Source organism: Cornus florida, unplaced genomic scaffold (genome assembly GCF_030987335.1).
Source record: "Cornus florida cultivar Cherokee Brave unplaced genomic scaffold, ASM3098733v1 CherokeeBrave_3.0.0_Hap2_Chr09, whole genome shotgun sequence".
In the NCBI taxonomy this organism is placed as follows: domain Eukaryota; kingdom Viridiplantae; phylum Streptophyta; class Magnoliopsida; order Cornales; family Cornaceae; genus Cornus; species Cornus florida.
Window position 1 is genome coordinate 86,431,770 of NW_026775579.1, and position 51,296 is coordinate 86,483,065.

At 35.5% G+C, this 51,296-nt stretch overlaps 3 protein-coding genes across 3 annotated transcripts; 2 read left to right on the forward strand and 1 right to left on the reverse strand.

Annotated features, from left to right (window-relative positions):
• The first annotated feature begins 1,623 nt into the window (after nt 1–1,623).
• On the forward strand, nt 1,624–7,971 carry LOC132274874 (putative vesicle-associated membrane protein 726). Its single transcript, XM_059776221.1, has 5 exons — nt 1,624–2,056; nt 5,813–5,954; nt 6,039–6,159; nt 6,644–6,706; nt 7,532–7,971. Exons 1-5 carry the CDS (start codon nt 1,867–1,869, stop codon nt 7,673–7,675), a joined length of 660 nt encoding a protein of 219 aa, XP_059632204.1. The 5' UTR covers nt 1,624–1,866; the 3' UTR covers nt 7,676–7,971.
• A 1,698-nt stretch (nt 7,972–9,669) lies between these two features.
• Nucleotides 9,670–13,329, reverse strand: LOC132274875 (protein SULFUR DEFICIENCY-INDUCED 2). The gene is made up of 4 exons (XM_059776222.1): nt 13,057–13,329; nt 11,426–11,638; nt 10,576–10,731; nt 9,670–10,274 (listed from the first exon to the last, which is right to left on the reverse strand). Exons 1-4 carry the CDS (start codon nt 13,171–13,173, stop codon nt 9,864–9,866), a joined length of 897 nt encoding a protein of 298 aa, XP_059632205.1. The 5' UTR covers nt 13,174–13,329; the 3' UTR covers nt 9,670–9,863.
• Nucleotides 13,330–20,761: 7,432 nt separating this feature from the next.
• LOC132274876 (uncharacterized) lies at nt 20,762–50,127 on the forward strand. The gene is made up of 14 exons (XM_059776223.1): nt 20,762–21,034; nt 21,115–21,406; nt 21,726–21,875; nt 23,368–23,538; nt 25,513–25,656; nt 26,709–26,814; nt 26,974–27,122; nt 27,219–27,344; nt 29,488–29,631; nt 35,020–35,107; nt 44,161–44,534; nt 45,339–45,662; nt 46,909–47,139; nt 49,703–50,127. Exons 2-14 carry the CDS (start codon nt 21,143–21,145, stop codon nt 49,835–49,837), a joined length of 2,406 nt encoding a protein of 801 aa, XP_059632206.1. The 5' UTR covers nt 20,762–21,034; nt 21,115–21,142; the 3' UTR covers nt 49,838–50,127.
• The last annotated feature ends 1,169 nt before the right edge of the window (nt 50,128–51,296 follow it).

Here is a 51,296-nt window from a genome sequence, read left to right on the forward strand (position 1 = left end):
CGTGGGTGGGTGAATTTTCATTATACGAAATCAAAAAGATAGATAAAGAACAAACCTGATACCAAGACGAAGTAGTAAACGCGGTGAAGGCAAGAGCAAGTTTTGAAGAAATCCTTTGGTCAGAATGGCAATGGTCACTTCTTGAACCGTCTCTTGCAAAAATTGCAACCGTGCAAAATCAATTCCCTTTTAGTTAGGAACCGTAGTTCAATTTAGGAGGGAATTGGGGGTAAAGTGTGGAGGGAAAATTCATTCTCCAATAAAAATCAACCACGCCATTAAAATTATATACAACCCCAAATCCTTCTCTAAAAACCCAATCTTGGTAAAGCCCAAATACAATTGCCATCGACCCAAGATTATTAGCGTTAACCTTTTGACTTGTTATAAATTCATCCGGCCCACTCACATCCTAGTCCAAGTCTAGTTCAAATTAAACAAAGTTCTGTTTACTTAAGGATTCTTCATATAAGGAAGTTCTACATAAACTTCGTTAGTAAATAATTATATATAGAATAAATTAGAGGACAAGCATGGCGAATTCTACCATAATTTCGACCTTAAATGAAAGCTTTCCTCTGAGTTATTCTTATTAATTGTTCTTTTATTTTGAGTGAAGTTGTATTTATTCTTTTAATTTTTTGGTTAAACGAGTTTTTACACTTACAAGTAGCAATTGAATTTTTATAATGATTAAACTGTATGTAACATAAGTTAATATATTGGTGTCCAGTAGAACAAATCATAGATGTCATTTTGGAAAATGCAGTAGTGGATGTAACATAAAGAAAATAAATCCATTCTTTTGGCACAAAAAATGGTAAAAAAATCTTAGTTTTACCACAATTTATTTTTGGCCACAAACAAGTCTTGGCGGCAATAAGCCTTTTTTCTTGTCACGGTGCACCATCATTTTCTCCCCAACCAATATAAATATAAAAAAGTAAAGACATGACTAATTGAACCAAGCTCATTTTACAAACAATTAATAGAAAAATATTCAGAAAACTAAGAACCAAAACATTTGCATTCCTCCAAATGAATTTCTCATGTCTCGTAATTTTAAATATTTGCAACTTTTTATAATTTATTTTTTCCCAAGTAAAAAACACACACATACAAACTCGAGACAACGACAAAATCATAAGACACGTATATTGCAGGAATGCATCAAAATAATTATAGTATGATATTTTATAAAACATTACTCTCAACATATATTTTGCTTGTTTTTTTTTTTTTTTAAAAAAAACTTTCATTATTTTTTCTAACTAGCCACAATATGTTTAAAATTATATAGGAATCTGGTTTTTAGAAGAATAACAATAAAAAAATATATCATGTCCCAACGTCCATGCCATTTTTAGCTCAATAAAAAATTTAAGCAATTATATAAAACAATGAAAGGCCCAAACAACAATGGAATAGAGCCCAACCCACGCGAAGGCCCAAACTTCGAGCTCAATTTTGGAAAAAAATGCATACAGTAATTGTTTACCAGTTCAAATTCGAGTACTAGTCAATTTTTGAGAAATTAAAAATAAGGTGGAATATTATTTTCTTGACGTCACTGTCTGTCCACACAGTTTGTATTTTTCAAAGGCGTGACCTCTCTGTGTATCAAAATTCAAAAGAACCGCGTGGGATTAATTTCTCTCTTTCAACGTTTTATTCTCTTCACTATAAATAAACCAACAATACAACTACATATATAGAACCTGTATCTACATACGACTCTCGCCGATCATACCTTCCCCAAAATATACCGAATCGAGCTCAATTTTCTCCGATCATATCGTCTGCTTTCTCTTTCTCTCTCTAAGATTCCTCTCTCCTGCAAGTTTTTAGGGTTAGGGTTTTGGAGAAATGGGACAACAATCGCTGATCTACAGCTTCGTCGCCAGAGGAACGGTGATCCTCGCGGAATACACCGAATTCTCCGGCAATTTCACGAGCATCGCCTCTCAATGCCTTCAGAAGCTCCCTTCGAGCAACAACAAGTTCACCTACAATTGCGATGGCCACACCTTCAATTACCTCGTTGAAAATGGATTCAGTAACACATCTTCCCATCGCATTCATTGATTTTGTTGTCTGTTATTGCGATCTATGTGTTTGATTTGTTTTTCAATGGAAATTTTGATCAATGCATTGTGATTGTTGAAAGTGTTTTTTATGTGTATATAATTATCAATCTGTGATACATATAAATTTAATATTTACTCATGTTTTTTAGATTAGATGGGATGTGCAGACGGATCTTATTATTTAAGATCATATCATGGATAAATAGAACCTGGAATGAGAAACGAAACCACATTTATAAATTCTGATAGAATTGAAACAATTATTTTATGCTTTTAATTCCTTATTTGGGAAGGAAGATAAAAATCTTGAAACTGCCTGAGGTATGTATATACCAATATGTTGTTGCTGTGTGTATAGGTCGAAATCACTCACGCTATAAAGAATTTTGTTGTTTAGTGTATTGGTTATTGTTTTGGTATTTAAACACTGATTTTAAAGTTTGATTTGTATAGCTATTGCATAATCTGTCATAATTTTGTTTGGATCTATTATACTGCGTGATTATATTTATTTGACTGGTCTTATTTTTTTTCTCTGGGAAACATGTATTGTTTATTGATTTATATAGGTTATTCAGTGAAAACAGGCCTTACGGGTGGACCTTACATATCTGGAGATGTTTGTATTTCAGCATTTTGCTGAGACAGTTATTGACCAACTAAACTAGCTTGAATGGCTGTTTTCTTTATTTTATTTATTTATTTTTATCATGGTTGAAAATTTAGACAGATTATATTGACAGCAATTTTCATGCTTGTGTTACTACTTTGATTATGTTTAAACTTTGTTCTATATATGTTAAAATGAAAGCTGAACAAGGAAATGGTTCTTAATCAGAATTAAATGACTATGAATGATAATAAGTGACAGAGCAATGCTAGTGTAGAGCATAGTGCAGCCTGCGAACTTTTTGAAAATTGACTTATCTGTTAACTAAGGGGGTAAGGCTCCATATTTGTATAAAGAGGCTTCTATTCTATGGGGAAGTACAAACCAAACAGGTTCATAGATCATAAATCTCTCTATTGAAATGTGAATATATCTCCAAGTGTATTGAGACAAGGTCTGCACAGTGGCTTCTATTGTTCATTATATGAGTACCTTCATCATTAATATTTAACAAATTAAAGATTTTTTTCCATTTTCCACCCTTTCTGTGGTTGAAACCACATTTGGCATGATTTAGTGGATCTGTTTTCTTTTTAATTAGAAAAGGAAAACTTATGGTAATTTGGACCATGGACCTTGAAGATTGCTGATAAGTCTCCGTTGATAGAATGTGGTGTACAGAGACCATGTTGTATTAGCTGAACAAAACAATTTTATTTTTCTACTTTTAAAAGATTTTCATAGCATTGATAAAGTTTCTTTAAGAATGTTGGTTTGGATAGTCTGATTGTTTTTTTTTTTTCAATCAGAAACTTAAAGTAATTGTGAAGAATGTCAATATAAATGTATGCTTTTTATGATTTAATTTTGTGTGCCAGTAGTGACTGCCTATCATGGGCAAAGTGTCATGGTAAAATTTGCGGCTTTGGCTTAGGGTAGGAACCTCTAGTTTGGTAAGCATGGTGGGAGATGTTTGAGGCTGGTATTTGTAAACATATTAGAGAGGTTGATTAAAATTTAAGTCTGATTAACAAAGTTTACCAACTCAAAAGAATTGGGGCCAGGACTTGTATAATTGTTGGGGCTTGAATGGAATGAGGGGGATAAAATAGAAGACATTTAATTTAGTTCTTTATCTCTCTCATTATTGCTTCTAGGGGCTGTGATGTGTTCCATGTAAAACGTTTTTGGTAATTCACTGTGCGAGTGGATTTTACTTCTTTAAATTATTGAAAATGAATTGCTCTCACTGTTTTCCTTGTATATTTTAAAATTTATTCTTGTTCTCCTTCTATTTTACTGGAAAGAAGTGGAAATGCTACACGTGTTGTGTCTCTCTGACGTTTTAGTGGTGACAGTGAAAACTTTTCTTCTTAAGGTATTGGTCAATGTTGGGATTGTTAATGGGTTTTTATCGAAATTATTATCCGATTTTAGTGTAACTGCAGTTTAAATTTTAGCTTACTTATATTTGTTAATTTCGTAACTTGTGACATCTCTTATGTCCATATGTGATTAAAGTGAAACTTTGAGCCTTCTTTGCTGTTTCTTGCTTTATACTGTTGATGTAATATCTGCTCTTTGTTGAAGTTGGAAATTATTTGTTCTTCCACCTTGATTTGGTCACACTGATGCATCTTATATGGGTGACAACATTATGTTCCTATATCCGGATGCAACAATTGAGGCTCCATTGAGTCCAAGTGGGTAGAGGCTGCATGTTGTTATACACTGATTCACCATTGGTAATTTTAGTTGATTTTATCAACTGTGGGGGTTTCTCTGTGAAACTTGGGTTCAGTACTCAGTCCGTTTCAAAGCCACCTTCATCTAGTTAGCTTGTGGTCTATGTTTGACTAAAATAATATGAACTAGTTCATATATATAAACAGTTCATTGAAATTGAATTGTATCCTGGTTTTTGTTTCTGTTTTGTTAGGTTTATGTAACTAATATTTTGCTCTAAAAAGATAATTCAAAATGCTTCAAATGGAAAATTTGAAAAGGAAAAAAGAAACTCATCATCATCTTCTTCTTTAAGAAAACAGCAAGTTAATAAAAGTGAAAATCATAATTAATACTATAAAACAAATATAAATGGGTACAAGTTCAGAGTGTTGTTTCCCCAGTAGTCCGTAGATAGCTGTTTTCTTAACATCCAATGAATGGCAACCTCACAAATCTGTTGAGAGTTTTTGAGTGTTTTCGTAGCTACCAGTTATGAAACAAAAGAATTCCCAAAAGTGAATGAAAGAAAAAGTAGACAGAAGAATATTAAACACAAGGAGGTATGGTAAAGCCTGCACCTTCACCAGGTAGCTTTACTTGTCCTTTCAATTGCCAGATCTGATGGAAATGATGGTAGAGGGGAAGTTTGGTTGATAGGTCCTTTGAGTTCTTATTGTATTGCGAAAAAAAGCCGTAATGGGATGTTTTATTTTCCTAAAAAATAGAGAGGTGAATGCATTTTTCATCAAACCATGTATCCCCTGCTTTGAACACTGCCAATTTTGTCCACATATGGCAGATACAAAATGGGATATTTGTGAGAGTTGGAGTTGCCGAATGATGTCCTGTTTTCTGCGGATAGGAGTGGTGCCCAGTAAAAATGCCTTTTGTCCTTCCAAATGATCCCTATGTTTTTGACATTCTGTGGACAGCATGGATAAAGGACAACCAATCTCAGATTAATTATGTAGTATTTTTCCAAGCCTTTTAAGGCAGTCAAACTCGTTTCTTTCACATCACTTGTTTTTTTTAAAACTTTTTGCTGACCTTTATCTGTAAGATTCCTTTTTTGTATCTTATGTGCATTACTCTACATGCTTTTCTTGGTTCTGTCTATGTTGGTTTTATCTGTAAAAAGAAATCGGTGATTATAAATATTAAAGAAACAATATATGGAGTAAGATATAGAGTTTGATTAAATGATTCTTTTTATTTGGATAATTCAACATTCCTAACCCATTCCCAAAATAATATGCTATTTACTTTTGGCAATCTGGTGATAATAATTATTGTTTTTTTTGTTAATCTTATGAATGACTTTGCTAACCTTTCTGAGTTCATGTCTTGATGTGGAATTAACTTTGCAACTTTATGTTGGACTCTGCAGCTTACTGTGTTGTTGCAGTTGAGTCTGCTGGCCGACAACTTCCTATTGCCTTCTTGGAGCGAGTTAAAGATGATTTCAACAAGAAATATAGTGGAGGGAAAGCTGCAACAGCTGGTGCCAATAGCCTGAAAAAGGAATTTGGGTATTTATCTCTTTTCACTCTTTTAAGAAATATAGCATTGCTATTTCTTCCTATATCGCTGAACTCATATGCTGATTCTGGTAGGCCCAAATTGAAGGAGCACATGCAGTACTGTGTGGATCATCCAGAAGAGATTAGCAAGCTTGCAAAGGTGAAAGCTCAGGTTACTGAAGTCAAGGGAGTGATGATGGAAAACATTGAGAAGGTAAGGATGTTTTGTTAGGTTGTTCTTTTATTGTAAGATTTATGTTGGAGCTTAATGCTACCTCACTTTCATAATAAGTGTCCCGGTTTCCTTTTTGGGATGTCTCACAACAAAGTGTCCATTTTCTTTTTTGAGATGTGTCAAATTTCAACTTTCCCAATTGTCCTTAGGTTTTGAAAATCTTTTCAAATCAATAAAGTAAAATTTTAAATTTTGTTGGGTTATTTTTGAAAATTTTGAGGAGGACAATGCATGCATTATATACGTGTCCCCTTAAAAAGTTGGAGTTCGAAAGAGCGACTTGTGATATATCTGCTTGTGCTTATGTTTTTCGTCCGTCACTGTACAGCTAGTGATTAGTGTTGTCATATGGTTTCATGTTGCATCATGAATTAGAAAACTGATTCTCTTTCTTTATCTTGCTGGATATACTATTTTGGTTAATGAAATTAATTACTAGTGTTTTTCTTGCTCTGTAATGCAGGTTCTTGACCGTGGAGAAAAGATCGAGCTCCTTGTTGATAAAACTGAAGACCTTCGTTCGCAGGTAAATTGAAGATAAAATGTATTTACCTTGGAGCAAAATGTGTACTAGGCTTTAGGTGGTTTTACATAGGTTGCATCTTGGTGATGGTTGAAACTGGGTCTGACACGGTGCTTAGGTGGGGATGGGCATTTTTGTTTTGCTCTGTGGGGTGACTGGTAAATGCAAACTCTACCTCAACTTGGGCTGAGGTGTTAGGCAATCTATACTAAATCAACAGTCTACATTAATTAATGTATCCAGAGTTTAACTTTTGCCTCGTAAAACACTTGAGTGAAACATTAATATTACTAGGTGGGCTTCAAATGCTTGTTTGCCCATATAGGTTGTTTGTCTCCTAGATTCATCGACTCTTTCTGCTGTTTAAGATTGTATTCTGTTTTTATTTTGTCAATTTCACTAGAAATAACTTTCTTGTAGGGTTTTTTATTTAGGCTGTGCCTATACTTTTTATTGCCTTTAACAGGCTTTGATTGATTGTGATGAAATAGTAAGACTGCTATGAGTTGGTGCATACAACCTGCTGACGCAACCCACCAACCTTAGAAATCTAAGCTTGAGCTTTCCAGGTTTTAATTCTTTGGGACTAGGTCTGAGATTACTCTTTAACTGGATCCATCATCCAGCTTGGCACTTATGCAGTCTGTACTTAATGATTAAAGCAAGCAGGGTGTACTTAAAACAACATACGTGAAAAGGGGATTCAGATAGCTCCTTTGGTTTTCAGTTTTTTTTACACGTCTTCCCACTGTCTACATAGTCCTCCTTTTGCTGTGATGATTTCTGATCGTTAGATGTTTGGTTGTTTCAATAAATGATGTATTACAGGCACAAGATTTCAAGCATCAAGGGACCAAGTTAAAGAGGAAGATGTGGTACCAGAATATGAAGATAAAACTGATTGTTCTCGCTATCATCATTGCCTTGATTCTGATCATTGTTCTGTCTATTTGCCCTGGCTTCAAATGTTGATTTGCTCAAACCTTCTCCGTACTTCCTTCTTGTCATGTTTGATTAGGGTCATAGATTGGTTCTCCTTTCATTTTGATGTTACATTTGCAGATTTCTTTCGATCTGTAGGTTACACCTATCTGTATCAGCTGGCCTTTTTTTTGGTTGGTAAAGGCCTGTATTTTGGATTCGTTGTATAGTTTATATCTAGGAATTTCATATATTGAAGTATAGTATATCTTTGTCATGGGGCTTTGAGTTCCATGTTACAGAACGTTTATTTAATCTATGGCGGATGAATGCTTTGATTCCTACAAGTTTGCTGCTTCTATTCTTATATCTCGTGTTTCAAAAATTCTTGTTGCCGGGATTTTATTTTTTATGGAAAAAATACCTGGAAACTAGAGAAATGGAATCTGTAGTGATATTGAATCAGGTTAAGGGGAGGGTTTTTTGGAAGCCAATTGAAGAAATGAAATATATATATATATATATGTGTGTGTGTGTGTAGTTACTGTTGACATTACTTGGGAAGATCATGGTTGTTTAGCAATGAAGTGAAATACTGGTAATATTTTTTAGTGTAGTTATTGTGCTCGGAAATAACTTGTTCAATTTTCTTGAGTGATGCATGGAGTTTCGAAGGACTGGTGTTAACTTGAAGAGGGGTTTCTGGAATTGACATGAAGATTGTTGTTTGGATGGTTAGAAAAATGGCAATCTGTGGAGAAAAACACTAACGACCTGAACCAGAAAAGAACCTGCAAATCTACTGATTTTGTCTTGAGTTCCTTAAATAATTTTTTATTAAAAATCAAAAATGGGTTAGTCAATTTAGTTGGTTTGAGAAATACTTTAGTTTTATATTTCATTTCTTGTAAATATTTGAACCAAAATTGATTAATTAATTTTATCTTGGTCTCGCTTGATTTTTGGGTTTCAAAAGTCGAGATTATTTCTATTTCTCATGCCAGAAGGCTGAAGCCAACTCAATTCCGGCAGAGACTAGTCTTCGTCTTTTTACGGTGCGGGACTTAAATAGCGTGTTTAATTATTTTAGTTGAAAATCAGCGAAAAACTTTCCCTGATATTAACTAATTGGTTAACCTTGTTGAATCAATGATATAATTTTCTGCAAATTATTTTACATGCTGCACCCGATAGACTCGACTTCAACCTGTGCCAAATATCGAAAAATAAAAATAAAAAAATATTTGACCTAAAAAAATAAAATATTTTTCGAAAAAAATATTTTATTTCGAAACAAGACGGAACCTTAACATCAATGAGATTTTCAGTTTAGTATCAATAAGTTGTTTTCATTATCTGGTTTGTTTAATATGTAAAACAATTGGGGAGCATATTTTTTCAAATATAAATAATATTTGAATACATGAGTTAGACCTAAAACATTAGCCCAACTTGTTTGCCTTTGGACATGTTTTAGTGGAACTCATATTTATCTTCAACTAGTGTTTTAGGTATAACTTATCAGCCAGCCAGAGTAACATTATTGTTTGAAAGTGAAATCCAAAATGAAAAAAAGAAAAAGAAAAAAGAAAGGCAATATTTATAAGTCTCGTTGTTTTCAACTAGTGTTTTAGGTATAACTTACCAGCCAGAGTAGCATTGTTGTTCGAAAGTGAAATCCAAAATGAAAAAAAGAAAAAAAAAAAAAGAAAAGCAATATTTTTAAGTCTTGTTGTTTTCAACTAGTGTTTTAGATATAACTTATCAGCCAGAGTAGCATTGTTGTTCGAAAGTGAAATCCAAAATGAAAAAAAGAAAAAGAAAAAAGAAAGGCAATATTTCTAAGTCTTGTTTAAACAAGGAACCTAGAGTCTGTTTAGCTTTAAGATCTCTTATGCAGGGCAATCAAACTCTTGTGCCTTGAGACTTGAGTCATTTAATTGATTGACAGTTGCTACAATCCCAATAATTTAACTGTGCTTGAGATGAATGCCTATAATTTAACTGCACAATATGTCCTCGTAACTCTACGACACCCTTTTAAATAAGCAGAAAGATATTAAATTCTTGCTTCTATAACCATATAATATATATTTTTTCGATCTGTAACCATATAATACTCATTTCAATTGTGGTACATTTCTCGGTTCTGAACATCATCCTGGTACAACCAGACACAGAATTAACCTCTTGACAAGGAATTCTTGCAAAGAACACGAGAGTGTGTGTGTAAAAGAGATCAACAGGCTAATTGATCCCTGTATGGTGAAATTTCTTCAAAAATAGGAAGTCGTCTTTGTCTAAATGGAGCCCACTGGTTCATCAACTGGTCAAGCCCCTCAAGAAAAGCATCTTCTAAATCTAATAATCCCAAAGGAGAGGAAGATGGTGATGCACATTGCCATGCCTCTAGTTCCTTCCTCAAATCCTCTGCTCGCTTCTGTAACTTCGGGTCATCAGATCCTGGAAACTTGCCTTCAAATACCTCTTCAAGAACAGGCCGTGCTTCACTGTATCGTGCTTGCTTGATCAGGCACAGGCACAAGTTACAGGCCTTGTTTGCATCGGGATCAATCACTTGAGCTTTAAGATATACAACCTCAGCAGCTGCATAGTTTTTTTGCTGCATGTACGCCCATCCTAAATTGCCCTGCATTGCATGCATATGGGGTTAATGAATTACATGAATAAGCAGTGACCATGTTAACTTTTTTCTTTCTTTTATCACTTTCAGCAGGCATTCGTGACAATTGTTCACCTGCCCTTTAGAATTTAGTTATTATACAAATAATCCGATTACTTACTTATAAAAAAAAACCAATTAGCCGATTACTTGCAAAGAGAATTGACTATGTTTGTTGGCAATTTTTTTTTTTCAAAATTACTTGAGCTAAACTAACAAGTTATATGGATGGAAATTTGCCCTGAAAGAAAAATACGCAATTAAGTACCAGTATCCTGGAAGTCTCTTGCTTGATGGTGACCTGGAACTTCCTTCCATGGGAGCGAGCTGTCTTGGTAGGCTTTCCGTTGAATGCTTCCCCTTGGTAAATCATCCGAAGCTTCTGCTTCAGCATCTCAATTTGCTCTTCCAATTTCCCACATTTCTGCGAAAACATCGATATTCATTCTCAAATGAGAGGGCATAAAGAAGGATATCACTTCCAACATATTTTATGGGTAACCAAATGACAACAAAACATCAAAGAAAACAAGGTGTGTCTCTTTTATTTTTTCCAAGACAAACACACGCACACACAATTGCCTCTTTTGGGTACTTCCACACTCAACCAACTTGGAAAGTAGATAAGATACCCACTGGAGTTAAGCTCTCGGTAACAATGTGTATGTCAGTGTCAAAAGGCCACCTAACTCAGTGAACTGCACTCATTTCTACATTTGGTTGAGAAATTATGCGATCTAACTTTTCTTAAAATGTACTAATTTTCTAGGTGTTTGGGGGTCCAACAAGAATTCCACTCCCTTCATCATGCCCACTATAGCTCTTGAAAACGTAAATTTGTAGCGTACAATGAAAAGATACCACAAAACCAAAGATACAAAGTGAGATCTTCCCTCTTAATATTTCCACAAAGCTCTTACATAGCCTAGTTACCTCATACAGATGTTCAAACATACTCATTTAAAACCATCAAAAACACAATGGACTCATGTCATATTTTATGCCAATAATGTATTGATCAATTCAAATGGAATGCCATATACCCCTTGTAGAAAAAAAAAAAAAACCAGGAAATTGTTAAATTTTGAAGGATCAACTACGGCTAGCTATGTGTGTACCTTGTATAAGTCAATAAGGACATTGTCTAGTGATTCCTGTGCTTGCTTGGAGCAGCGATCTCTGAAGGAATTAATAGCTTCAATTGCTTCTTCAGCCCTGTTTTGTTGCTTCATAACAACTGCCATGTCTTTGAGAGCACTATCTACTCTATCTCCAGCATTTATAGCCATCCAGAACAAAGCTATTGCCGCTTCTGGATCTTTCTCAACTAACTGAAGCAGCGAGGACAGTAAATAAGAAACAAGTAAAAAATTGAAAATGAGACGAACAATTCAAACAAAATGCTAGAAAAATGCCTGAGAAAGGGCTGAATGGTGAAATTTGAATTAGGTGGATTATTATTCCTCAAAAGAACAGTTGTGCGCCAGTTGGTGAGGAAGGCACCGGGCAGACACATGAAACCACATCATAATAGACTTAATAGTTGATGGAAAAAGATAAACTTGCCGATCAGTTATTGTTACCGACTGATGTGACAATCACAATCACCGATATAAACACACCTTAAGAAGACAGAGAGACTCTTATCTATTAGAATTGCTAAAAAAAAAACTGATCGGCATTGCAGCATTGCCCTTAAAGTTCACACCAACTACATTTGAGTAAAACTCAATGCGTAGGAGGTGAAACCAAAATTGGACAAACTAGGCAAGTGGATAGTATTAAGTAGGATAAAAAAAAGGCTACTACAAATTTGCCTTTAAAATATTAACTAGGCAAGTGGCTAATAATGCCTTGATCTTTTATGTTACATTATGTAATTCACAAATTTTTGGTCTCGACCCAATGGTAAGATTATTGCATTGTGACCTGGAGGTCATGTTTTCGAAGCACGAAAACGGGCCAAACTTTTGCGAGTTGATCAACTAGGGGAGGGACATAGCTCTGCATACCATGATTATGTACATTTAACCATAATAACAAATTTCGAGACGCGAGATTTAGATCATACATTTCAGTCAAACTTTTATGTTCTTTTTTGCTTCAATTAAGCGCTCATCTTTGACTAGCTCGTATTATTATTATTTATTTAAGTATTTTTTTCATGACGGGGTCGTTTTTTGGTGCTGAAAAAATATTAATTCAAAGGAAAATTCATAACAGTTGACATGAGGTGCACTTTATGGTAAACTTATTCCATACTAAAACATAGAACAGGTCAAGAAACACAGAAAAAGACAACTCAACAAGTAAGTTGGATGCCAAAAATTGGCCTCGTTCAACCACATTCTATGACTCGTCCGGGTCGCGGATGAGTCGTTATCGAGCCAGTACTTAACGCGCCAAAATTACTAGAAATTATTCTGGACATAAAAATCCGAAGTTTCACTTTCATTCTTATATCACATCGAACGGCCAAAAACAACCCATCAGGTCTCATGAAAAAAAAAAAAAAAAAAAGTCCACCAAATCAACGGCACACGTTCCATATCTTTTTCTATACATTTTTTTTTCCCCTTTGAATCAACTTTCTTCCCAAAAAAAATTTTTTTTAAAAATCAAATCATAGGAAAGAAACTGCATAACACAAACAAATCATGGAGAGAGATGAAAACAACTAATGGGTTTGCAATACATAGAGAGAGAGAATTGTAGAGAGAGAAAGAAGGGTGAGATATATTGTATGTACCTGAACGTGCTTGGCTCGAACATACGGACTATCCCCAGGAGGGAGCTTATGAATGACGTGATAAGGCTCTTGTTTCTCTGCTTTTTTGGGGCAGTAAACATTCAAACTTCGCTTCATTATTTGTCCTTTCTCTCTCTAGAAATCTCTGTTTCTTTCTCTAAAATGAATTGGGTACCTGTGTTTCTCTTTCTAGATTCAGTCTGATGATAGAATTGGAGATTACTGAAGCTGGAGATGGTAATTGTCAGGTCACGGAATGATAAAGAGACTCTCAATCTTTTTATATTAAGATGCAAATGAACCTGGACTGAAAACCGGATATGTTCACGCTCTTGCCATTTTAGAGACAGCTTATTCGCCACGTATCTCATTCGGACACGTGTCAGCATTAAAATAAAAAAAAAAGAACGCTCTTGTTTTCTGTTTTTTGTTTTTTTTTGTTATTTTTGTTGGAAATTGAAAAGTGTGTACCAAAAACAATTGGCAACTCAACAACTAAAAACTGAAGTCCATGGTCTGGGGTTGAGCTTCTAGGTGTTATGACCCGACCCATTTGTGCCCAACGGTTTAAACCAATTCCATGGTGGGTGGTTAATTTTGTTGTGGAATTTGAGTCTGGGTTGGTGTAATACTGTTTAATGCAAACTAAGAGAAAAACTACCATATAAATTTGGATTTAGGTAGGTGTAATACAGTTACTTGCCAATTACTCCCTTCAACCCAATTTAAGTGCCGTTTATAGGGGAGTATTATTACTTCCGTACTAAATTAAATATCCTATTTTGGAAACATGTGAGACATGTGTTGTCTATCTGAAAAATTATTAATTTGTCTGTTTAAGTTTTGAATATTCAAAATTAAAATTTTGAATTCAAAAGACATATATAGAAAGATGTAAAATATATTATTTAAAAATGAAAAGTGAACTATTATTTTGGGATAGACAAAAATAATAATAATAATAATAATTATTATTATTATTATTATTATTAGTATGACAGGAAGTAACACAAAAACTATAATACAATTGTTTAATTTACATTCGGATTTAAAGTTGAGGTATTGAACATTAATTGAAACGGTATTAGAAAATAGAGTCCATCTTATTATTTAATTTGTAATAATTTTTATTGTACAGTGCTTTATTAGGAAAAACCCAATTTCAACGTCATAACATCCCCACAAAAAGTTCGCATTACACCCACCTAGATTCAAATTCCACAAAAAAAAGAATTTAATTTGGTCAAAAGAACTCAAAATAAAGATAACGTGGGCATAAAATTTTGACCATTATCTACTAGAAATGAATATTGGCATAAAATTTTGAATGTAAATTTTTTTTTGCCTCGGCATTTTCAGTCTCACACTATTCTTTTTCAGCAGTCAAATACAATTTTTAATAACTATCGGGAAATTCAAGATATTAGTCCAATGTTTTGGAAGTTCTGAATTAATGTATTGCATTTAAACTAAATTTTTTCTAATCCCAATTACAAGACGTCAATTTAATATTTCAAAACAGAACACAAGAGGAAATAGATGGTTGTTGGACGAATGCAAGCTTCTTTGACCCTTTTAGGCTGCCTATGTAGGTGGGTTGCTGGTCTCTTGCTAGCTTCAGCTTGGTAGCGGTGAAGAATGCTGTTCTCTTTCTATTTTTCCTGGAAAGACAAATTAATTAATACAAATCGCCCTCTATTAGAAGTCAAACCGTTACCGTTCGATAATTTAATTGAAATGCCTAATCAAATTTTCAAAACTTTCGATAATTTAATTGAAATCCTTAATCAAATTTTCTAATTCCAATCAAGTGACAGTCAATAGCCACTGATGTACATTGAATCATGATGTAAACGGAATCCATTTTCTCTAACTACTACTATTTAAACAAAATTGTTAAAGAGTACTTGGTCATGTTACTAAGAAGCTTCTTTGGTCTATAATGGAGTCTTGTAAACTTAAACCATTAACATAAATTGATCTTGGGTCCATTGGTTTAGTTTGGTCTGATCATTTATTTATGATTTTCTTTTTCAATAATTAATGAAAAAGCTGGTTCATCAAGACTTAGAGTCAAGTATTCCATGCCAGACTTTTGGCTTTTATTTGAAAGAACAGGTCAGTGCTTAAACTAATTTATCCTTTCAAGAAAAAGAAAGGCGTAAATACTACAAATTGATTTTTTTGACAACTTAATATAATATTTTTTTAAAATTTTTTTTTTTTTTAATTGAACGTATAAAATAACTTATCGAAAATTGACGATAACTTATCGAAAATTGACGAGTAATTTATTTTTATTATGTTTTAATATTTTTTTTTTCGTAAATATTTTATCACAATCAAACACCAAAAAAATAAAAATAAAAATAAAAATAAAATATTTTACATCCAAACAAACTTGGTAAGAGTATTTGGTTCAATGATCGTCACATCAATCAATTATAAAAATATATCCATTAATTGATTATAAAAACATATCCATCAACCGCACACCCCACCAAATACACACTGAGAGGTTTAAAATAGTCTATTATATACACTGAAAAATGGAATACGGAGGATGCAAAAAAAATAACAGCAACAGTAGAACCAGAGGATGGCTCTTGACCAAAAGAAAAGCAACCAAGCAACCATATCGCAAGCCTTCTCTCATTACGAAGAAAAAAAAGAGGGAAATGCTTCGAGTGAATTACCCAACTACTATGATGCTCCAAACAGTCTTCTAACCTATTCCCCACTCGTAAGCTCAGGCAAACATTTAACTTGAAGAACAAACAAACACACCATCTCAACCTATGCCCAGTTTCCACCACCCCTTCCATGGCCGCCCAGTCCCCGCCCACGACCATAACCTCTTCCGCCACCTCTGCCTCTTTCATATCCAGCACCAGTTTAATAACGAACACGGAATACAAAATGAATTAAGAAATGAAAGTTTAAAGCTGAAAAGAGAACTAAAAAATAATCCTTAAATAATTAAATACTTAAATTTGATAAACCAAATATCCATAATTTGAACAACTCGGGAATCCATCTCTAGTGGACCCCTAATAAAAATCTCACACTGAATGAAAGTAAAATGAAAGATAAAATCAAAATCCAAGATCTGGAAAGAAACCCTACATCGTCGGTAGAATGGAAGATCGTCTCTGCTTAGCACGAACAAGCTCAAGCCTGGAACTGACGTACACCTGAAAAATAGGAGTGGGTCAGGCCCACGAACAAGTTCTAACCTACTACAATCCAAGCAGAGACTCGATACGCATGTACATACTAAATAGTTCAACAATAACTAATAATCCGTATATAAATATATCCACACTACTGGACTCTCGCTAGGCCATGAAGGGGGTCTCAACCTGGATAGAAGGCATCACACAATACGCACCTGAGTGGGCATGAGTACCTAAACCTAAACAGAGTATACCTCAACCTTTACAGTCAGCTACACATCCAACTGCATATACGCACCCTAACCGTCGACACTGAGACTCAAGCTCATGACACGGTAACAGAAAATTATATCTAAACTCCGTTCCTAACCATCCACAAGAAATCCAGTAAGTCACTCGGCGTATTCAACTGTACCGACTTATATATATAAGGAGGATTATATTTTATAACCCGTGCCCTTACTCCAAAATATGTAGGACTTAGCAATTTGAGCTAATCCAAACCTAGTATGTCACCGTCCCATACCGGTACATACAATCCAATCCGTCCGATAGTTGATAAAGCATATACAAGTATATAACAATATCAACGAGTCCATATCAAGCATATCAGAATGTAGTAACAACCGTTCTTGAATAGTCCCAACAAATTGATTAACATTGGAAACATAAATATCAATATTAATTACTCTATTCCACACATTTAAATAATTTATAAATGCCAAAACCAACAATTCCAACCTAACCATGTTAGAATAGATTAACTATCTTGCTTTAATAAATCCAACCACTGATTAAGTACTAATAGTATCAGTGTCAAAACCCACAGTTCCAAACTAAGTACATTAAAGTATACTGGGAAAAACATGCTTAATTAATCCAACAATAAGCCATTACCTGATCACCCACAGGACTGTGTCTGTAAATATAAGTTTATTCCCGGTATCCATAATTAACAGAGCTTAAACAAATGTTATAATATTTATTTCCATGGCATGCATAATAAATCCAGACAATTTATCATACTGTTAGGCTCCTATTCAACAAAATTGACGAATTAAATGTTAAGTTTAATCATCAATTAATCTTTAGCAAAAATACAGATTCCTTGTATGTAGGTATACTCTAAGAATTTGCAATTAGCAGTGCCCAAACTCTCACAAGAAATTTTACATTATAATCTAGAAGTTAGAAACTCCAAACCCACACAAGTCTGCAAGACATTCGTAATTAACTCCATGTAATCCTAACGATTAATGCTTTGTGTCCAATTCTATGTTAATCCGATCTTTGCATATTTATGTTTACTCTAGACCACTCCTAAACCATCCATTACAGTATTTATTCTCCACTAAAACACATTAAAACAATCACTAGGAAGCCTAATCACGGAAAATTGGAAAAACAACCAACAGAACCAAAAAACCACGAACAAACAACCTGGAGCCGGCTCCAGAATATTGGAGCCGCCTCCAATGGCCCTGGAGCCGGCTCCTAGACCATTGGAGCAACCTCCAGTCCAAGGAAAGCCGGCTCCAATCCAATAGGAGCCGGCTCTCTCCCTCCTCTTCTTCGTGTTCTCCTCTCGGGTCGCCGTTTACGCCTCCGACACTTTACAGTATAGGTTTTCAGAGAGTTTAACTTAATCCCAGAAGATTCCAACCCTTAATTCAGTCCTTATTATGCTACTAATATGGATTAAACCAAGAATTAAACAAGAAAGTTCAAAGTTTAAACAGTTTACAATTTTAAAACAAATTCAGTTTCAGTGAAACTCTGAACATGAAACAGCTAACGTTTTTATTTTTTTTTAAACATGTAATTCATCCTGGAACTATTGAGTATGCAAAGAACACGAGTATAAGGGAAAGAGTAAGGTTAGAACTTGCCTTTGAGATCTTTGTCCAAAAATCTCTACGCCGTCTCTAAAGGTCCGACGAAAACCAATGTGAACCCTCTCTGTTCTTCCTTCGTCTCCACAGTCGTATAGGTTTTGTTATGTTTCTCAAACCCTAACCAAACATCTAACATATATTTATAGGATTTTACTAAACCCTAAGCCCCAACTGAAAACCTAACCGGCCCATCCAACATACTGAGAAACCTACGACGGCTTACAAACTGATTAAAAGTAAAACCCTACTTATTAAATCAAGACACTTACCAATTTAAATTTACAATAAAGAATTAAATATAACACCATTACAATTAAACACATAATTAATGTAAATAAATCAAATAAATTAATTAAACCCAAAGAAAACAAATAAACCAACCAATTAATTCAAATAACACAAATAAGACAAGGAAATCAAATAAATAAAAAAAACCAATTAAAACATATTAAAACATAATTCAAAACAATTAATGAACCAAAAACAATCAATGAACAGAAAATAATTAAACAAAATACCGAGATTATCCTTTTGAAAATTAGGGGTATTATAAGCATGATCAATATGGAATTGTGCACGACCCTCCCTTCTCAACTAGGAATAGGCTATAATACTATTTATCATAGCTTACTTTGCACTGATTAAATATTGTTTGTTTTGTACACTATTTTTTCAATAGTCATAATTTTGCTCAAAACATATTTGCATGGATGCTCTTAATTATTATGTAACCGAGTTTTGAAAATTGTAAAGCATGCACGCGAATTGGAGCCGGAGCCATTGGCGGATACAGGGTGGGCCCAAAATTTTTAAAAAAAAAATTATTTATGGGATAATTCCACAAAAATTGAGTTATAGGGGTCAAAGGACAAAAAATTGGAGCCAAATTCAAGTTTTCTAAATTAATGAAATTTTATGTAAGTCTAACGTGGACATGAAAAATTACTATACATTATATTTTTATTTCCAAAATAACCTTATATTATTATTATGAAATTATGCTACTAACCCTTTCAAATCTAGAGAGAGAAGAGAAACACATCTATGCCAATCCTCTCAAACTCTCATTCTCTACAACTCCTATTTCCTCAAACTCCAGAATCACTGTAGAAAGAATGAAGTTAAAATCCACTTCTCAGTTCATTTTCTTTATAAATCATCAGTTCTCAATGCAATTTCCTTTCTAACTTTGATTTCTTCCTTTATTTTACGTATTTATTTTTAATTTCCTTTATAAGTTCTCATTGTAATTTTCTTTCTAACTTTGATTTTCCCCTCTATTTATTTCTATTTTACTTATTTATTTTTATATATCTATATATTGTGAAGATCTTTAATTTGGCAGTGGGAGTGAGAGAGAATCAAATACCGTAACATTTGTAAGTGTCGGTTTAAATGGTAATTTTATTTGTTTAGTAACCGACACTAATAAATGTTACGGTATTTGATTCTCTCTCAATCCCACTGCCAAATTAAAGATCTTCACAATATATAGATATATAAAAATAAATAAGTAAAATAAAGGGAAAACCAAAGTTAGAAAGAAAATTACATTGAGAATTGATGATTTATAAAGAAAACGAACTGAAAAGTGAATTTTGACTTCATTCTTTTTACAGTGATTTTGATAGTGTGTCTCGGGAGTTTGAGGAAAGAGAAGCTGCCGGATAAGAAGAGTTCGAGAGGATTGGCATAAGAGAAGTGATAGATCTTCCGACTTCAATTGCCGATTACTCCTCCGAATATAACGTGGTTGGGAATGAGTCGAAGAGAAAGAGATGTTTAAGGGAATTTTTTTAATAGTTTCAATGGAATCCAACCACGTTGTATTCGTATGATAAGTAGATAATTAACGTCGGAAGACCTATGATTTTTCTTGGCATAAATATTCTCTCTCTAAATATGAGAAGGGTAGTAGCATAATTTCATAACAATAATAAAATGTTATTTTGGGAATAAAAAATGATGTATAGTAATTTTTCAGATTTTTATAAACTGGATTTTGACTTCATTTTTTTGTCTTTTGACCCTTAAAATTTTATTTTTATGAAATTATCCCTTTATTTATTATACCTGATTTTAGTCCAGTAAAATAAGAAAAAATATATTATTGACAATTCCTGAATGTTGATTAACACCGTTAGCAAATAATATCAACACGGAGTGAACTCAAAAAGTCCTTGTTGCCCTCAATTTAACATATTTATTATATAACTTGTTCCACTAGAAATTTGGGCAATCACAAGTACTAATTAAATATTGATTAGGCAAAAAAGATGGATTTTCATGCAATATCAAGAATCAGAGAGAAAGCAACGGAACCGAAACCCAAAGGTTCAAGGATTAATAAATTTAGTATTGACATTTTCAATAAAAAAATAAAACCCAAAAAAAAAAAATGAGCAATCGAGGAAGGCAAGAGTAAGAAACAAGAAGAGAGGAAAGCTACGAAAAAAAAAAATTAATAATAATAAATCAAATGATGCGATTATAATAAGCAATTGAAATCATTTTAAGACGTCCCATTTTGGAAGGATACATGATTTTCACAAATAAAGACTTTAAAAAAACCGCCAACGGTGAAAATAGTATACCACTGGGCCGACAATACCCCAATAGTTTTAAGGCTTACCAGTTAACCGAAAAAACAACACCACAATTGTTTTCGCAGCGGTGGACGAAGCAGGCCAAAGGCACGGTTGAGAGGATACAGACAATTCAGACGGCCTTCCATCGCACCGAATCACTCCACGTGTCCTTCCGACAACCAAGCCTTCTCTCTCTACTGTCTACTCAGGAACTCACCCAACCTGTGCCCAAAACATCAACGCAGTGCTGACTCCGTTTCTCTCTCTCTCTAACACACTGAATTGAGCTACAATTCATTCTCAACCCTTCTTTCAGCAAGTTAAGTGTCTTCAAGTCTCTCTCCATATCTATCTATATATATATAATTCTTGCATTTTGACAGTAATTTCGTTCTGTAGATCTCTATATTTATCCATCGATTCCGCCATGGACGCAGCTTCTCAGCTCGTCTACTGCGGAGTCGAGCCTTTTTGTCGAACGCTTCATGCTTCTTCTTCCAAGAAGATGACCGTTTACCGTCAATGTCCGAGTGTAATTGGGGTTCGGAGACGGAACGGTGTCGTACGAGCTGTCGCAACGAAGCCTAAACCAGCGGAGGAGGCTGGACCTTCACGGCCATCGCCGCCAAAAGTCGTCAATGGATCTTCGAGATCGCCATCGTCGTCGAAAGCGGTCAACGGAGCTTCTACGGTATACTACTGAACTAATTTGTTTGTTTTTATACTCAAATGTTGTTGTTAAGTCACTGATTTTGTGGTCATTTAAGTGAACTTTTTTTTTTGTTTGGTTACTGTGAAAATCAAGCAAATGTAAAGTAGGGAAAAGAAAAACGGAAAGGAGTGTCGCAATTTGATTTTCCTTTTCTAAGTTTGGCTTTCTAAAGAAAATGAAAAGTTTGCCTCAACTGATACAGCAATTTTATTCGGATTAGTTAAGCCAAAAGGTTCTTTGCTTTTGATTGGTTGAGTTATTGGTGGAAATCTTGAATTTCTGAAGCTGGGAATGGCAGGGAATGGGAGCTGTTTCGCAGGAGATCAAAAGAGTGAGAGCACAGATGGAAGAAAACGAAGAGTTGGCAATACTTATGAGGGGGCTTCGTGGTCAGAATTTGAGCGATTCCCAGTTCGCTGCCGACAATGTTCAGCTTCGCTTACTTGAGGTTTGTCATTGATCTTGATTGCTTATTATATGAAATCCTGTTAAATTTGACTTCCTTTTATGTACTGTTTTACTTTTGTCATTTTGTTTCCGTATGAGGAGAATAACTTACAAAATGTGCTTTCACGATTGGCAAGGTTTTGAAAATTTGGGTGCCATTAAGAATGATCCAGCTCAGAGAAATTAAAACTTGGATTATGATGGACTGAGTGGTCCAATGATTTGTGTCCACACTTAATTCCATCTTGGGTAAAAAAGCATCCTTATTTTGAGGTCATAATTCATATAGGTTGTAGTTTGTTTAAATTATATGATCGTTGTTTCTTCTACCATTTTTAGAATGATCTTTTTAGTTTCTTAATGAATTTCTCTGCTAGTATTTTTTCTTCATTCATTCTTGGAATCCTGTGATACTCACCCCTTAGAATGCTATTTGATCTAGATGTGCATATTTATTCACGGACCTGTATCTACATATTGGTAGTGTTATGATTGGGCAATTTCGTTCGTTCATATACATCATATACATGTACAGTTTGGCATTTTGATTGGAGTTGCAAGTAAAAGTGAACTTAGGACCAAACAATGCTTTATCCTAATTGTTTGGGAATTGCAATTTTTTGCTTTTCAGAATTTTCCGAAGTTATATTAGAAAAAGTTATCAAAAAATAAAAGAAAAAAGTAACATTTATTGCAAGACACAGTCATCAAAACGTACATTGAAGATCTAAGAATTCAAAGGCATGATGATCAAGCAATATTTAAGGTTTGATTATTATGATTTATTTTTAACATTGATTGAAAACTTTGTTAGGATGATAACTACTTCATGCAATTTCGAAACTTCTCTATATTTCAAACTTGTGCAGGCTATGTTTGAAGTAGCGATAAGAACTATTGTAAAGAAATGACAGTTTGATACTGACTGAAGCATGTCAACTAATTCCAAATATGTGAGCACAAGTGTGAAAAATGCTTGAATGATAACCAAGAAAAATCTTCGTAAAACCCATTCTCACATTTCTGTTTCTACACGCAAACACACATGATACCAAAGTGTGTGGAGTGCGATGTATAAATATTTAATCTGATTTGACGTTGTTCCAAGTTTCTGGGATACTATTTTGCCTTTGATTCTTGGCAGTGGACAAGTCTGGTAGACAACAAATGTGAAACTATGGCAAGTAGTATCTGGACAAGTGACGAAATATTAACTGATTGGGTAGAGCAATGATGAGTTGAAGTCTTATGAGAATTAGTAAGCTTGTAGCACAAGATAGATTAGGGGAGTTCAAAAATGTTACAAGCCAGTTGCTACATTGTTTTGTAAGAATCCAAGGGAACGCGTGTGAATTTATTTAGTTAATGTTATGATGCCTAAAGCTTCACATGTATAAAAGCATAAACTCCTGAAACCTTTTTGTTGGAACGGCTGTTCTTTTTTTAAGGAATACTTATATGGCAATATTATATGCTTTTTTGTGCTTCTTCAGCTTGATGAAAGCAGCAAATTTTTGCCTTTGGTGTATGATCCTTCTAGCATCTCTGCATACTGGGGGGGACGACCACGTGCAGTTGCAACCCGTATTGTTCAGTTACTATCCGTTGCCGGAGGTTTTCTTTCACGTCTTGTTTGGGATGTAGTAAACAAGAAGGTCAAAGAGGTGAGCTTTTTATGCCATGCTTCCATTTTTGACTCAGTTATACTTTCTGATTTGTTAATACTTGCAAAAAGAAATCTACCACAGTGCTATCTGCACTTATTCTTTGATTTTAATTTAACCTTTTTCTCTGTCACCAGAATCATTTATTTACCTTTCCATGAATGATCTCTTCTTGCAGCATGTAACATTATTTGTTGCTGCCGTAAGAAGTTCATTTGTTTCAAAGAGCTAAAAATTTCTTGGATATCTGTATGAGAACTTGAGAAGAGTGCTCGTTCATGCTTTCAAGACAGAGTTCGACCATGGAAAGGTTTTAAGATATAAATTTGACTATATCAGTCTTGGTAGTGATGGAGGTTGTTAAAATTTAAATAAGAATATTAGGTCTTCAAGGAATCCTTTCAGATTACAAACAATGACTGTAAGAACTTCACAACTTTTACTAGCGATTTGCTTACATCAGTAACTTCTTTGAGACCATTTCATGAATATTTTAAATCTCGAGAAACTCATGCTTGACCCTTAACATGGAATTCATTGCCAGGAAGCATAAAGTGGTACTTAGTTATTCATGGTTAAGGGTGTTCAAAAGTTAATAGCATAAATCTTTTAACCTGAGTGTATAATGGCCAGACACCACTTCAGGATATGAACTTCCTGATTCCCCGTGGGGCCCATCTCTCAGGGTTTTATCCCCTTTTTTCGCTTGATGAATGTGGGGAAAGGGAATTTCATGCGTCCTGGAGGGTTAGTTGGGTGCTCAAATTGGCCCATATATAACTTGTAATTAACACACACAACACACACACACACACACTGATTATCAATATAGTAGTGAATGTTGTATTGTGGAGAATTAAAGGAGGAACATAAATTGTAATGAAATGATAAATAGTGTAGGAATTGCACCAAGAATCTGTAAGCAAGGGATGAACATGCTGCTGAAAGGAGTGATCTTTATGATTGAATAAGCTGCTCGTTGATTCCTTATTTTCATTAGACGAGGACTCCAAGGTCGAACTCTTTGCATTTAGGAATTTTATTTTGTAAAATTAATTAAAATCTAAGGAGACACATATTCCCATGAAGGCCAATTAATGCTACTAATCCAAGTAGTAACAAAAAAAAAAAAATCATTAGATCGCTAGTACAGCCCAGGCTTACAATATGTGAAGGCCTCTTTGGCATCACTTTTGAAAACTACTTTTATTTTTAAAAATGAAAAAGATTTACCCAAAAAAAAGAAAAAAAATGATTACTTATCAAGGAAAAAAAATAAAGAAAAAAGAAATCGAAGATGTTACCGAAAGCTTGTCTGCAACGTCATTTTAAAAATAAATCGTCCATTAGTGAGTTTTTGTCTTGTATATCGAGGTGCATGGAGGAAAAGATTGGAGACAAACTTGACCTTTGGCACTATTTTGTAGAAAAAAAAAAGAAGAGAAAAAGATGGCGAGTCTTTTTAAGGAACTTGTTTAAGATAGACTTTTGAGTTTCCAAAGCCTCTGGTTCACTGAGAACTGAAAATAAATAATATTTATTCAACTTTTCATTGTTTTCGTTTTTTGGCTTTTCTAAAATGAAAATTAAATTTTAAAAACTGTAACAAGCCCTAGTATTTCCAAAATTTGTTGACTCTAAAACTTCGGAAAACACAAGTGGTGCCAGATGAATGAGATACTAACCAAACATAAAAATAAATTATATTAAAATATGACAAGTTAAAACTGACCATGCAAGGTCACTAGTGGTCGCTGTATAAACTCCTAAACAAACCAATTTTACCATTTGTTATTGATATGGTCAACATGGATATAGTCAATGTTATACTACTTTACACTTTCTAGCTCTGGCTACCTGCTAAATGACTCCAAAACTGGAGAATATGAACTACTCACTTGGTGTTGTATGTGCAATTACAAATTTTGAGTCAACACATGTAGTCTGATTATTATTCATTTTTATTATATTCAGAATGAAGTTGCTCGAGCAATTGAGATAAGAGAGATTGTAACCTCTTTGGGTCCAGCATATATTAAACTTGGGCAAGCATTGAGCATTCGTCCCGATATACTTTCACCTGCAGCAATGACTGAACTGCAAAAGCTTTGTGATAAGGTAAAATATAACTTTCTTTTAATTTGCTTAACTTACATGATGACTATTATGTATGATTAAATTGAATTTCCTCTTTTACCCCAGGACCTCTCTCAAATTATGATTTTCAATATGGAATCCATAAAGTTTAGTATCATTAGTATGGAGTTGGAAAGGCTGGAAGGGGTAATTTCCTGGTGTAGTAATTAAAGCTCATGTTTCCTAGTGTGAGACATGGTTTTGAGTCTCAAGGCAGTCACTTTATGCAAATAATGCTAGAAGTTAGGTCTCCTCCCACTACCTTGATTAAGGGGGACTGATATTGGGGAATGGCCTTTTATGGTCTTTGGAATGGAGTTGGAAGGTGTATGGTCTTTTTCCCTTAATGCGGTGCTGATCTAGAAAACTTATCATATTTACACTACTTTGACCAGTCAGTCAGGCTAAATTATAACTGGAGCGGAAAATGTTTGGAGGAAAACTGAAGGAAGTTCTTAAACAAAGAAAAAATGAAGATGTATAAATTGGGAGCTTTATGATGTTTCTGCCCATTACTTGCCCCCCTAATTTTATTAAGTCGGATTAGAAGAAAGAGCTAATCCAATTCATTACAAGGCTTACTTGAAAACTCTATATTTTAATTTTCTTTGTATGCACTTTTTTTGACCAAATATTGATCGGTGTCTCCTTCATTTCTCTTTGTTAATTTTACATAGCATGTGGAAAATTAAAAAGGTTTTTATTGTTATTTTCTGCCCCACTTCATTTTTAAGTCCTTGTATATTACGATGACCATCATTTATATGTATTTCTCTTAATAAAATTTTCATCTCAACTGCAGTCCTTAGATATGCCATATAGACCTAATTTTGTAATTATAGTTTTTCCCAAACTTTTTTATTTTTATTTTTTATAGTAGTCTTAGGCTCTTGGCAGCTTGTTACATGTAAACATATAGACCTAATTTGGTTAAAAAAAAGAAGAAAATAACTCTCAAATGTTTGTGTGTGAGGAGTTATGATTGTGTGCTATTTCTACTCTCTTTGCTGACTGTTTGTTTCATGGTATTAAAGGTTCCATCATATCCAGATGATGTCGCGATGGCCCTTATAGAGGAGGAGCTTGGTCAGCCATGGCAAAACATCTATTCTGAACTCAGTTCCTCCCCAATTGCTGCTGGTATTTTATCATCAGCTGAACATTGTTTTAGATCTTAAATTTATTTGTGTTGTTGATTACTTTCTGAAACTTATCACGAAGGACATCTGACCCTTAGTTGCTTAGTGAAAGTTCATCAGTCTCTCATTATTTGTTCTTGTTTTGCAAAATCTATGGCAGCATCTCTTGGACAGGTGTATAAGGGCCGTCTAAAAGAAAATGGAGATCTGGTAGCTGTTAAAGTACAAAGGCCTTTTGTTCTTGAGACTGTAACAATTGACTTATTTATAATACGGAACTTGGGATTAGTTCTTCGGAAGTTTCCTCAGGTAGTGTTTATTGACTCACGATACTGCAGTCACTTGTTAGCTTCTATTTCTCTAAGCATATATTATTGTATTCATCGTCCCTTCTTATGTTTTCAGATCTCAGTTGATGTTGTTGGATTGGTTGATGAATGGGCTGCCCGTTTCTTTGAGGAGCTTGATTATGTTAATGAGGGTGAAAATGGAACTCTCTTTGCTGAGATGATGAAAAAGGACCTTCCTCAGGTCAGTCTCATCATATTTAAAACTTTTTTCTTATATTATTTGTGTGGCAATTATTCTGTTTCTGGAGTTTGATTTTGAATATTATTAATTAGAATGCTGGCTGGTATTAGATAGATTTTAATCACTGTAACCACTTAGAACTCATGTTAAAAAGAAAAGAAAAAATTTAAAAAACACATGGGCATGCAGTGCAAAGGTTCTCTCTCTCTCTCTTGCAACAAGAATTTACTTATGGATGATACTTTGTATATAGGAATGAAATATACAGTATTTATGGATAATATATGCTGTTGTTGCAATTGATAATTTTCCTTCATCTTTAGTGCCCTCATAAAGTACAACTTTAGGGTAGCTTCATAAAAAATTCAAGGTGACTCTTGCTCTTTTACCGGGTTCGCATTTTGTGCAAAATGAGCAGCAAGGCATGCAGCTTCTTTTCCGGTTCCATTGTATCTTTTGCTCTTAACAAAAATTGTGTTACCTGGGGACCAATTGGGTATTTGGGTTTCTCCTAGGGATGCTAGCTCCATGATTGTTTCCTATGAGGCTTTGACATGAGTGGGAGTGCCATGATTCTTTGGGGGTGCGCTATGATGGCATTTATGGTCACTCCGATCGAAAGGAATACAAGATGTGCAAAGGAGAACAATCCATGAAAGAAAATATTTGGGTAGAGTCCAGTTGTTTTTCCTCCTTGTGTCATTCACTGGACATTTTGATTGAAAGGAATACCGGATGTTCAAAGGAACAATCCATGAGAGGATTATTGGGATAGGGTTCAAATGTTTATCTTGTAGTTTTAGTTACAAAGTTATTTAGAGGGTGCCTTGTAAGTGTTCAGTATGGGACTTATGTGAGCCTGTGACTTCCTCATTATCTCTAAACATGGTTCTCTCTACTTGTGAGCCTCCACATAGTGAGAAGAATCAAATTTAGCTTTATTAGGTGATTTATTGAAATCCAAACTGGATCGGTGTTAGAACATTTTTAGAGATGGTGTTGGGAGCCTAATTTTCTATTATTCAGGCTGGCTATGGAGGTTCTGATACAAGGTTAAAAATTTAGCAGATAGGTATTACGCCTTCATGCAAGGAAAGAGAGGTTGGAGCTGGCATATTCACTAACAAAGGCCAAGTATTTAGGTGTAATTGATCAGAGAGGCTGGATAGCTGGGGAAAAGAAAACATAGAGCAGAGAAGATGTGAGCATCTCTACCAGCAGTTCTGGTCTTTGTTCCTATTCTAGAAGGACATGGGAGCATAATGAGCCCATTGGTTTACTATTGGCAGGTGTAACTTGACAGGTCTCTGGTGCAGAAGCAGATGAAGCTTCCCTGGATGGTATGCATCAACAGGTGAATATGGGGTGCTTGGAAGACAAAGGAGCTGGAGCAGACGGTTGATAGTGACCTTTTTGGAAGTGTTTGGGGGGTGGCAACCTAGATGTTTTTGTTGGGATAAAAAGGTTGCAAGTAAAACCACTTTGACCATTGTAAAGGCAGCAGCTGTGCACTAGAAGGGGATGTAGCTGGCAGTATTGTGGTTGCGAATGATGCTCATGGGCTGATGAATGTAGTGGCTTGGAAGCAGAAACAAAGGGAAGAACAGAAGATAGGTTGTTAACACCAGCTAATTGTACTCCAGCAGTGATTGTGATTACTACTGTGAGTCGGAACAAAGACTTGATCTCAGAAAAGCCTGCTGGGAGTGGAGAAATGGTACCACTACAGGCTGTTAGGGATATCTCATTAGATATTTTCTTAATTGTTATGATCTATTTAAACAGTTTATAGACATTTTCTTAATTGTTATGAGGAAATTCCAACACCCACCCTCTCCCCGGAAAGGTAAAACAAAAATGCTTCCAAGAGCCCTTGGAAATTATGTTGTGATTATCATGAGAGACTTATATCTTGTAGAATTACTTATATTGTGATGATTATGAGAAGCCTTGTTTTCTTTTACAAGTGAAGGAGATATATTCATCTCAAATAGCATCAATTAATTAAATGATTTTTAGGCTTGATTATAATGAAACTGGAATAAGTGAAAAAAACTGTCACATATTTGAATACTATCGTCTGAGTTTTCAGTGTTACTTGTGAAGAATTTATGGCACTTTCTAATAAGTTTCATTTTTTCAGGTGGTTGTGCCAAAAACCTATGTTAAGTATACTTCACGAAAGGTTCTAACTACATCATGGGTAGACGGGGAAAAGCTGTCACAAAGTACAGAAAGTGACGTCGGGGAACTGGTCAATGTTGGAGTCATATGCTACCTGAAGCAGGTGATTGACTCTATCAATTTACTTATGAAAGCTAATGCACTACAGATATACAGAGATATTTACCATTACCTTCAACTGTGTTTTTTTTTTTTGATAAATACCTTCAACTGTGTTTCTTATGTAAATAGCAATGTAATTTTTGTTTTTTTTTTTTTGATAAGTAAGAATTTATGAAAAACGCTCAAAAAGGGGAGCGGATACCAAAGATACAAAACAAAAGGCTAAAGGGCGCCTCAGGCCTTCAGAGAGGCCAAAAAAACAATAATTTCCTCCGTAGATCTATAATCTCTCCCTGAAACCCAGTAAAAAAGAGTACAAATAACAGAGAACTTAAGCATAGAAACAGGCTTCTCTTTTCCATCAAAATATCTCCTATTTCTCTCGAGCCAAATACACCACCAAATACAAAGTGGCGTAGCCCTCCAAGCATTTTGAATGGAAGCCCCAACGGATACGCCTCTCCAAGCTTCAATCAACCCTCTAGAAGAACAAAGCATAACCCATTGAACCCCAAATAAACCAAGCATCAATCCCAACAATCTCTGGCCATGCTACAATGTAAAAGGAGGTGATCAACTGACTCCCCATTGCACAAGCACATATAACACCGATTGACCACCACCTGATTCCTCCTCCTCAAATTGTCTTGGGTTAAAATCTTGCCTAGGACTGAGGTTCAAGCAAAAAAGGCGACCTTGCGGGGAGCCTTGGAACGCCAAATAGACTTCCATGGGAAGGGTTCTCCGTGATGAACCGAAAGGCATCTAAAAAAAGATCTGACCTCAAAACGGCCTTGCGAGTTAGGAACCCAGAACCAACAATCCGACTCCCCAAAAGAGATCACTTGGCTATACAAAAGCTCCAGAAAGCGAGAAACATCCTCGATCTCCCAATCCTGAAAATGCCTCATGAACTGAACATCCCAAGTCAGTCTCCCGTTATCAAGATGATAACAGTCAACAACCATGGCCTGTCGGTGAGAAGCAATCCTATAAAGCCGTGGCAAAGCGAGAGCAAGAGGGCGTTCCCCACACCAAATATCCTTCCAAAAATTGATCCTCCTTCCATCTTTAATTCGAAAGCGAACATGCTTGCAGAAATCATCCCAACCCCTCCGAATGAAATTCCAAACTCCCACCCCCCTTGGGCCACGCCTCGCCAGAGAGCACCACCCACCGCTAGTTGATCAGATATGTGCATTCTTCAGTTTTTTATTTATTATTTTTTATTTTTTATCGTTGAAGTAGAGAATTCTAGGCTCTCGATGGATTTAACTATGTGATTCTAGATCTAACTAATAATTTTTTTTGATCCCGGATAGATCATTTCTGTGTTTTTTTAACTTACCGAAAGCTATCTACTTGTGATTGATACCTTAAATTGATTTTTATTATAGATTCTGCTGATATATTGATTGGTTATGTATGGAATCTTATCATACATATTACTGCACAATTACTGTGCTATGAAGCATCCTTTCTATATATAGTGATAGGGATGGAGCAAGCTTCCATTGTTTGATAGAGGGGAGACAAAGAGGGAAGAAGCAGTCCTCCGAGCCCACCATTTTACTTCCATCTAGAAGTGGAAGGAAGAGGAGAAGAGAAATAATGAATATTTGTTGGATAAAATCGAAAAGACTTTATCACCCTCATTTAAGTGTATTGACTTTTATTAAAAAAAAGAAAAAGAAAAAGAAAGTGCATTAAATTTAAACAATTAAAGGTATAATAGTAAAATAATTATTATATCACCTCTTTCTTTTTCTTAGACTCAACTAAACAAAAGGAGGATGAAAACCCTCCCTTCCCTAGTGATTCCTCTTCCATCTGTCCTCCTATTCCTTCTGTCCATTTGTCCATCCCTCCTACCAAATGTAGCATTACCGTGATTCTATGAAAGTTATTTTTTGAGTACTGAGATTCTATGGATTTTTTTTTTAGTGATTCTAATTCACCGAGACAGAATCTTCAGTTGTTGCCACATTGTTAGATATTCAACACCTGACTTGGTATCTATGTTTTTTATTACTGAGAAGTGCCTATGAAGTGACCTCCATGGTCCCACAAAGCAGGAACCAGAACAGACCCTCAAGGATGCAAAAAGCATGTCTATTCACCACCTGGCTCTGTGGCCAATGCAACAGTTCCTTTCTGGGTCGACACATGTTGCCTTAGTAGACCAGAATCAGACAAGTTAAAACAACATGATACTTGACGCTACAAAACTCTCCTCCTGGGCATGAATAATGGCCACTGTAGAGTAACAAGTAGGCATCTATCTTACAATGATAAGCTTTATCCAAAACTTTTTTCTTCTATTGATGCATGACTTTTGAAGGGATATAAAACCCTAGGAGTAGGTTTTGATGGTTAAGTTGTCTCATCTAGATGGCAGATTGTTCTTGCAGATTGGGTAGCTAAAGGTCTTTGCGAGGCAAACGATGCCATACAGCTATGAACATGTTAGCTTTTTTATTATCAATATAGCAACCTTTGGTCAAGTCATGTGGGTATAATCCGAATAGAGGCAACATCATCATCATCAACAACAACAATGAACAAAGCCTTTTTTCCCAACTACTTGGGGTCAGATAGAAGCAGGGTAATCAGAATAGAGGTGACAGATGGAAAATGGTAGGGGGTATTCATTGCAGTCAGAGACAATATATTATCTGATTGAACAAATTAGGAGTTAAGAGGTTCAAAATCAATCAGTGACTACTGTTAAATTATTTGTTAGGTAAAAGGTACATGTTGAAACTAACTGAAAAAAGAAAATTTTGGATTGATGGGTAGTGGTGACCCTCACTTGGCAGACATCATTAAGCTGAGATACCGGAAAGATGAGCTCAGCTGACATGCCGGATGCCATAGGAAAAATGAGGCTGTTTTGATATTTCTTATATATATATATATATATAAATATATATATATATTTTAAATTTAGAATTTATGTATTTAGATAGTAAGCTTCACCCTGTCCAACATAAAATGAGAAGTTAAAAGTGATGTCAATTGAAAACAAATTGAGATAAATTGTTTAGGATGGGTTGGTCATGTGCAACGTAAAGGAGTTATGAATCAATATGAGTTGATTTGTGTCAAGGACTATAGGAAGGTTGAAACAACTTGGATGAGGGAGTGATTGAGAACATGTCTTTAGCAAAGAGCTGACCTAAGGTGAGGTATCCATGTTGTCAATCCCAAATAATGCACAAGGCTTGTTGCATTGACTTGATTTGAGGATAATAGTTAGAGCGGCCCTGCATTTATTTTAGTGAAGAAGCATTCCAACTCTCAAACAGTTAACGAAGTGGTAATCATACTTTATTTAAACTTTACTTCAATATTCGTAATATTCCCAATTGTAATTATCGAATCTTACCCAAGTTGCTCTTAGTCCTAAATCCTAATGTGGTAATCCTTTGTTTTTCCTCCTTTTCCTTTCTTAATGTCTCTCTTCTTTCTCTTGCAATAGAAAACCGATGATTTAAAATTTGAGTTGCTATTCTGATTGAGAATGTTGCATGGTTTGGCATGATCTTGTCTATTTGTTGTTCCTCTTTACTGGTGTGGGTCTAGTCAAATGTGAATTCCATTTGTCAAAAAAATAGATAAGCTAATCAGCTACTGCAGTATGATGAACTTCTTGGAGGCCATGATTTGAAGATTACTTAAAGGATGATGTTTGTTTGGAATCATTTTATAAACTGAAGACTTTCCATTGGCATTGTTATGGCATCCTGATAATTATCGAATAAGATTTAGGAAAATTTTGGAAACTTCTGGAAGTAGGAGATAGCACAAAAACTGATAAAATTTAGTATATATGAATGGCAGTATTTTCTTTTACATGGTAAGCCAAGAATATGGAACAATGAGGAGGAACTAAGATACATTGACTTGTGGAGACATGGATAAGAACTTCTTTCTGTCCTCATCTGTAATTGAATCAGGAACTTGGAAAGTACGAATGTCAGAATAAGCACTTTCAGATTAATGTTAAAAACGACATTCATTTCAAGTACCTTCAAACATAAATGATTAAATATATGAAACATTACCTAAAAAGGCACTGGTGTTGCTACATAGGGCTTTTGAGGGAAGGGGGAATCTCAATGTGCTTTTAGGATGATAAAGTCACTTGGAGGATCTTGTGTACCCTGCAGCATGTTGGCCTTTGGCAGTAGATCTGCCTAGTATTTGTTGATTTCATTGTGCAGACATAGGTGAGAACTGAGATAAAGGGACAAAAAGCATGAAGGAAGAAAAGCTTGGGTGTCTTTTTTTTATTTATTTATTATTATTATTATTTTTTTATCAAGCATATGAGCCCACATTTTGACAATTTGATCGAATTTTACTTGTATTGGATGCAAGATTACATAGTATATTATTTATTTCCTTGTACCTATTGTTTTATAATGAATGCTCATTTGATAATTTGATCAAATTGATTTATTACATGAACTTAAAGCAACAATTAAAGACAAATAGGTATTACTTGTGCAGTTGATTCGAACCTAGAGTTAGTGGAGATCAATAAGACTTGTGTCCTTTGAAGTGTTTGGTTGTAGAAGCATTTTGCAAGATATTGACTAATGGTGGAGAAACTTCAAAATTGTGTATTCCTTCCAGAGACTGGAAAAGCAACCTAAACCCAAAATGCTAAATAAAGATGGTTCTTAAATGGCCTTAACTATACAACTACGAGCCATGCAAGTACTTCCTGATATTTATAAGGTTAATATGTTTTAATGCGGAAAAGTTTATAGATTAGTCATGTTTCTGTGAATAAATGATAAGTTTGTTACAAGAGAATGGGGCATGAACCTAATAAAGGCGGGGTATATAAAGTTTAACCTGAACATTCCCTAGAAGTCTCCATATAAAGTTTAAGGGGAGAGATTGTATTTCTTTAGATGAGATCATGGACTTTTTGGGGTCTTTGGGTCCATAGTCTTCCTTTTTCTTTTCTTTTTTTTTCGGTTTTTGTATAGCTCTTGGGACGCGTTCCCCCTCTTGAACGCTTTCTAATACATCTTTACTTATCAGAAAAAAAAAAAAAAAAAAAAAAAAAGGAAGTCTCCATTTAGGAAAGCCTAGAGAAAAGAAAAAGGAGATTTCCAAAATAACAATGTTAGGAGTAGCTAGGGCAGTTCTTCGTCATAAAGAATTCTTGTACCCACTCCAACATGGACCAAAATATAAATGGCTATATTGTCTTTTATGTACTTTTCTTTGCTTACGATACTTGTGGCATGGATAGTTGCAAATTGCAGTGTGCAAATTCTCCACAACAAGCGTAATTGCAATTTTCTGTAAATATGTGGACAAAAAATTTACTCACCTACCTTTTCTAACTCATTTTCATTTGGATTCGTAGTTGCTTGATACTGGTTTCTTCCATGCTGATCCACATCCTGGGAATATGATCCGCACTCCAGATGGGAAACTAGCTATACTTGACTTTGGTAACAATCTATTATATGAGTATAGGGTGAAAGATCATCTTTCCACATGGTTAGCAGCATCATATGCATATACTTGTTTGAAGTACTCTGTGATCTTAGTTGTACATTCTTCTTAATTGTAGAAATAACTTTAGTAAACATTTTTGAATATCCAAGCCTGGCAAACCTTTTTTACTAAGTTGCCTACATACAAAATAGGAACATGGAATTTAGAAGAAAACTGCATTGATGTATGGTGAGATGACTGATTGTTTTAATAACAAAGAATATCCTTTTTAGCTTAACAGAAAATTCAACCAACCTCCTCTCGAGCAAGACAAATTTATAATCTTTTGCATATGTGATAATTCTGCCTAGGAATCCAACCCCCTTAAACCATAAATATATCCAATAGATCACCACACATAACCATGATATTAGGTAAACTTATCTCATCTAGAAAATGGGCCTGGAGTTTGCTTTTGCACCAATTATCGCAGGAAGGAATAGACAGAAAACACAAGAAGATGAAGGCAGTCCATAATCTTGTTAACTCTCCACAATAATAATTGTTGTTTATCATGAGAGACAGAGAGAAGGAGAAAGAGGACTTGTTCTATATCACACACACACATATACAAACCTAATAAGCCTATATAGGCTTATATAAGGGATACAAGTTACCTTAATAACATAAGGGCCCTACTAACATAATGTAATTACATAATGGCCCAACATATATGTATATATATATAACATTCTAACATTCCCCCTCAAGCTGGAGAATATATATCAAATAATCCCAACTTGGAATAGATAGTTCTTAAGCGGTTATGACCCAATGCTTTGGTAAACATATCAGCTAATTGATCTTCAGACTTCACAAATGGAGTAGAGATGCTCCCACGCAATATCTTTTCTCGAATGAAGTAACAATCAACTTCAATATGTTTAGTCCTCTCATGAAACACAGGATTTGAGGCAATGTGAACTGCTGCTTGATTATCACAGAACAATGGAGTAAGAGCTTCAATTGTCAAACCCAAGTTCTTTTAGAAAATGTTGTATCCGGGTCAACTCACCAGTAGTATAGGCCATTGCCCTATACTTAGCTTCAGCAGTAGATCGAGCTACCACTGTTTGCTTTTTACTTTGTCATGTAACAAGATTTCCTCTTACAAATGTGCAGTAGCCTGTAGTAGATCTCCTATTTGAAGGAGAACCAGCCCAGTCGGCATCTGTAAAACCTTCCACTCTGAGATGACCATTTGATTTATATAGTAACCCAACACCTGGAGCTTGCTTGAGATATCGATAATCCGAAGAACAGCAATCCAATGTGGCATTCTAGGAGCTCCCATGAACTGACTTACAACACTAACTGCACATGAAATATCGGTCGAGTGATAGTGAGATAAATTAATTTCCCAACAAGGCGACGAAATCTGCCCATATCATTAAATAGAGCACCCTCATCAGACACAAGTTTTGTATTCGAATCCATAGGAGCATCAACCGGGCGACCACCCAACATACCTGTTTCTTCTAATAAATCCAACACATATTTTCGTTGGGATAAACTTATACCTTTCTTGGATCTAGCAACTTCAATACCCAAGAAATACCTAAGTTTACCCAAGTCTTTAGTGTGGAATCGATATTGCCGAAACAACTTCAACTTAGCAATCCCTTCAGAATCATCACCTGTGATCACAATATCATCTACATATACCACAAGAAAGATGAAGCCAGCTTTAGTGCGCTGGTGAAATACTGAATGGTCAGTTTGACATCTGTTAAGACCAAATTTTAATGCCGCCTCAGAGAATTTTCCAAACCAAGCCCGTGGAGATTGTTTCAATCCATATAAAGCCTTTTTAAGGCAACAAACAGTGTGAAGATACTCCCCCTGAGCAACAAACCCAGGTGGTTGCTCCATATAAACCTTTTCAGCTAAGTCACCATGCAAAAAGACATTTTTAATGTCTAACTGAAACAGAGGCCAATGTTTATTAGCAGCAAGAGAAATCAAAACACGAATAGAAGAAATCTTAGCAACAGGGGCAAACGTCTCATCATAGTCAATACCATAAGTCTGGGTATAACCTTTGGCAACAAGACGAGCTTTTAAACGCTCAACGGACCCATCTGGAAGATACTTCACAGTGTATACCTAGCGACAACCAACCGGTTTGACACCTGGAGGTAATGAAACAAGATTCCACGTGCCATTTTGATGCAAAGCATCCATTTCATCTTGCATTGCTTTCCTCCAGCCCGAATCAGACAAAGCATCCTGCACAGTCTTAGGAAAAAATTTAGTAGACAATTGAGAGGAAAAACATGAGAAGGATGGCGATAGGGAATTATAAGAGACATAATGAGCAATGGGATAATTAGTGACACACGAGCGAGTAACTTTACGAAGTGTAATAGGCAATGAATCAGACACAGTGGACTGTGTTGGATCGAAAGACTCTGAAGATGATGGAGGAGGCACAACAGCAGATGGCTTTAGTCTTTGTGTGTACATAGGGGTGGCAATTCGTGTTGGCGTGTCGTGTTCGTGTCGACACGATTACGACACGGACACGATTAGGGTTGACACAAACACGACACGATTATTAATCGTGTCTAAGACCTTTGACACGAACACGACACGATTATTATACATGTAACACGACACGACACGCATAACCTGTTTAATAAATGGGTCAAGACTTGACACGACACGAAAAGACACATTTAAGTCATTTTTGACACGAATACGACATAGTTTGCTAAATAGGTCATTTTTGACACGAACACGACACGTTTATCTGACTCGTTTAGTTAATTGGGTTAATCGTGTCATAATCGTGTTTACGGGGTCAAACACAAATACGAACACGACACGTTTAGTTAGCTGGTTAATCCGTGTCGACACGATTATGACATGAACACGATTAGCCCAAACCTTAACCCGCTTATCTCGTGTCGTGTTTGAGTTGTGTTAGCGTGTCGTGTCAAATATTGCCATCCCTATGTGTACACCTGTAACAGGGTAGGCAAAAGAGATCTAGGTTGAAGAGAGAGTGAGGGAAGTGGAATTGCAGGAAGAGGCGACTCAGGAGTAATATCAAGAATTGAATCACTATCTGAAAAATATGGGACGGACTCACAAAAGGTCACATCCGCGCTAATAAAGTACCGTTGAGGAACAGGACTATAGCAGCGATAACCTTTATGGGAACGAGAGTATCTAAGAAATACACACTTTGTGGCATGTGGATCAAGTTTATCAAAACCCGGACCAAGATTGTGGACATAACATACACATCCAAAAACTTTAAGAGTAAGAGAAAACAAAGGAGAATCAGGAAATAAAATAGAATGTGGAGATTTGCCATCTAATACAGATGACGGCATACGGTTAATTAGATGACAGGCAATAAGAACAACATCACCACAAAACCGTTTAGGCTTGCGCATATGAAACAAAAGAGCACGGGTTACTTCTAAGAGATGTCGATTCTTACGTTCTGCAAATCCATTTTGTTGAGGAGTATAAACACATGAATTTTGATGAAGAATTCCTTTATCACTAAGATATGTATTAAAGGGTGTTGAAGAATATTCCTTAGCATTATCAAAACGTAAAATACAAATTGGACAGCCAAACTGAGTTTTAATTTCTTTTCGAAATTTTTGAAAAATTAAAAATAACTCAGAACGATCTTTAATCAGAAACAACCAAGTCAGACGAGAATAATCATCCACAAATGTCACAAAATAATGAAATTTATTGATTGAAGAATGTTTTATTGGACCCCATACATCTGAATGAACCAAATGAAAAGGACTAGAGACACGATTATTAACCCTAGACTTGAAAGACACGCGATGGTGATTACTAAGTTGACAAACTTCACACGACAAGAATTTCAAATTACTAAGAGTAGGAACTTGACGCTGCAAAACTTGAAGTGACGGGTGACCAAGACGACAGTGCCACTGGAATGGAGACAGAGAAGACTGAAGAGCCACAGGATAAGGTGCCACATCAAAGTAATATAAGCCACCAGCTTCATACCCTGTACCAATCATCTTCTTCGTCTTGAGATCCTGAAACACACAAAAAGTAGGATAAAATGTAACAGAGCACTGAAGAGATTTAGTAAGCTTACTGACAGACATTAAATTAAAGGGAAACTAAGGAACATATAAAACAGACGAGAGAGACAAGGAATCACTAAGTTGAGTTGTCCCCAAACCTGAAACCTTAGCGGAGGAACCGTTAGCAAGGGTAGAAGTAAAATCAGATAGAAGAGAAGAACATCCAGTCATATGATCGGATGCTCCAGTGTCTATGATCCAAGGACTGCGAGTGGAAGACAATAGACATGTGTGTGCAGTACCTGACTGGACAAAAGTAGCTGTGGAAGATGAATTAGATGCTTGCTTATAAGACAAAAACTAGGTATACTCGTCACGTGGGACAGGGACCGTATTTGATTCAGCTACATTATGAGATCCAGAAGCAACATCATTCGGAGAGGAGGAAACTTGATTTGCATAACTAGATGGTTTGCCATGAAGATCCCAACAAAAATTCACAGTATGATTAGAAAGGCCACAATGAGTACATTTTCGTAAGTCCCTGCCACGGCCACGTCCTCCCTGTGAATCACGACCGCCACTTGTGGAGCGTCTCCTACGACTGCCACGGAAAGTAGTATTTTTACGCTTTGAAACGATTAATGCTGAACGCTCACCACTCTGCCCAGTATTCAAAGTTGAAGTATCACTGACAAGTGTAGCGCGCTGAAGTCTAGAAAATACTTCAGCAAGAGATGGAAGTGTGGGACTGCCCAAAATCTGTGAAAGAAAACGGACAACATTAAAATCATCACGTTGTTGTTGCATACTTCGAACATCAGCAGTAATGGGCTGATACATATTCAGCTCCTCACAAACTCCCATAACTGTGGAATAATACTGTTCTATACTGTGATTACCTTGTTCAAGACTGAAAGACTGCTTACAGAGCTCATAAACACGAGTGATATTACCTATTCCAGAATACAGTTGCTGCAATCTGTCCCATATCTCCTTGGCAGTATCCAAATAAAGTAAAGTTGTACTGATTTGGGGTTCAATACTATTTATCATCACAGAGATGATCTGAGCATCTTCCTTTTCCCATGCATAAAAAGAAGCATCAGTTTCCTTGAGTTTCTCTTTAGTCAAATGAGTACCGAGACCTTTATCTTTGAGAAATTTTTTAACAGATTTAGCCCACAGTGTGTAATTCTTCCCATTGAGTTTAACAGAAGTCATGGGAGAATGAAGACTAGAGGTGGGAGAAAACAAATCTGAACTGGATGCCATGTTGTACTCAGCAAAATAGAGAAGAAAAAAAAACACAGAATCGGTATTCAGATCCGAACCTGGCAAATGGGCCGGATCTGGGCTATCCAGGGTTGGAATAGCTATTCCAGGTATAGTAAACCAGGATTGGAATAACATAACAGTGTAGCCAAACAAGGGTCTTCTTCTTCACACCTTTACAAACGCCGGTGAACAAAGCAGAGGAGACAATGGCGACTCAGGCACAAGCAACGGCCGAATTAAGAGACAGCTACCTCTGCAACTTCCGGCCAAAACAAAAAATTCAATGAATCTCTCCTCTGTAAATCAAGACGGTAGATCTGATACCAGACCTGATGATGAGCTCGCTGATAACCAAAACAAGAAGCTGCCGGCAATGACGATGACGAACGATGCAGATCTGATGACGACGAATGATGATGCAGATCCGATGACAGTGAACAAGGAGCTGCCGGTGATGAACGAAACACCAACACCACAATCGCGATTCCGATTGTGATTCCGATCTTAAACCACACAATTACAGACCCTCACACTCATGAATTCGTAGCGCTCTGATACCATGTTGTTTATCATGAGAGATAAAGAGAAGGAGAAAGAGGACTTGTTCCATATCACACACACACATATACAATCCTAATAAGCCAATATAGGCTTATATAAGGGATACAAGTCACCTTAATAGCACAAGGGCCCTACTGACATAATGTAATTACATAATGGCCCAACATATATATATATATATAACATTCTAACAATAATCATAAAATCAGCAGTCCTCTCGTAGCTGCTGATTTCTTTTGCATCTATCAAAAAAAAAAAAAATTACCAACTAACGAAAAGATAAAAGATAAAAACCAGTTTATCAAATCCGTAGAAGATAGAATAATCCTGGAACATATCTCTAGAATCTACTGGCATGTGGGTCCCATCCTGATCATGCTAGTGGCCTCAGAACTAAAACTTTTCAAGAGCTTTCGCTATTGTTAAGAAAAATCTCAAATGCGTGATGTCATTTTTACAGGCGTTAAGGCAAGAAATACTTGCATGTTCATGACTGAATGTATTAAACTAGCCAAATAATTTTATCAGAAGAGCAAACAACTCTCGCTCAATCAGTTTCATTCTTCCAAGTTCCGTAGTGTTGAAGGATTTATATATTTAAGTTACACCCACTCTAATAGCGTAAGCTTTTGGAGTAGATGGTTGTTAACATAGTATTAGAGCCAAAGGTCGCGAGTTCAAATCTCACCGTCACCCTAATTAAAAAATTGAAAAACATGCATTGGATCAAAAAGAAGGCCACACGTGAGGGGGCGTTTTGAAGGATTTATATATTTTAGCCCTCTCTAATAGCTTAAGCTTTTGGAGTAGATGGTTGTTAACATGGTATCAGAGCCAAAGCTCTCGAGTTCAGACCTCACCGTCACCCTAATTAAAAATTTTAAAAACACTTGTTTAACCAAAAAGAAGGCTACACGTGAGGGGGCGTGTTGAAGGATTTATATATTTAAGCCCTCTCTAATAGCTTAAGCTTTTGGAGTTGATGGTTGTTAACACTTAGCAAACAAAATCTAGAGTTGCTATCGAGCAACCATCTTCTTTAATATTGCTTTTTTTTTTTCCCCTGTAAAAGCTAGACAACTCCAATATGGCTAAAGACACAAGACCATCAAACTTTGCTCATATGAACTATCACAAAGAGACATCAAGAAGAATTAGCTTATTAAATACTGATGGAGCAAAGAGTCTTCTCTATCAGGGAGAGTTTTGAAGCTAGAAATGAATAAATGAGGTTAATAGTCCCACAATTGCTAGCGCAAGTTAGGCACATGGAGGGGCTAAGGGCTTCACCACCTTTAAAACTGGAAATGAATAGACAAGAGGTTAATAGTCCCACAACTGCCAGCACAGGTTAGGGACATGGCAGGGCTAAGGGCTTCTCACTTTTATTTGTGTCCACCTTTTTTTTTTAGTCATATCAATTTAAAGCGTTGATTTGTATCAGAACCTTGCCTTATGAGAACAAATATCATTCAGAAGCATAAAAGAAGTAACTTGTAAGTCTTGATTTTTCATCATCATTCATGTATGAGAAAAAAATGAAATTCCAAGTGAACAATCTCTAAAATAAAAGTAATAGAAAAGAAGCTGGTATGGATCTAGAAAGATGGAATAGGTGAGGCAAAGCATATTCTGAAGAGTGTCTCTCCACTTCAAGTTTTTAAAATATTAATCTAGTTGTCAAGGGTGAAAATGAGTGTTGAACGATGAATATGGATGTACGCAAGAAAAAACTGGGTCATCTCCTTATCAACTAAGATGGCAATATGTGACTGTCCCTCAAAACATAATGGGCATTCCATGCTGCATCCCAGAAACCATAGTTGTTCTGGATAACTGGTGGCAAAGTGAGTAATGCTCTCTAGGAAGACGTGACAAACTTCAGTTGGCTACTTGGCATTAATGAAAGAACATGTGCTGTTTAATGTTTTAAGGATCTTTGGGCTTCTACAATATAGTTATTTAGTTAGTCTCTTGGTCAGTATCCAGTACGGATTGTGCAATCACATACTTGGCTAAAAGAACTACATGTTTGCTCTAGTAGTTGTAGGATGTTAATATCTCTCTTTTTAGGCTGGCCACTTCAATTCCAAGAAAAGCTTAACTTTGATATTTATTTCCAAATATCCTACTAACATCCACTCCACAGGACACTTAATTCAGTTGCATCAGCTCTAGTAGTCACAAATATGGAAAGAATGGGGGAACTAGTCCTATGTAATTAAAATTTGAAAATTATAAATCAATTGTGATACTCCCTCCGTCTCAAATTAAATGTCCACCTTTCCATTTTTGGCCGTCTCAAAATAAATGTCCCATTTGACAAGTCAAAGTACTATTTTTTGTAACATTACCAATTTAACCTTCTTACATTGAACTTATAAAAAGTGAACCATCACATCTTGTGGAACCAATATAGACATATTTGGTAATTCATTCACTACCAATACAATAAAAAAATATTAAAACCCATTCCCTTAAAAGGTTAGATTCCTGAAAAGGGACATTTAATTTGAGATGGAGGGAGTATTATTTATTTTATAATATCAGTCTTAGACTGTGTGTGGGTGTACATATATATTGAGAAAAATATAATCCAAAAAATGAGAAAAATGCAACCAATAATAAACTTTTATTTTTTGTACCAAAAATATATCGGGTCGGGTTCCATCGTGAAGGGCATTTGAGTCATTTAAAGGGGCATTTCGGTCATATAGAGAGTCAAACTTCGCACATGACATGTCGTATTTTTTCCGTTATGGTTTGATGGCAAACTAATGAGAAGGAGGTAAGTTGATGGATTTTTAAAACGCCAAGGGGGTTTAATGGAGTTTAATTGGTATAAGGGGGTTATATTATAAATATTTATAGTATAAGGGTCTTTGTGATTTTACCCTGCAAAATAACTATTTTGAGGCTATAACAAGAATTTTGAAACATTTTGGGGGAAGTGGGGGCATTGCCCCCCATCCCCCTCTAGCTAGCTCCTCCCCCTAAATCCGACAATGGTTTCTAGTGTCATGATTTTCAATTATTCATCAATGGATTTAGTAAGTCCCTTAAACATATTTCTTATGGATATCCCATTACAAAGTCGTATGTTAGATATATGTTTTCTAAAGTTTGCTTTTGTTGTTTAGGCCTGGTCACAAAATTAACAGACGATCAGAAATATGGAATGATTGAAGCTATTGCTCACCTTATTCATCGGGATTATGGAGCTATAGTCAAAGACTTTGTCAAACTTGATTTCATTCCAGAAGGAGTTAATTTGGAACCCATTTTGCCTGTACTGGCCAAAGTTTTTGACCAGGCACTTGAAGGCGGGGGAGCAAAAAATATCAACTTTCAGGAGCTGGCATCCGATTTGGCTCAAATAACGTTTGATTATCCATTTAGGATACCGCCTTACTTTGCTCTTATAATTAGAGCAATAGGGGTGCTAGAAGGAATAGCTTTAGTGGGGAATCCAGATTTTGCCATTGTAGATGAAGCCTACCCATACATTGCTCAGGTATGGAAGAACTATTGGCATGTTGGTACTAGTAGGACCCTATTCATTGATAAGTCAAAAATATTCTTATATGCAAATGCATGTTGTTAGATCTCCCAGTGGGAAATCCAAATACTATTCTAGTATTCTCAAGTATTTTGGATGAGAACACAAGTAAGCTCCTAAATTTGATAACTTTTCTTTAAAAAAAATATTAAAATATTTATCAAAAAAAAATTTGATAACTTTCTTTTTTCTGGTAAGTCCTAAATTTAAGTACTTGTTACATTGTTAATTGTTTTGTGATAAACATCATCGGAATAAGATTGTGGATGTTCCTACAAGCTACATAATCAGACTTTAACAATCTTTTGCAGTCATTCATATATTTTCTAATCAATTGTTATGGTAGCTGAATTGTAATTCAATATCTAAACCAACACATCAAGTATCTGAATTGTTACTTCTGTAACAAATTTATTTGGAACAAATTCCCTAAGTTGTTGAAATGGCCATGGTAATTGTCTTTAAAGAATCCCTTTTGTTTTCTCATTTAGAAATTTCCAGTTGGAATAGCCTTAAAAGAATTTCCCAAGTCTGTTGACTTCTAGTGTCAAACTGGTTTGGCAATTAGAAGCTATGGTTTTGAGTCTTGAAGCTTAAGTAGTGTGATGCATGTCTTCATCCAACTACCGCAAGTGCTTTCCAACTTTTGTGAACCAGTTCATTAACTGATAGTTCCTAAGCCCTCTTACTTTGTCTTATTTTTGCTCCATGTCAGTCAAAATTAAAGATTAGTGTGATCTTTCTTTATTTTAATGTCAGAGGCTTCTGACTGATGAATCGCCACGCCTAAGGAAGGCTTTGCGTTACACTATATATGGAAAATCTGGAGTTTTTGATGCTGAAAGATTCATAGATGTTATGCAAGCCTTCGAAAATTTCATAACTGCCGCCAAAAGTGGAGGTGGGGAGGATCTGAATGGGGGGATGGCTGAGCTTGGCATCCTGCAAAGTCAAAGTGGTTACATCTTTCCTGGATTTCCATCAAGCACATCTCAATCAGAGCAGCCAATTCAAACCAGGGCAGCATTAGCATTTCTGCTATCTGAGAAGGGGAACTTTTTCCGAGAATTTCTCTTGGATGAGGTACTTTCATAATAAATATTATAGTAGTGTGACCCTGGTATTATTGATCATTGCATCTAATTTATAGGAGCTTCAGGCCTTCAATTGTCATTAGGCATAGAGGTATCTAAATTTTCATCTCTAAATGTTTTAAGGCACTACATTAAATCTTGGTCTCTAAATGTTTTTCTTGGTTGTTGCTTGTCATCAGACTCATTACTTCTGTTGTTATAATCACTAACGAACTAGATACACACACACACACACACACACACAAACAAAACAAAAAAAAAAAGAAAAGAAGAAGAATAAACCATACAATAGAATAGGAGACACAGAAAAATAATTCAATCACAACTTTCCGTATTAAGCAAAATTTCAATTTGCTATGTCCATCCTTAAAACTGACATTTCAGTTAAATCTAATGTTTTTTTCTCAGAAAATTTTGATGATTTAATTGCTATTTTTGTTGTAAATTCATGATGTCTGGTTCAGAATCCTGAGGCAAATATTGGCTCCTTTTTTTCACCAATGAATAAGTTCAATGCTGAGTACTTACTACTCCTTTTGCCTTTCTTAAACTGACTTCTTCAGTTAAATATCACGTTTTTCACAGGAAATTTAATCTTGGAGAGAAAATTGGCTCATTTTTTTCACCAATGAACAAGTTTGATGCTGATAACTTATTACTCATTTCAGACATCATCTAATTTTCACGTTCATAAAGATAAAAGAAATAATAATCCTCTCCGAGTCCCGTTATATCTCTGGATTTAATGGTCCTGCTCATTTTTTATCTATTAACTATGGACTCATTTTTGTTCTGTTCATGTTTAGTTTTTCTCCTTTCTTTTTGTATTTTGGCTTAAAGGTTCAAACATCATATCATTGATTACTTGCTGTTTACTTTTAACAATCATATTTTTGGTTTCTTAGACATCATTCAATAATTACCTGCTGCATTGAGTTTCCCGAGTGGAGTTTTTTTTAATGATTTTTTATTTTCTGCTCACCTCCTAAATTGTTAGATGCAATGATCTGTTTTAGATTAGAACTTATTTGTCTATTTTCTTCTTTCCTTCCCTGACTTGAAAGAAATCAGAGTTATGATTTGTAAATTATTGGCGTTCTTTTCAAGAGAACAGTGTGTTGCTTGAATTATATGATATAATCATATGACTTGCTGGTATTGGCTGCAGATTATTTTATAAGATCAGATACGAGTAATCTTGATAATCTGACTTCTGTCTTTAACATGGAAAACAGATTGTGAAGGGCATTGATGCACTTACAAGGGAACAGCTAGTACAACTAATGGCAGTCCTAGGAATTGGAAATGCTGCCCCAGTTTTCAGCATGGTTCCGTCTTTGGGACCTATTAGACCTGCAGCACTTTTACCAACCATAACTGACGAGGACAAAGTCATATTGAACAATGTTGAAAAAGTAGTTGAATTCTTAACTGCAGGGAGTTTAACATCAAGATCATCAAATCAGGTACCTTAAATTTTTCTGTTTAATAATTGAAACTTCATTAAAAAACAAGAGGATATATTTCCAAATTAAATATGAATTTTAGTATGGCACACTGATATATTTAATTTTGGTTTGTATTAAGAAGTTAATTATTCTTTTTTTTTTTTTTAACAAACTGGTTCTTAATAGATGAGTGATCTACGTGGTTTAGGTTCTTTTTCACCAAAATTATTGTGTCATGTCTTATAGACTATGATTTGTTCTAAATTCACACAATATGATTGTTGGTCTTAATCTCATATTAATTAATTTAGTATTGACATACCATTTTAATGTTTAGTGTGTTTTGCCTTTTATATTTAGATTTATTATGGTTCTGGTGGATGTCTTCGAAAGTTTGGTCTTGTAAGGGAGTTTGATCTAAATATTTAACTGATGATAAGAGAGACCTGTTAGGGGGTGGAGATTGGAGGTGCAAGCAACTCAAAGAACCCTCAAGTTGATTGAGAAGGGCTCCGCCTTCTGTACCATTATCCAATTTTCTTTTTTACTATTTATTTATTTATTGTTTGGGGGAGGGTGTTATTCAGTTGGTGCTTCTGGGCAGGGATGTTTTGGGACGGGTTTGGGTTTGCAGTTTTTTGGTTCAGGTTAGGTGACACAGAGACAATGAGGGCTTTGTCAAGGTGTTTGAAGGGCAAGGGGACATCAATTGAAGCTGGTAAGGAGGTTAGTTATTCCGGTACATGGAAATGTGGAAGGAGAAAAACCCTAGTTTTATTCTCAGAGGATGTAAGGGGTGGAGCTCCATAGGGCAATTTCTGGAAAGCTTCAAGAAGAAATCCTATCGGTAGGTGTTGGAAACCTATACAGTTGCTGGAAGAAGATGCTTTTAGCAGTCAGGGTTTCTGTTTATACAATGCTATCAAAGATGATTATGAGTCATAGACTTCAGCATCTACATAAATGTCTAGTGGGTTGTGTAGGTGCGATACGGTTGTTCTGGTGATGGCTAGTAAGTAATAAGGTGTAGTACAGTGTAATATTCCAGCAGGAGTAAAGGTGTTGGACCTTAGTGGTTCACTACTTTTTAAGTTCCCCTTTGTGGCGGAGGCCGACTTTACCTTGGAAGAGAAACACTTGATGTTTGAATGATTCATTTTAACGTATGATTGACGGGTGAACAAAACCTAGTGTATTGGCAGAGAGTTCAATGTCAGTTGATTTCTTATGCAAAGTTTTGGTCCTGGCATCTTTGCATCTTTGAAGAAAATTTGGATTTTAGCGAGGCTTATGAGCTTAAGGATATTCTTCGTGAAGGGGAAAGTTTCAGTGAGTCAAATTATAAATTATAGAGTGCCTACTTTGATGTCTTGAATGGGAGGAACACTTCTTGGGTGGTTCTTAGGTCTCTACCAAACCAGATTCGTAACATTATTATTGTACTTAATAGTGGTGGGGTTCATTGTGGAGAAGGGTGCTAAGTTTTATGGCTCGAATTTGGAGTGCGAGTAGCATTCTGGCAGACGTGAACAAATTCAAGTTATTTGGAACCAGTTCAATTTTTTCATGAACCAGTTGGACATGCAACCCCAATTGAACCAGTTTAAGAAAAGTTGAACCAGTTGGATCTAGAAGACTGCTATTTTAGAGTTGAAGATTGATATGGCAACTCCTTGTGGCAAGTTGAGGAATACTTGTCCAACAAAAAATTGAGTTTAAAGACTATAAATATATATGGGTTGAGAGGTGTAGAAAAATAGAGAGAATAAGATGTAAGGGGTTTAAGGGTGAGTGTTGTGAGGAAATGGGAGACTATATGTAATTCCCGAGGGTATAAATGTAGCCTCAAAAGAGAGAGTGAGTGGGGTTTTGACATCTGGTTGTATATTATCTTTCTTGATTCATAATAGTGGAAATCTCTCTCTCCATGGACGTAGCCCTAGAGTTGGGTGAACTATGTAAAAATATTGTGTCGTGTGTGAATCTGTATGATTGTTCTCTCCCTATATGCTTGTGTTGTGAGATGTGATGATGCTTCAGTTGTGTATGATGAAGGAGGGATTTAACTCTCAACAACAACTGACTTTTGTTGAGTGGGTTGGAGGAAGTTATTATGCCCAACAAAGGGTCTATTCTGGTATTTAGAAATTGTGGTTGAGGCGGCAAATTTTGTGGAAATGGTATAGTGGTGGAGAGGGTATAGAGTCGAGGGCTTTGTAATTTTGTTCCAGCCAAGAAAACCAAGACATTGGAGGAAAAATTGGAACAATGGAATGGAAATGAGTTAATTGATTTTGCCATCAGGAGAAATAGTGGATGTTCTAGACATGCTCTGAGAGTTGCAGATTGCTGCTACAGGATCTGTGCTTGCCTATATTATATGACATGATAAATACATGTGGAACAATGCTTGAATAATGAAGAAAATCAATTTCTTGCTAGAATGGGAACAATTATTTTATTAACTATAATACATATGTTCAATTTTCAAATTTCTGGAGATGAAGAGGCATGCAATTGCCTTGTCCACCACACCTGAAACAATCTTTCTTACTGGTGTTTCTTCTTTGTGCATATACAGGGTATTAATGTTATTCGGGTGATTCAAGAGCTTCTTCCAGTTTTGCCAGGGCTCTCCTCGGTGGCTCCGGAGGTCCTCAGTCGATTGTCTTCTCGAGTATTCGCACGCTTAATTCGGGATATATTTTTGCAATGAAGTTTCTGTAGCCTTGCTGCTTAAGGTCCCTCAATTGTGCATATGTTGTACAAATTATTGAGATCATGTATATATATATATATGCAAATTGGTCTCACTAATCCATGTCTGTTGCATTTATTTATCTCACTGCTCCCACGCAAACCAATTGATTGAAGTCTTAGTTCTTGTATGTCAGATCAAATGACTCTGAGATGTAAAGTTCGATGATATGGAAATTCACAGGAAATCTAACAACGATGTTATGCAATGAAAGAAGTTATAACCACACTTTACTTTTGTTCTCCTGTCATTCATGCGTTAAAATGAAGAGATGGTTGAGTTGTTAAACTGATTGCCTGTTTGCTTTGTAGAAATGGTGCCGGAGTTTTTCTCTCCTTTCGATGCCGTGCTTTGGATTTGAAGGGCTCAAGGTATCGTGTGGCTATGCATTGTAGGTGCACAAATTGTTGTTAAACTGGACTAGGAGGAAGTTCAAGAAATATTAACCAACATCAAAAGGCAAAAATTGAGGGCTTCAAAGATATCCTTTCCTTTTGCTCACAATGATGTTATATTTTAAAATGGGTAAATACTAATATGTGCAAGTGGTGACGTATAGCAAAACAAATGGTTCTCAAACTATGTAGCACAGACACCATACGATACGGATATGTTGATACGTTAAATTTTTAAAAAGTAAAACATGGATAAGGCATGGACACGGCTACATATAAATATAAATATTTAATTTTATAAATATATTCTGAAATAATATTATAAAACTTTAATTCATTTATAATTTATATACTAAAAGTTTGTTTGAAATGAATTAGAAAATGAAATTATATAATTATTGTAATGATTTTTATATCATATATATCATTATTTCATTAATTTGTTATGATAATATTTACATTATTTTCAAGGTTACCGGTAGACTTGTGTTAGAAATGTCCGAAAAGTGTTGGTGAAGTGTCTGAAAAGTGTTGGTCAAGTGTTCGGAAAGTGTCGACGAAATATCCGAAAGAATAAAATTAATTTTTATTTATGGACATGTATATGAAGTGTCGGACACGTATCTAAGAAGTGTCCGAGGAGTGTCGGTGTCTGACAAGGATACGACACCAGTACAGCTTCTTCGTAGAAGTGTCCGTGCTTCCTAGTTCTCAAATGATAGTAGTGAAGTACTAATGGACTGCTTTCTTTGCAAGGCCATTACTTTTACAGTATAGCTGCATTGCTCACTGTGGGGCCCTTTTATGGTATAGCTGAATTGCTCACTACGGGGAAAGTCGCACAATCCTTCTCAATATGCTTTGTGCACGATCTAGTTCTCACTATTTGTGACTTCATTTTCCGCTTTCAGGCTTCCGCTCTCAAATTCACTCTCGCTCTCGCTTTATGTGACCTAGGGAGCGAGCAATAATATCCGGGGGTTCAGTGATTTTCGTCATCATCGAGTGGCTATTGTTAGAAC

Coding starts and splice junctions, on each gene's coding strand:
- LOC132274874 (XM_059776221.1), top strand. CDS start 1,867: ATGGGACAACAATCGCTGATCTACAGCTTCGTCGCCAGAGGAACGGTG. Junction 5,955..6,038: donor AGCCTGAAAAAGGAATTTGG/GTATTTATCTCT, acceptor TGATTCTGGTAG/GCCCAAATTGAAGGAGCACA. Junction 6,160..6,643: donor TGATGGAAAACATTGAGAAG/GTAAGGATGTTT, acceptor TCTGTAATGCAG/GTTCTTGACCGTGGAGAAAA.
- LOC132274875 (XM_059776222.1), bottom strand. CDS start 13,173: ATGAAGCGAAGTTTGAATGTTTACTGCCCCAAAAAAGCAGAGAAACAA. Junction 11,639..13,056: donor TTCGAGCCAAGCACGTTCAG/GTACATACAATA, acceptor TCGCTGCTTCAG/TTAGTTGAGAAAGATCCAGA. Junction 10,275..10,575: donor AAGAGACTTCCAGGATACTG/GTACTTAATTGC, acceptor CATGCAATGCAG/GGCAATTTAGGATGGGCGTA.
- LOC132274876 (XM_059776223.1), top strand. CDS start 21,143: ATGGACGCAGCTTCTCAGCTCGTCTACTGCGGAGTCGAGCCTTTTTGT. Junction 23,539..25,512: donor TAAACAAGAAGGTCAAAGAG/GTGAGCTTTTTA, acceptor TATTATATTCAG/AATGAAGTTGCTCGAGCAAT. Junction 44,535..45,338: donor CCTACCCATACATTGCTCAG/GTATGGAAGAAC, acceptor TTTTAATGTCAG/AGGCTTCTGACTGATGAATC.